Source organism: Lissotriton vulgaris, chromosome 3_1 (assembly GCF_964263255.1).
Source record: "Lissotriton vulgaris chromosome 3_1, aLisVul1.2, whole genome shotgun sequence".
NCBI classification, from domain to species: Eukaryota; Metazoa; Chordata; class Amphibia; order Caudata; family Salamandridae; genus Lissotriton; species Lissotriton vulgaris.
In genome coordinates, this window is record NC_141689.1 from 113,693,687 (window position 1) to 113,765,775 (window position 72,089).

Sequence of the window (72,089 nt, forward strand, 5' to 3'; positions counted from 1 at the left end):
AACACTTTTATCCGGTATTAGACATTCCCAGCAATGCCCCCAGACCCGTCAACCGAGGCGGAAACAAGTAGAAGACCCCCAAACAGCCAAAAAGCAAAAATACAAAAATGGGGATTTAGTAATTTTTAGGTACATTTCCAAAATAACTCCACCCGCGCTCTGCAGCTAGGCTCTAACTCCCCTTTTCCACCATAGATTTGCTTCAAACCTCTTGCAATCAAAAGTATCCATACCCAGCATTGTTCCCAGACCCCAAAACCCACCCCCAAACACCAGGAAACCCCCTAAACAGCATCCCAAAGACAAGCAAGTGAGGAAAAACGCAAACACTTTTTCATCTCCAATTTTCTCCAAAACACTTTTATCCGGTATTAGACATTCCCAGCAATGCCCCCAGACCTGTCAACCCAGGCGGAAACAAGTTGAAGACCCCAAACAGCCAAAAAGCAAAAATCCAAAAATGGGAACTTAGAAATTTTTAGGCAAATTTCCAAAATCACTCCACGTGCGCTCTGCAGCTAGGCCCTAACTCCCCTTTGCCACCATGGATTTGCTTCAAACCTCTTGCAATCAAAAGTATCCATACCCAGCGTTGCTCCCAGACCCCAAAACCCACCACTAAACACCAGGAACTCCCCCAAACAGCACCCCAAAGACAAGCAAGTGAGCAAAAACGCAAAAACTTTTTCACCTCCGATTTTCTCCAAAACACTTTTATCCGGTATTAGATATTCCCAGCAATACCCCCAGACCTGTCAACCCAGGCGGAAACAAGTAGAAGACCCCCAAACAGCCAAAAAGCAAAAATGCAAAAATGAGGACCTTAGAAATTTTATAGGCAAATTTCCAAAATCACTCCACGCGCGCTCTGCAGCTAGGCCCTAACTCCCCTTTGCCACTATGGGTTTGCTTCAAACCTCTTGCAATCAAACGTATCCATACCCAGTGTTGCTCCCAGACCCCAAAACCCACCCGCAAACACCAGTAACCCCTCCAAACCGCACCCCAAAGACAAACAAGTGAGCAAAAACGCAAAAACTATTTCACCTCCGTTTTTTTCCAAAACACTTTTATCCGGTATTAGACATTCCCAGCAATGCCCCCAGACCCGTCAACCGAGGCGGAAACAAGTAGAAGACCCCCAAACAGCCAAAAAGCAAAAATGCAAAAATGGGGATTTAGTAATTTTTAGGTACATTTCCAAAATAACTCCACCCGCGCTCTGCAGCTAGGCTCTAACTCCCCTTTTCCACCATAGATTTGCTTCAAACCTCTTGCAATCAAAAGTATCCAAACCCAGCATTGTTCCCAGACCCCAAAACCCACCCCCAAACACCAGGAACCCCCCTAAACAGCATCCCAAAGACAAGCAAGTGAGCAAAAACGCAAACACTTTTTCATCTCCGATTTTCTCCAAAACACTTTTATCCGGTATTAGACATACCCAGCAATGCCCCCAGACCCGTCAACCCAGGCGGAAACAAGTAGAAGACCCCAAACAGCCAAAAAGCAAAAATCCAAAAATGGGGACTTAAAAATTTTTAGGCAAATTTCCAAAATCACTCCACGTGCGCTCTGCAGCTAGGCCCTAACTCCCCTTTGCCACTATGGATTTGCTTCAAACCTCTTGCAATCAAAAGTATCCATACCCAGCGTTGCTCCCAGACCCCAAAACCCACCACTAAACACCAGGAATACCCCCAAACAGCACCCCAAAGTCAAGCAAGTGAGCAAAAACGCAAAACCTTTTTCACCTCCGATTTTCTCCAAAACACTTTTATCCGGTATTAGACATTTCCAGCAATGTCCCCAGACCCGTCAACCCAGGCGGACACAAGTAGAAGACCCCCAAACAGCCAAAAAGCAAAAATACAAAAATGGGGACCTTAGAAATTTTTAGGCAAATTTCCAAAACCACTCCACGCGCGCTCTGCAGCTAGGCCCTAACTCCCCTTTGCCACTATGGATTTGCTTCAAACCTCTTGCAATCAAAAGTATCCATACCCAGCGTTGCTCCCAGACCCCAAAACCCACCCCAAACACCAGGAACCCCCCCAAACAGCACCCCAAAGACAAGCAAGTGAGCAAAAACGCAAAAACTTTTTCACCTCCGATTGTCTCCGAATTACTTTTATCTGGTATTAGACATACCTAGCAATGCCCCCAGACCCGTCAACCCAGGCGGAAACAAGTAGAAGACCCCCAAACAGCCAAAAAGCAAAAATCCAAAAATGGGGACTTGGAAATTTTTAGGCAAATTTCAAAAAATCACTCCCCGCGCGCTCTGCAGCTATGCCCTAACTCCCCTTTGCCACCGTTTATTTGCTTCAAACCTCTTGCAATCAAAAGTATCCATACCCAGCGTTGCTCCCAGATCCCAAAACCCACCCCCAAACACCAGGAACCCCCCGAAACAGCACCCCAAAGACAAGCAAGTGAGCAAAAACGCAAAAACCTTTTCACCTCCGATTTTCTCCAAAACACTTTTATCCTGTATTAGACATTCCCAGCAATGCCCCCAAACCCGTCAACCCAGGCGGAAACAAGTAGAAGACCCCCAAACAGCCAAAAAGCAAAATTGCAAAAATGAGGACCTTAGAAATTTTAAGGCAAATTTCCAAAATCACTCCACGCGCGCTCTGCAGGTAGGCCCTAACTCCCCTTTGCCACTATGGGTTTGCTTCAAACCTCTTGCAATCAAACGTATCCATACCCAGTGTTGCTCCCAGACCCCAAAACCCACCCGCAAACACCAGTAACCCCTCCAAACCGCACCCCAAAGACAAACAAGTGAGCAAAAACGCAAAAACTATTTCACCTCCGTTTTTTTCCAAAACACTTTTATCCGGTATTAGACATTCCCAGCAATGCCCCCAGACCCGTCAACCGAGGCGGAAACAAGTAGAAGACCCCCAAACAGCCAAAAAGCAAAAATACAAAAATGGGGATTTAGTAATTTTTAGGTACATTTCCAAAATAACTCCACCCGCGCTCTGCAGCTAGGCTCTAACTCCCCTTTTCCACCATAGATTTGCTTCAAACCTCTTGCAATCAAAAGTATCCATACCCAGCATTGTTCCCAGACCCCAAAACCCACCCCCAAACACCAGGAACCCCCCTAAACAGCATCCCAAAGACAAGCAAGTGAGCAAAAATGCAAAACCTTTTTCATCTCCGATTTTCTCCAAAACACTTTTATCCGGTATTAGACATACCCAGCAATGCCCCCAGACCCATCAACCCAGGCGGAAACAAGTAGAAGACCCCAAACAGCCAAAAAGCAAAAATCCAATAATGGGGACTTAAAAATTTTTAGGAAAATTTCCAAAATCACTCCACGTGCGCTCTGCAGCTAGGCCCTAACTCCCCTTTGCCACTATGGATTTGCTTCAAACCTCTTGCAATCAAAAGTATCCATACCCAGCGTTGCTCCCAGACCCCAAAACCCACCCCCAAACACCAAGAACCCCCCGAAACAACACCCCAAAGACAAGCAAGTGAGCAAAAACGCAAAAACCTTTTCACCTCCGATTTTCTCCAAAAAACTTTTATCCTGTATTAGACATTCCCAGCAATGCCCCCAGACCCGTCAACCGAGGCGGAAACAAGTAGAAGACCCCCAAACAGCCAAAAAGCAAAAATACAAAAATGGGGATTTAGTAATTTTTAGGTACATTTCCAAAATAACTCCACCCGCGCTCTGCAGCTAGGCTCTAACTCCCCTTTTCCACCATAGATTTGCTTCAAACCTCTTGCAATCAAAAGTATCCATACCCAGCATTGTTCCCAGACCCCAAAACCCACCCCCAAACACCAGGAACCCCCCTAAACAGCATCCCAAAGAGAAGCAAGTGAGGAAAAACGCAAACACTTTTTCATCTCCGATTTTCTCCAAAACACTTTTATCCGGTATTAGACATTCCCAGCAATGCCCCCAGACCTGTCAACCCAGGCGGAAACAAGTTGAAGACCCCAAACAGCCAAAAAGCAAAAATCCAAAAATGGGAACTTAGAAATTTTTAGGCAAATTTCCAAAATCACTCCACGTGCGCTCTGCAGCTAGGCCCTAACTCCCCTTTGCCACCATGGATTTGCTTCAAACCTCTTGCAATCAAAAGTATCCATACCCAGCGTTGCTCCCAGACCCCAAAACCCACCACTAAACACCAGGAACTCCCCCAAACAGCACCCCAAAGACAAGCAAGTGAGCAAAAACGCAAAAACTTTTTCACCTCCGATTTTCTCCAAAACACTTTTATCCGGTATTAGATATTCCCAGCAATACCCCCAGACCTGTCAACCCAGGCGGAAACAAGTAGAAGACCCCCAAACAGCCAAAAAGCAAAAATGCAAAAATGAGGACCTTAGAAATTTTATAGGCAAATTTCCAAAATCACTCCACGCGCGCTCTGCAGCTAGGCCCTAACTCCCCTTTGCCACTATGGGTTTGCTTCAAACCTCTTGCAATCAAACGTATCCATACCCAGTGTTGCTCCCAGACCCCAAAACCCACCCGCAAACACCAGTAACCCCTCCAAACCGCACCCCAAAGACAAACAAGTGAGCAAAAACGCAAAAACTATTTCACCTCCGTTTTTTTCCAAAACACTTTTATCCGGTATTAGACATTCCCAGCAATGCCCCCAGACCCGTCAACCGAGGCGGAAACAAGTAGAAGACCCCCAAACAGCCAAAAAGCAAAAATGCAAAAATGGGGATTTAGTAATTTTTAGGTACATTTCCAAAATAACTCCACCCGCGCTCTGCAGCTAGGCTCTAACTCCCCTTTTCCACCATAGATTTGCTTCAAACCTCTTGCAATCAAAAGTATCCAAACCCAGCATTGTTCCCAGACCCCAAAACCCACCCCCAAACACCAGGAACCCCCCTAAACAGCATCCCAAAGACAAGCAAGTGAGCAAAAACGCAAACACTTTTTCATCTCCGATTTTCTCCAAAACACTTTTATCCGGTATTAGACATACCCAGCAATGCCCCCAGACCCGTCAACCCAGGCGGAAACAAGTAGAAGACCCCAAACAGCCAAAAAGCAAAAATCCAAAAATGGGGACTTAAAAATTTTTAGGCAAATTTCCAAAATCACTCCACGTGCGCTCTGCAGCTAGGCCCTAACTCCCCTTTGCCACTATGGATTTGCTTCAAACCTCTTGCAATCAAAAGTATCCATACCCAGCGTTGCTCCCAGACCCCAAAACCCACCACTAAACACCAGGAATACCCCCAAACAGCACCCCAAAGTCAAGCAAGTGAGCAAAAACGCAAAACCTTTTTCACCTCCGATTTTCTCCAAAACACTTTTATCCGGTATTAGACATTTCCAGCAATGTCCCCAGACCCGTCAACCCAGGCGGACACAAGTAGAAGACCCCCAAACAGCCAAAAAGCAAAAATACAAAAATGGGGACCTTAGAAATTTTTAGGCAAATTTCCAAAACCACTCCACGCGCGCTCTGCAGCTAGGCCCTAACTCCCCTTTGCCACTATGGATTTGCTTCAAACCTCTTGCAATCAAAAGTATCCATACCCAGCGTTGCTCCCAGACCCCAAAACCCACCCCAAACACCAGGAACCCCCCCAAACAGCACCCCAAAGACAAGCAAGTGAGCAAAAACGCAAAAACTTTTTCACCTCCGATTGTCTCCGAATTACTTTTATCTGGTATTAGACATACCTAGCAATGCCCCCAGACCCGTCAACCCAGGCGGAAACAAGTAGAAGACCCCCAAACAGCCAAAAAGCAAAAATCCAAAAATGGGGACTTGGAAATTTTTAGGCAAATTTCAAAAAATCACTCCCCGCGCGCTCTGCAGCTATGCCCTAACTCCCCTTTGCCACCGTTTATTTGCTTCAAACCTCTTGCAATCAAAAGTATCCATACCCAGCGTTGCTCCCAGATCCCAAAACCCACCCCCAAACACCAGGAACCCCCCGAAACAGCACCCCAAAGACAAGCAAGTGAGCAAAAACGCAAAAACCTTTTCACCTCCGATTTTCTCCAAAACACTTTTATCCTGTATTAGACATTCCCAGCAATGCCCCCAAACCCGTCAACCCAGGCGGAAACAAGTAGAAGACCCCCAAACAGCCAAAAAGCAAAATTGCAAAAATGAGGACCTTAGAAATTTTAAGGCAAATTTCCAAAATCACTCCACGCGCGCTCTGCAGGTAGGCCCTAACTCCCCTTTGCCACTATGGGTTTGCTTCAAACCTCTTGCAATCAAACGTATCCATACCCAGTGTTGCTCCCAGACCCCAAAACCCACCCGCAAACACCAGTAACCCCTCCAAACCGCACCCCAAAGACAAACAAGTGAGCAAAAACGCAAAAACTATTTCACCTCCGTTTTTTTCCAAAACACTTTTATCCGGTATTAGACATTCCCAGCAATGCCCCCAGACCCGTCAACCGAGGCGGAAACAAGTAGAAGACCCCCAAACAGCCAAAAAGCAAAAATACAAAAATGGGGATTTAGTAATTTTTAGGTACATTTCCAAAATAACTCCACCCGCGCTCTGCAGCTAGGCTCTAACTCCCCTTTTCCACCATAGATTTGCTTCAAACCTCTTGCAATCAAAAGTATCCATACCCAGCATTGTTCCCAGACCCCAAAACCCACCCCCAAACACCAGGAACCCCCCTAAACAGCATCCCAAAGACAAGCAAGTGAGCAAAAATGCAAAACCTTTTTCATCTCCGATTTTCTCCAAAACACTTTTATCCGGTATTAGACATACCCAGCAATGCCCCCAGACCCATCAACCCAGGCGGAAACAAGTAGAAGACCCCAAACAGCCAAAAAGCAAAAATCCAATAATGGGGACTTAAAAATTTTTAGGAAAATTTCCAAAATCACTCCACGTGCGCTCTGCAGCTAGGCCCTAACTCCCCTTTGCCACTATGGATTTGCTTCAAACCTCTTGCAATCAAAAGTATCCATACCCAGCGTTGCTCCCAGACCCCAAAACCCACCACTAAACACCAGGAATACCCCCAAACAGCACCCCAAAGTCAAGCAAGTGAGCAAAAACGCAAAACCTTTTTCACCTCCGATTTTCTCCAAAACACTTTTATCCGGTATTAGACATTTCCAGCAATGCCCCCAGACCCGTCAACCCAGGCGGACACTAGTAGAAGACCCCCAAACAGCCAAAAAGCAAAAATACAAAAATGGGGACCTTAGAAATTTTTAGGCAAATTTCCAAAACCACTCCACGCGCGCTCTGCAGCTAGGCCCTAACTCCCCTTTGCCACTATGGATTTGCTTCAAACCTCTTGCAATCAAAAGTATCCATACCCAGCGTTGCTCCCAGACCCCAAAACCCACCCCAAACACCAGGAACCCCCCCAAACAGCACCCCAAAGACAAGCAAGTGAGCAAAAACGCAAAAACTTTTTCACCTCCGATTGTCTCCGAATTACTTTTATCTGGTATTAGACATACCCAGCAATGCCCCCAGACCCGTCAACCCAGGCGGAAACAAGTAGAAGACCCCCAAACAGCCAAAAAGCAAAAATCCAAAAATGGGGACTTGGAAATTTTTAGGCAAATTTCAAAAAATCACTCCACGCGCGCTCTGCAGCTAGGCCCTAACTCCCCTTTGCCACCGTTGATTTGCTTCAAACCTCTTGCAATCAAAAGTATCCATACCCAGTGTTGCTCCCAGATCCCAAAACCCACCCCCAAACACCAGGAACCCCCCGAAACAGCACCCCAAAGACAAGCAAGTGAGCAAAAACGCAAAAACCTTTTCACCTCCGATTTTCTCCAAAACACTTTTATCTTGTATTAGACATTCCCAGCAATGCCCCCAGACCTGTCAACCCAGGCGGAAACAAGTAGAAGACCCCCAAACAGCCAAAAAGCAAAAATGCAAAAATGAGGACCTTAGAAATTTTATAGGCAAATTTCCAAAATCACTCCACGCGCGCTCTGCAGCTAGGCCCTAACTCCCCTTTGCCACTATGGGTTTGCTTCAAACCTCTTGCAATCAAACGTATCCATACCCAGTGTTGCTCCCAGACCCCAAAACCCACCCACAAACACCAGTAACCCCTCCAAACCGCACCCCAAAGACAAACAAGTGAGCAAAAACGCAAAAACTATTTCACCTCCGTTTTTTTCCAAAACACTTTTATCCGGTATTAGACATTCCCAGCAATGCCCCCAGACCCGTCAACCGAGGCGGAAACAAGTAGAAGACCCCCAAACAGCCAAAAAGCAAAAATACAAAAATGGGGATTTAGTAATTTTTAGGTACATTTCCAAAATAACTCCACCCGCGCTCTGCAGCTAGGCTCTAACTCCCCTTTTCCACCATAGATTTGCTTCAAACCTCTTGCAATCAAAAGTTTCCATACCCAGCATTGTTCCCAGACCCCAAAACCCACTCCCAAACACCAGGAACCCCCCCAAACAGCACCCCAAAGACAAGCAAGTGAGCAAAAACGCAAAACCCTTTTCACCTCCGATTTTCTCCAAAACACTTTAATCCGGTATTAGACATTTCCAGCAATGCTTACAGACCCATCAACCAGGCGGAAACAAGTAGAAGACCCCTAAACAGCCCAAAAATAAAAATCCAAAAATGGGGACTTAGAAATTTTTAGGCAAATTTCCAAAATCACTCCACGCGCGCTCTGCAGCTATGCACTAACTCCCCTTTGCCACCATGGATTTGCTTCAAACCTCTAGCAATCAAAAGTATCCATACCCAGCGTTGCTCCCAGACCCCAAAACCCACCCCCAAACACCAGGAACTCCCCCAAACAGCACCCCAAAGACAAGCAAGTGAGCAAAAACGCAAAACCTTTTTCACCTCCGATTTTCTCCAAAACACTTTAATCCGGTATTAGACATTCCCAGCAATGCCCCCAGACCCGTCAACCGAGGCGGAAACAAGTAGAAGACCCCCAAACAGCCAAAAAGCAAAAATACAAAATGGGGATTTAGTAAATTTTAGGTACATTTCCAAAATAACTCCACCCGCGCTCTGCAGCTAGGCTCTAACTCCCCTTTTCCACCATAGATTTGCTTCAAACCTCTTGCAATCAAAAGTATCCATACCCAGCATTGTTCCCAGACCCCAAAACCCACCCCCAAACACCAGGAACCCCCCTAAACAGCATCCCAAAGACAAGCAAGTGAGCAAAAACGCAAAACCTTTTTCACCTCCGATTTTCTCCAAAACACTTTTATCCGGTATTAGACATTCCCAGCAATGCCCCCAGACCTGTCAACCCAGGCGGAAACAAGTTGAAGACCCCAAACAGCCAAAAAGCAAAAATCCAAAAATGGGAACTTAGAAATTTTTAGGCAAATTTCCAAAATCACTCCACGTGCGCTCTGCAGCTAGGCCCTAACTCCCCTTTGCCACCATGGATTTGCTTCAAACCTCTTGCAATCAAAAGTATCCATAACCCGCGTTGCTCCCAGGCCCCCAAACCGACCTCCAAACACCAGAAACCCCCCCAAACAGTACCCCAAAGACAAGCAAGTGAGCAAAAACGCAAATACTTTTTCACCTCCGATTTTCTCCAAAACACTCTTATCCGGTATTAGACATTCCCAGCAATGCCCCCTGGCCCGTCAACCCAGACGGAAACAAGTAGAAGACCCTCAAATAGCCAAAAAGCACAAATACAAAAATGGGGACTTAGAAATGTTTAGGCAAATTTCCAAAATCACTCCACGCGCGCTCTGCAGCTAGGCCCTAACTCCCCTTTGCCACTATGGATTTGCTTCAAACCTCTTGCAATCAAAAGTATCCATACCCAGCATTGCTCCCAGACCCGAAAACCCACTCCCAAACACCAGGAACCCCCCCAAACAGCACCCCAAAGACAAGCAAGTGAGCAAAAACGCAAAACCTTTTTCACCTCTGATTTTCTCCAAAACACTTTTATCCGGTATTAGACATTTCCAGCAATGCTTTCAGACCGGTCAACCCAGGCGGAAACAAGTAGAAGACCCCCAAACAGCCAAAAAGCAAAAATACAAAAATGGTGACCTAGAAATTTTTAGGCAAATTTCCAAAATCACTCCACGCGCTCTCTGCAGCTAGGCCCTAACTCCCCTTTGCCACTATGGATTTGCTTCAAACTTATTGCAATCAAAAGTATCCATACCCAGCATTGCTCCCAGACCCCAAAACCCACCCCCAAACCCCAGGAACCCCCCAAACGGCACAAACAGCACCCCAAAAACAAGCAAGTGAGCAAAAACGCAAAAACCTTTTCACCTCCGATTTTCTCCAAAACACTTTTATCCGGTATTAGACATTCCCAGCAATGCCCCCAGACCCGTCAACCCAGGCGGAAACAAGTAGAAGACACCCAAACAGCCAAAAAGCACAAAAACAAAAATGGGGACTTAGAAATTTTTAGGCAAATTTCCAAAATCACTCCACGCACAGTCTGCAGCTAGGCCCTAACTCCCCTTTGCCACCATGGATCTGCTTCAAACCTCTTGCAATCAAAAGTATTTATACCCAACGTTGCTACCAGACCCCAAAACCCACTCCCAAACACCAGGAACCCCCCCAAACAGCACCCCAAAGACAAGCAAGTGAGCAAAAACGCAAAACCTTTTTCACCTCCGATTTTCTCCAAAACACTTTTATCCGGTATTAGACATTTCCAGCAATGCTTACAGACCCATCAACCCAGGCGGAAACAAGTAGAAGACCCCCAAACAGCCCAAAAATAAAAATCCAAAAATGGGGACTTAGAAACGTTTAGGCAAATTTCCAAAATCACTCCACGCGCGCTCTGCAGCTAGGCACTAACTCCCCTTTGCCACCATGGATTTGCTTCAAACCTCTAGCAATCAAAAGTATCCATACCCAGCGTTGCTCCCAGACCCCAAAACCCACCCCCAAACACCAGGAACTCCCCCAAACAGCACCCCAAAGACAAGCAAGTGTGCAAAAACGCAAAAACTTTTTCACCTCCGATTTTCTCCAAAACACTTTTATCCGGTATTCGACATTCCCAGCAATACCCCCAGACCCGTCAACCCAGGCAGAAACAAGTAGAAGACCCCCAAACAGCCAAAAAGCAAAAATACAAAAATGGGAACCTTAGAAATTTTTAGGCAAATTTCCAAAACCACTCCACGCGCGCTCTGCAGCTAGGCCCTAACTCCCCTTTGCCACTATGGATTTGCTTCAAACCTCTTGCAATCAAAAGTATCCATACCCAGCGTTGCTCCCAGACCCCAAAACCCACCCCAAACACCAGGAACCCCCCCAAACAGCACCCCAAAGACAAGCAAGTGAGCAAAAACGCAAAAACTTTTTCAACTCCGATTGTCTCTGAAATACTTTTATCTGGTATTAGACATACCCAGCAATGCCCCCAGACCCGTCAACCCAGGCGGAAACAAGTAGATGACCCCCAAACAGCCAAAAAGCAAAAATCCAAAAATGGGGACTTGGAAATTTTTAGGCAAATTTCAAAAAATCACTCCACCGCGCTCTGCAGCTATGCCCTAACTCCCCTTTGCCACCGTTGATTTGCTTCAAACCTCTTGCAATCAAAAGTATCCATACCCAGCGTTGCTCCCAGATCCCAAAACCCACTCCCAAACACCAGGAACCCCCCGAAACAGCACCCCAAAGACAAGCAAGTGAGCAAAAACGCAAAAACCTTTTCACCTCCGATTTTCTCCAAAACACTTTTATCCTGTATTAGACATTCCCAGCAATGCCCCCAGACCCGTCAACCCAGGCGGAAACAAGTAGAAGACCCCCAAACAGCCAAAAAGCAAAAATACAAAAATGGGGATTTAGTAATTTTTAGGTACATTTCCAAAATAACTCCACCCGCGCTCTGCAGCTAGGCTCTAACTCCCCTTTTCCACCATAGATTTGCTTCAAACCTCTTGCAATCAAAAGTATCCATACCCAGCATTGTTCCCAGACCCCAAAACCCACCCCCAAACACCAGGAACCCCCCTAAACAGCATCCCAAAGACAAGCAAGTGAGCAAAAACGCAAACACTTTTTCATCTCCGATTTTCTCCAAAACACTTTTATCCGGTATTAGACATACCCAGCAATGCCCCCAGAACCGTCAACCCAGGCGGAAACAAGTAGAAGACCCCCAAACAGCCAAAAAGCAAAAATACAAAAATGGGGACCTTAGACATTTTTAGGCAAATTTCCAAAACCACTCCACGCGCGCTCTGCAGCTAGGCCCTAACTCCCCTTTGCCACTATGGATTTGCTTCAAACCTCTTGCAATCAAAAGTATCCATACCCAGCGTTGCTCCCAGACCCCAAAACCCACCCCAAACACCAGGAACCCCCCCAAACAGCACCCCAAAGACAAGCAAGTGAGCAAAAACGCAAAACCTTTTTCACCTCCGATTTTCTCCAAAACACTTTTATCCGGTATTAGACATTTCCAGCAATGCCCCCAGACCCGTCAACCCAGGCGGACACAAGTAGAAGACCCCCAAACAGCCAAAAAGCAAAAATACAAAAATGGGGACCTTAGAAATTTTTAGGCAAATTTCCAAAACCACTCCACGCGCGCTCTGCAGCTAGGCCCTAACTCCCCTTTGCCACTATGGATTTGCTTCAAACCTCTTGCAATCAAAAGTATCCATACCCAGCGTTGCTCCCAGACCCCAAAACCCACCCCAAACACCAGGAACCCCCCCAAACAGCACCCCAAAGACAAGCAAGTGAGCAAAAACGCAAAAACTTTTTCACCTCCGATTGTCTACAAATTACTTTTATCTGGTATTAGACATACCCAGCAATGCCCCCAGACCCGTCAACCCAGGCGGAAACAAGTAGAAGACCCCCAAACAGCCAAAAAGCAAAAATCCAAAAATGGGGACTTGGAAATTTTTAGGCAAATTTCAAAAAATCACTCCACGCGCGCTCTGCAGCTATGCCCTAACTCCCCTTTGCCACCGTTGATTTGCTTCAAACCTCTTGCAATCAAAAGTATCCATACCCAGCGTTGCTCCCAGATCCCAAAACCCACCCCCAAACACCAGGAACCCCCAGAAACAGCACCCCAAAGACAAGCAAGTGAGCAAAAACGCAAAAACCTTTTCACCTCCGATTTTCTCCAAAAAACTTTTATCCTGTATTAGACATTCCCAGCAATGCCCCCAGACCTGTCAACCCAGGCGGAAACAAGTAGAAGACCCCCAAACAGCCAAAATGCAAAAATGCAAAAATGAGGACCGTAGAAATTTTATAGGCAAATTTCCAAAATCACTCCACGCGCGCTCTGCAGCTAGGCCCTAACTCCCCTTTGCCACTATGGGTTTGCTTCAAACCTCTTGCAATCAAACGTATCCATACCCAGTGTTGCTCCCAGACCCCAAAACCCACCCGCAAACACCAGTAACCCCTCCAAACCGCACCCCAAAGACAAACAAGTGAGCAAAAACGCAAAAACTATTTCACCTCCGTTTTTTTCCAAAACACTTTTATCCGGTATTAGACATTCCCAGCAATGCCCCCAGACCCGTCAACCGAGGCGGAAACAAGTAGAAGACCCCCAAACAGCCAAAAAGCAAAAATACAAAAATGGGGATTTAGTAATTTTTAGGTACATTTCCAAAATAACTCCACCCGCGCTCTGCAGCTAGGCTCTAACTCCCCTTTTCCACCATAGATTTGCTTCAAACCTCTTGCAATCAAAAGTTTCCATACCCAGCATTGTTCCCAGACCCCAAAACCCACCCCCAACCACCAGGAACCCCCCTAAACAGCATCCCAAAGACAAGCAAGTGAGCAAAAACGCAAATACTTTTTCACCTCCGATTTTCTCCAAAACACTCTTATCCGGTATTAGACATTCCCAGCAATGCCCCCTGGCCCGTCAACCCAGACGGAAACAAGTAGAAGACCCTCAAACAGCCAAAAAGCACAAATACAAAAATGGGGACTTAGAAATGTTTAGGCAAATTTCCAAAATCACTCCACGCGCGCTCTGCAGCTAGGCCCTAACTCCCCTTTGCCACTATGGATTTGCTTCAAACCTCTTGCAATCAAAAGTATCCATACCCAGCATTGCTCCCAGACCCCAAAACCCACTCCCAAACACCAGGAACCCCCCCAAACAGCACCCCAAAGACAAGCAAGTGAGCAAAAACGCAAAACCTTTTTCACCTCCGATTTTCTCCAAAACACTTTTATCCGGTATTAGACATTTCCAGCAATGCTTCCAGACCCGTCAACCCAGGCGGAAACAAGTAGAAGACCCCCAAACAGCCAAAAAGCAAAAATACAAAAATGGGGACCTAGAAATTTTTAGGCAAATTTCCAAAATCACTCCACGCGCTCTCTGCAGCTAGGCCCTAACTCCCCTTTGCCACTATGGATTTGCTTCAAACTTATTGCAATCAAAAGTATCCATACCCAGCATTGCTCCCAGACCCCAAAACCCACCCCAAACCCCAGGAACCCCCCAAACGGCACAAACAGCACCCCAATAACAAGCAAGTGAGCAAAAACGCAAAAACCTTTTCACCTCCGATTTTCTCCAAAACACTTTTATCCGGTATTAGACATTCCCAGCAATGCCCCCAGACCCGTCAACCCAGGCAGAAACAAGTAGAAGACACCCAAACAGCCAAAAAGCACAAATACCAAAATCACTCCACGCACAGTCTGCAGCTAGGCCCTAACTCCCCTTTGCCACCATGGATTTGCTTCAAACCTCTTGCAATCAAAAGTATTTATACCCAGCTTTGCTACCAGACCCGAAAACCCACTCCCAAACACCAGGAACCCCCCCAAACAGCACCCCAAAGACAAGCAAGTGAGCAAAAACGCAAAACCTTTTTCACCTCCGATTTTCTCCAAAACACTTTTATCCGGTATTAGACATTTCCAGCAATGCTTACAGACCCATCAACCCAGGCGGAAATAAGTAGAAGACCCCCAAACAGCCCAAAAATAAAAATCCAAAAATGGGGACTTAGAAACGTTTAGGCAAATTTCCAAAATCACTCCACGCGCGCTCTGCAGCTAGGCACTAACTCCCCTTTGCCACCATGGATTTGCTTCAAACCTCTAGCAATCAAACGTATCCATACCCAGCGTTGCTCCCAGACCCCAAAACCCACCCCCAAACACCAGGAACTCCCCCAAACAGTACCCCAAAGACAAGCAAGTGAGCAAAAACGCAAAAACTTTTTCACCTCAGATTTTCTCCAAAACACTTTTATCCGGTATTAGACATTCCCAGCAATGCCCCCAGACCCGTCAACCCAGGCAGAAACAAGTAGAAGACCCCCAAACAGCCAAAAAGGAAAAATCCAAAAATGGGGACTTAAAAATTTTTGGGCAAATTTCCAAAATCACTCCATGTGCGCTCTGCAGCTAGGCCCTAACTCCCCTTTGCCACTATGGATTTGCTTCAAACCTCTTGCAATCAAAAGTATCCATACCCAGCGTTGCTCCCAGACCCCAAAACCCAATACTAAACACCAGGAATACCCCCAAACATCACCCCAAAGTCAAGCAAGTGAGCAAAAACGCAAAACCTTTTTCACCTCCGATTTTCTCCAAAACACTTTTATCCGGTATTAGACATTTCCAGCAATGCCCCCAGACCCATCAACCCAGGCGGAAACAAGTAGAAGACCCCCAAACAGCCAAAAAGCAAAAATACAAAAATAGGGACCGTATAAATTTTTAGGCAAATTTCCAAAACCACTCCACGCGCGCTCTGCAGCTAGGCCCTAACTCCCCTTTGCCACTATGGATTTGCTTCAAACCTCTTGCAATCAAAAGTATCCATACCCAGCGTTGCTCCCAGACCCCAAAACCCACCCCAAACACCAGGAACCCCCCCAAACAGCACCCCAAAGACAAGCAAGTGAGCAAAAACGCAAAAACTTTTTCACCTCCGATTGTCTCCGAATTACTTTTATCTGGTATTAGACATACCCAGCAATGCCCCCAGACCCGTCAACCCAGGCGGAAACAAGTAGAAGACCCCCAAACAGCCAAAAAGCAAAAATCCAAAAATGGGGACTTGGAAATTTTTAGGCAAATTTCAAAAAATCACTCCACGCGCGCTCTGCAGCTATGCCCTAACTCCCCTTTGCCACCGTTGATTTGCTTCAAACCTCTTGCAATCAAAAGTATCCATACCCAGCGTTGCTCCCAGATCCCAAAACCCACCCCCAAACACCAGGAACCCCCCGAAACAGCACCCCAAAGACAAGCAAGTGAGCAAAAACGCAAAAACCTTTTCACCTCCGATTTTCTCCAAAACACTTTTATCCTGTATTAGACATTCCCAGCAATGCCCCCAGACCTGTCAACCCAGGCGGAAACAAGTAGAAGACCCCCAAACAGCCAAAAAGCAAGAATGCAAAAATGAGGACCTTAGAAATTTTATAGGCAAATTTCCAAAATCACTCCACGCGCGCTCTCCAGCTAGGCCCTAACTCCCCTTTGCCACTATGGGTTTGCTTCAAACCTCTTGCAATCAAACGTATCCATACCCAGTGTTGCTCCCAGACCCCAAAACCCACCCGCAAACACCAGTAACCCCTCCAAACCGCACCCCAAAAACAAGCAAGTGAGCAAAAATGCAAAATCTTTTTCACCTCCGATTTTCTCCAAAACACTTTAATCCGGTATTAGACATTCCCAGCAATGCCCCCAGACCCGTCAACCGAGGCGGAAACAAGTAGAAGACCCCCAAACAGCCAAAAAGCAAAAATACAAAATGGGGATTTAGTAAATTTTAGGTACATTTCCAAAATAACTCCACCCGCGCTCTGCAGCTAGGCTCTAACTCCCCTTTTCCACCATAGATTTGCTTCAAACCTCTTGCAATCAAAAGTATCCATACCCAGCATTGTTCCCAGACCCCAAAACCCACCCCCAAACACCAGGAACCCCCCTAAACAGCATCCCAAAGACAAGCAAGTGAGCAAAAACGCAAACACTTTTTCATCTCCGATTTTCTCCAAAACACTTTTATCCGGTATTAGACATTCCCAGCAATGCCCCCAGACCTGTCAACCCAGGCGGAAACAAGTAGAAGACCCCAAACAGCCAAAAAGCAAAAATCTAAAATGGGAACTTAGAAATTTTTAGGCAAATTTCCAAAATCACTCCACGTGCGCTCTGCAGCTAGGCCCTAACTCCCCTTTGCCACCATGGATTTGCTTCAAACCTCTTGCAATCAAAAGTATCCATAACCCGCGTTGCTCCCAGGCCCCCAAACCGACCTCCAAACACCAGGAACCCCCCCAAACAGTACCCCAAAGACAAGCAAGTGAGCAAAAACGCAAATACTTTTTCACCTCCGATTTTCTCCAAAACACTCTTATCCGGTATTAGACATTCCCAGCAATGCCCCCTGGCCCGTCAACCCAGACGGAAACAAGTAGAAGACCCTCAAACAGCCAAAAAGCACAAATACAAAAATGGGGACTTAGAAATTTTTAGGCAAATTTCCAAAATCACTCCACGCGCGCTCTGCAGCTAGGCCCTAACTCCCCTTTGCCACTATGGATTTGCTTCAAACCTCTTGCAATCAAAAGTATCCATACCCAGCATTGCTCCCAGACCCGAAAACCCACTCCCAAACACCAGGAACCCCCCCAAAAAGCACCCCAAAGACAAGCAAGTGAGCAAAAACGCAAAACCTTTTTCACCTCCGATTTTCTCCAAAACACTTTTATCCGGTATTAGACATTTCCAGCAATGCTTTCAGACCGGTCAACCCAGGCGGAAACAAGTAGAAGACCCCCAAACAGCCAAAAAGCAAAAATACAAAAATGGTGACCTAGAAATTTTTAGGCAAATTTCCAAAATCACTCCACGCGCTCTCTGCAGCTAGGCCCTAACTCCCCTTTGCCACTATGGATTTGCTTCAAACTTATTGCAATCAAAAGTATCCATACCCAGCATTGCTCCCAGACCCCAAAACCCACCCCCAAACCCCAGGAACCCCCCAAACGGCACAAACAGCACCCCAAAAACAAGCAAGTGAGCAAAAACGCAAAAACCTTTTCACCTCCGATTTTCTCCAAAACACTTTTATCCGGTATTAGACATTCCCAGCAATGCCCCCAGACCCGTCAACTCAGGCGGAAACAAGTAGAAGACACCCAAACAGCCAAAAAGCACAAATACAAAAATGGGGACTTAGAAATTTTTAGGCAAATTTCCAAAATCACTCCACGCACAGTCTGCAGCTAGGCCCTAACTCCCCTTTGCCACCATGGATCTGCTTCAAACCTCTTGCAATCAAAAGTATTTATACCCAACGTTGCTACCAGACCCCAAAACCCACTCCCAAACACCAGGAACCCCCCCAAACAGCACCCCAAAGACAAGCAAGTGAGCAAAAACGCAAAACCTTTTTCACCTCCGATTTTCTCCAAAACACTTTTATCCGGTATTAGACATTTCCAGCAATGCTTACAGACCCATCAACCCAGGCGGAAACAAGTAGAAGACCCCCAAACAGCCCAAAAATAAAAATCCAAAAATGGGGACTTAGAAACGTTTAGGCAAATTTCCAAAATCACTCCACGCGCGCTCTGCAGCTAGGCACTAACTCCCCTTTGCCACCATGGATTTGCTTCAAACCTCTAGCAATCAAAAGTATCCATACCCAGCGTTGCTCCCAGACCCCAAAACCCACCCCAAACACCAGGAACCCCCCCAAACAGCACCCCAAAGACAAGCAAGTGAGCAAAAACGCAAAACCTTTTTCACCTCCGATTTTCTCCAAAACACTTTTATCCGGTATTAGACATTTCCAGCAATGCCCCCAGACCCGTCAACCCAGGCGGACACAAGTAGAAGACCCCCAAACAGCCAAAAAGCAAAAATACAAAAATGGGGACCTTAGAAATTTTTAGGCAAATTTCCAAAACCACTCCACGCGCGCTCTGCAGCTAGGCCCTAACTCCCCTTTGCCACTATGGATTTGCTTCAAACCTCTTGCAATCAAAAGTATCCATACCCAGCGTTGCTCCCAGACCCCAAAACCCACCCCAAACACCAGGAACCCCCCCAAACAGCACCCCAAAGACAAGCAAGTGAGCAAAAACGCAAAAACTTTTTCACCTCCGATTGTCTCCAAATTACTTTTATCTGGTATTAGACATACCCAGCAATGCCCCCAGACCCGTCAACCCAGGCGGAAACAAGTAGAAGACCCCCAAACAGCCAAAAAGCAAAAATCCAAAAATGGGGACTTGGAAATTTTTAGGCAAATTTCAAAAAATCACTCCACGCGCGCTCTGCAGCTATGCCCTAACTCCCCTTTGCCACCGTTGATTTGCTTCAAACCTCTTGCAATCAAAAGTATCCATACCCAGCGTTGCTCCCAGATCCCAAAACCCACCCCCAAACACCAGGAACCCCCCGAAACAGCACCCCAAAGACAAGCAAGTGAGCAAAAACGCAAAAACCTTTTCACCTCCGATTTTCTCCAAAAAACTTTTATCCTGTATTAGACATTCCCAGCAATGCCCCCAGACCTGTCAACCCAGGCGGAAACAAGTAGAAGACCCCCAAACAGCCAAAAAGCAAAAATGCAAAAATGAGGACCTTAGAAATTTTATAGGCAAATTTCCAAAATCACTCCACGCGCGCTCTGCAGCTAGGCCCTAACTCCCCTTTGCCACTATGGGTTTGCTTCAAACCTCTTGCAATCAAACGTATCCATACCCAGTTATGCTCCCAGACCCCAAAACCCACCCGCAAACACCAGTAACCCCTCCAAACCGCACCCCAAAGACAAACAAGTGAGCAAAAACGCAAAAACTATTTCACCTCCGTTTTTTTCCAAAACACTTTTATCCGGTATTAGACATTCCCAGCAATGCCCCCAGACCCGTCAACCGAGGCGGAATCAAGTAGAAGACCCCCAAACAGCCAAAAAGCAAAAATACAAAAATGGGGATTTAGTAATTTTTAGGTACATTTCCAAAATAACTCCACCCGCGCTCTGCAGCTAGGCTCTAACTCCCCTTTTCCACCATAGATTTGCTTCAAACCTCTTGCAATCAAAAGTTTCCATACCCAGCATTGTTCCCAGACCCCAAAACCCACCCCCAAACACCAGGAACCCCCCTAAACAGCATCCCAAAGACAAGCAAGTGAGGAAAAACGCAAACACTTTTTCATCTCCGATTTTCTCCAAAACAATTTTATCCGGTATTAGACATTCCCAGCAATGCCCCCAGACCTGTCAACCCAGGCGGAAACAAGTTGAAGACCCCAAACAGCCAAAAAGCAAAAATCCAAAAATGGGAACTTAGAAATTTTTAGGCAAATTTCCAAAATCACTCCACGTGCGCTCTGCAGCTAGGCCCTAACTCCCCTTTGCCACCATGGATTTGCTTCAAACCTCTTGCAATCAAAAGTATCCATAACCCGCGTTGCTCCCAGGCCCCCAAACCGACCTCCAAACACCAGAAACCCCCCCAAACAGTACCCCAAAGACAAGCAAGTGAGCAAAAACGCAAATACTTTTTCACCTCCGATTTTCTCCAAAACACTCTTATCCGGTATTAGACATTCCCAGCAATGCCCCCTGGCCCGTCAACCCAGACGGAAACAAGTAGAAGACCCTCAAATAGCCAAAAAGCACAAATACAAAAATGGGGACTTAGAAATGTTTAGGCAAATTTCCAAAATCACTCCACGCGCGCTCTGCAGCTAGGCCCTAACTCCCCTTTGCCACTATGGATTTGCTTCAAACCTCTTGCAATCAAAAGTATCCATACCCAGCATTGCTCCCAGACCCCAAAACCCACTCCCAAACACCAGGAACCCCCCCAAACAGCACCCCAAAGACAAGCAAGTGAGCAAAAACGCAAAACCTTTTTCACCTCCGATTTTCTCCAAAACACTTTTATCCGGTATTAGACATTTCCAGCAATGCTTCCAGACCCGTCAACCCAGGCGGAAACAAGTAGAAGACCCCCAAACAGCCAAAAAGCAAAAATACAAAAATGGGGACCTAGAAATTTTTAGGCAAATTTCCAAAATCACTCCACGCGCTCTCTGCAGCTAGGCCCTAACTCCCCTTTGCCACTATGGATTTGCTTCAAACTTATTGCAATCAAAAGTATCCATACCCAGCATTGCTCCCAGACCCCAAAACCCACCCCCAAACCCCAGGAACCCCCCAAACGGCACAAACAGCACCCCAAAAACAAGCAAGTGAGCAAAAACGCAAAAACCTTTTCACCTCCGATTTTCTCCAAAACACTTTTATCCGGTATTAGACATTCCCAGCAATGCCCCCAGACCCGTCAACCCAGGCGGAAACAAGTAGAAGACACCCAAACAGCCAAAAAGCACAAATACCAAAATCACTCCACGCACAGTCTGCAGCTAGGCCCTAACTCCCCTTTGCCACCATGGATTTGCTTCAAACCTCTTGCAATCAAAAGTATTTATACCCAGCTTTGCTACCAGACCCCAAAACCCACTCCCAAACACCAGGAACCCCCCCAAACAGCACCCCAAAGACAAGCAAGTGAGCAAAAACGCAAAACCTTTTTCACCTCCGATTTTCTCCAAAACACTTTTATCCGGTATTAGACATTTCCAGCAATGCTTACAGACCCATCAACCCAGGCGGAAATAAGTAGAAGACCCCCAAACAGCCCAAAAATAAAAATCCAAAAATGGGGACTTAGAAACGTTTAGGCAAATTTCCAAAATCACTCCACGCGCGCTCTGCAGCTAGGCACTAACTCCCCTTTGCCACCATGGATTTGCTTCAAACCTCTAGCAATCAAACGTATCCATACCCAGCGTTGCTCCCAGACCCCAAAACCCACCCCCAAACACCAGGAACTCCCCCAAACAGTACCCCAAAGACAAGCAAGTGAGCAAAAACGCAAAAACTTTTTCACCTCCGATTTTCTCCAAAACACTTTTATCCTGTATTAGACATTCCCAGCAATGCCCCCAGACCTGTCAACCCAGGCGGAAACAAGTAGAAGACCCCCAAACAGCCAAAAAGCAAGAATGCAAAAATGAGGACCTTAGAAATTTTATAGGCAAATTTCCAAAATCACTCCACGCGCGCTCTCCAGCTAGGCCCTAACTCCCCTTTGCCACTATGGGTTTGCTTCAAACCTCTTGCAATCAAACGTATCCATACCCAGTGTTGCTCCCAGACCCCAAAACCCACCTGCAAACACCAGTAACCCCTCCAAACCGCACCCCAAAAACAAGCAAGTGAGCAAAAATGCAAAATCTTTTTCACCTCCGATTTTCTCCAAAACACTTTAATCCGGTATTAGACATTCCCAGCAATGCCCCCAGACCCGTCAACCGAGGCGGAAACAAGTAGAAGACCCCCAAACAGCCAAAAAGCAAAAATACAAAATGGGGATTTAGTAAATTTTAGGTACATTTCCAAAATAACTCCACCCGCGCTCTGCAGCTAGGCTCTAACTCCCCTTTTCCACCATAGATTTGCTTCAAACCTCTTGCAATCAAAAGTATCCATACCCAGCATTGTTCCCAGACCCCAAAACCCACCCCCAAACACCAGGAACCCCCCTAAACAGCATCCCAAAGACAAGCAAGTGAGCAAAAACGCAAACACTTTTTCATCTCCGATTTTCTCCAAAACACTTTTATCCGGTATTAGACATTCCCAGCAATGCCCCCAGACCTGTCAACCCAGGCGGAAACAAGTAGAAGACCCCAAACAGCCAAAAAGCAAAAATCTAAAATGGGAACTTAGAAATTTTTAGGCAAATTTCCAAAATCACTCCACGTGCGCTCTGCAGCTAGGCCCTAACTCCCCTTTGCCACCATGGATTTGCTTCAATTCTCTTGCAATCAAAAGTATCCATAACCCGCGTTGCTCCCAGGCCCCCAAACCGACCTCCAAACACCAGGAACCCCCCCAAACAGTACCCCAAAGACAAGCAAGTGAGCAAAAACGCAAATACTTTTTCACCTCCGATTTTCTCCAAAACACTCTTATCCGGTATTAGACATTCCCAGCAATGCCCCCTGGCCCGTCAACCCAGACGGAAACAAGTAGAAGACCCTCAAACAGCCAAAAAGCACAAATACAAAAATGGGGACTTAGAAATTTTTAGGCAAATTTCCAAAATCACTCCACGCGCGCTCTGCAGCTAGGCCCTAACTCCCCTTTGCCACTATGGATTTGCTTCAAACCTCTTGCAATCAAAAGTATCCATACCCAGCATTGCTCCCAGACCCGAAAACCCACTCCCAAACACCAGGAACCCCCCCAAACAGCACCCCAAAGACAAGCAAGTGAGCAAAAACGCAAAACCTTTTTCACCTCCGATTTTCTCCAAAACACTTTTATCCAGTATTAGACATTTCCAGCAATGCTTTCAGACCGGTCAACCCAGGCGGAAACAAGTAGAAGACCCCCAAACAGCCAAAAAGCAAAAATACAAAAATGGTGACCTAGAAATTTTTAGGCAAATTTCCAAAATCACTCCACGCGCTCTCTGCAGCTAGGCCCTAACTCCCCTTTGCCACTATGGATTTGCTTCAAACTTATTGCAATCAAAAGTATCCATACCCAGCATTGCTCCCAGACCCCAAAACCCACCCCCAAACCCCAGGAACCCCCCAAACGGCACAAACAGCACCCCAAAAACAAGCAAGTGAGCAAAAACGCAAAAACCTTTTCACCTCCGATTTTCTCCAAAACACTTTTATCCGGTATTAGACATTCCCAGCAATGCCCCCAGACCCGTCAACTCAGGCGGAAACAAGTAGAAGACACCCAAACAGCCAAAAAGCACAAATACAAAAATGGGGACTTAGAAATTTTTAGGCAAATTTCCAAAATCACTCCACGCACAGTCTGCAGCTAGGCCCTAACTCCCCTTTGCCACCATGGATCTGCTTCAAACCTCTTGCAATCAAAAGTATTTATACCCAACGTTGCTACCAGACCCCAAAACCCACTCCCAAACACCAGGAACCCCCCCAAACAGCACCCCAAAGACAAGCAAGTGAGCAAAAACGCAAAACCTTTTTCACCTCCGATTTTCTCCAAAACACTTTTATCCGGTATTAGACATTTCCAGCAATGCTTACAGACCCATCAACCCAGGCGGAAACAAGTAGAAGACCCCCAAACAGCCCAAAAATAAAAATCCAAAAATGGGGACTTAGAAACGTTTAGGCAAATTTCCAAAATCACTCCACGCGCGCTCTGCAGCTAGGCACTAACTCCCCTTTGCCACCATGGATTTGCTTCAAACCTCTAGCAATCAAAAGTATCCATACCCAGCGTTGCTCCCAGACCCCAAAACCCACCCCAAACACCAGGAACCCCCCCAAACAGCACCCCAAAGACAAGCAAGTGAGCAAAAACGCAAAACCTTTTTCACCTCCGATTTTCTCCAAAACACTTTTATCCGGTATTAGACATTTCCAGCAATGCCCCCAGACCCGTCAACCCAGGCGGACACAAGTAGAAGACCCCCAAACAGCCAAAAAGCAAAAATACAAAAATGGGGACCTTAGAAATTTTTAGGCAAATTTCCAAAACCACTCCACGCGCGCTCTGCAGCTAGGCCCTAACTCCCCTTTGCCACTATGGATTTGCTTCAAACCTCTTGCAATCAAAAGTATCCATACCCAGCGTTGCTCCCAGACCCCAAAACCCACCCCAAACACCAGGAACCCCCCCAAACAGCACCCCAAAGACAAGCAAGTGAGCAAAAACGCAAAAACTTTTTCACCTCCGATTGTCTCCAAATTACTTTTATCTGGTATTAGACATACCCAGCAATGCCCCCAGACCCGTCAACCCAGGCGGAAACAAGTAGAAGACCCCCAAACAGCCAAAAAGCAAAAATCCAAAAATGGGGACTTGGAAATTTTTAGGCAAATTTCAAAAAATCACTCCACGCGCGCTCTGCAGCTATGCCCTAACTCCCCTTTGCCACCGTTGATTTGCTTCAAACCTCTTGCAATCAAAAGTATCCATACCCAGCGTTGCTCCCAGATCCCAAAACCCACCCCCAAACACCAGGAACCCCCCGAAACAGCACCCCAAAGACAAGCAAGTGAGCAAAAACGCAAAAACCTTTTCACCTCCGATTTTCTCCAAAAAACTTTTATCCTGTATTAGACATTCCCAGCAATGCCCCCAGACCTGTCAACCCAGGCGGAAACAAGTAGAAGACCCCCAAACAGCCAAAAAGCAAAAATACAAAAATGGGGATTTAGTAATTTTTAGGTACATTTCCAAAATAACTCCACCCGCGCTCTGCAGCTAGGCTCTAACTCCCCTTTTCCACCATAGATTTGCTTCAAACCTCTTGCAATCAAAAGTTTCCATACCCAGCATTGTTCCCAGACCCCAAAACCCACCCCCAAACACCAGGAACCCCCCTAAACAGCATCCCAAAGACAAGCAAGTGAGGAAAAACGCAAACACTTTTTCATCTCCGATTTTCTCCAAAACACTTTTATCCGGTATTAGACATTCCCAGCAATGCCCCCAGACCTGTCAACCCAGGCGGAAACAAGTTGAAGACCCCAAACAGCCAAAAAGCAAAAATCCAAAAATGGGAACTTAGAAATTTTTAGGCACATTTCCAAAATCACTCCACGTGCGCTCTGCAGCTAGGCCCTAACTCCCCTTTGCCACCATGGATTTGCTTCAAACCTCTTGCAATCAAAAGTATCCATAACCCGCGTTGCTCCCAGGCCCCCAAACCGACCTCCAAACACCAGAAACCCCCCCAAACAGTACCCCAAAGACAAGCAAGTGAGCAAAAACGCAAATACTTTTTCACCTCCGATTTTCTCCAAAACACTCTTATCCGGTATTAGACATTCCCAGCAATGCCCCCTGGCCCGTCAACCCAGACGGAAACAAGTAGAAGACCCTCAAATAGCCAAAAAGCACAAATACAAAAATGGGGACTTAGAAATGTTTAGGCAAATTTCCAAAATCACTCCACGCGCGCTCTGCAGCTAGGCCCTAACTCCCCTTTGCCACTATGGATTTGCTTCAAACCTCTTGCAATCAAAAGTATCCATACCCAGCATTGCTCCCAGACCCCAAAACCCACTCCCAAACACCAGGAACCCCCCCAAACAGCACCCCAAAGACAAGCAAGTGAGCAAAAACGCAAAACCTTTTTCACCTCCGATTTTCTCCAAAACACTTTTATCCGGTATTAGACATTTCCAGCAATGCTTCCAGACCCGTCAACCCAGGCGGAAACAAGTAGAAGACCCCCAAACAGCCAAAAAGCAAAAATACAAAAATGGGGACCTAGAAATTTTTAGGCAAATTTCCAAAATCACTCCACGCGCTCTCTGCAGCTAGGCCCTAACTCCCCTTTGCCACTATGGATTTGCTTCAAACTTATTGCAATCAAAAGTATCCATACCCAGCATTGCTCCCAGACCCCAAAACCCACCCCCAAACCCCAGGAACCCCCCAAACGGCACAAACAGCACCCCAAAAACAAGCAAGTGAGCAAAAACGCAAAAACCTTTTCACCTCCGATTTTCTCCAAAACACTTTTATCCGGTATTAGACATTCCCAGCAATGCCCCCAGACCCGTCAACCCAGGCGGAAACAAGTAGAAGACACCCAAACAGCCAAAAAGCACAAATACCAAAATCACTCCACGCACAGTCTGCAGCTAGGCCCTAACTCCCCTTTGCCACCATGGATTTGCTTCAAACCTCTTGCAATCAAAAGTATTTATACCCAGCTTTGCTACCAGACCCCAAAACCCACTCCCAAACACCAGGAACCCCCCCAAACATCACCCCAAAGACAAGCAAGTGAGCAAAAACGCAAAACCTTTTTCACCTCCGATTTTCTCCAAAACACTTTTATCCGGTATTAGACATTTCCAGCAATGCTTACAGACCCATCAACCCAGGCGGAAATAAGTAGAAGACCCCCAAACAGCCCAAAAATAAAAATCCAAAAATGGGGACTTAGAAACGTTTAGGCAAATTTCCAAAATCACTCCACGCGCGCTCTGCAGCTAGGCACTAACTCCCCTTTGCCACCATGGATTTGCTTCAAACCTCTAGCAATCAAACGTATCCATACCCAGCGTTGCTCCCAGACCCCAAAACCCACCCCCAAACACCAGGAACTCCCCCAAACAGTACCCCAAAGACAAGCAAGTGAGCAAAAACGCAAAAACTTTTTCACCTCCGATTTTCTCCAAAACACTTTTATCCGGTATTAGACATTCCCAGCAATGCCCCCAGACCCGTCAACCCAGGCAGAAACAAGTAGAAGACCCCCAAACAGCCAAAAAGGAAAAATCCAAAAATGGGGACTTAAAAATTTTTGGGCAAATTTCCAAAATCACTCCATGTGCGCTCTGCAGCTAGGCCCTAACTCCCCTTTGCCACTATGGATTTGCTTCAAACCTCTTGCAATCAAAAGTATCCATACCCAGCGTTGCTCCCAGACCCCAAAACCCAATACTAAACACCAGGAATACCCCCAAACATCACCCCAAAGTCAAGCAAGTGAGCAAAAACGCAAAACCTTTTTCACCTCCGATTTTCTCCAAAACACTTTTATCCGGTATTAGACATTTCCAGCAATGCCCCCAGACCCATCAACCCAGGCGGAAACAAGTAGAAGACCCCCAAACAGCCAAAAAGCAAAAATACAAAAATAGGGACCGTAGAAATTTTTAGGCAAATTTCCAAAACCACTCCACGCGCGCTCTGCAGCTAGGCCCTAACTCCCCTTTGCCACTATGGGTTTGCTTCAAACCTCTTGCAATCAAACGTATCCATACCTAGTGTTGCTCCCAGACCCCAAAACCCACCCGCAAACACCAGTAACCCCTCCAAACCGCACCCCAAAGACAAACAAGTGAGCAAAAACGCAAAAACTATTTCACCTCCGTTTTTTTCCAAAACACTTTTATCCGGTATTAGACATTCCCAGCAATGCCCCCAGACCCGTCAACCGAGGCGGAAACAAGTAGAAGACCCCCAAACAGCCAAAAAGCAAAAATACAAAAATGGGGATTTAGTAATTTTTAGGTACATTTCCAAAATAACTCCACCCGCGCTCTGCAGCTAGGCTCTAACTCCCCTTTTCCACCATAGATTTGCTTCAAACCTCTTGCAATCAAAAGTTTCCATACCCAGCAATGTTCCCAGACCCCAAAACCCACCCCCAAACACCAGGAACCCCCCTAAACAGCATCCCAAAGACAAGCAAGTGAGGAAAAACGCAAACACTTTTTCATCTCCGATTTTCTCCAAAACACTTTTATCCGGTATTAGACATTCCCAGCAATGCCCCCAGACCTGTCAACCCAGGCGGAAACAAGTTGAAGACCCCAAACAGCCAAAAAGCAAAAATCCAAAAATGGGGACTTAGAAATGTTTAGGCAAATTTCCAAAATCACTCCACGCGCTCTCTGCAGCTAGGCCCTAACTCCCCTTTGCCACCATGGATTTGCTTCAAACCTCTTGCAATCAAAAGTATCCATAACCCGCGTTGCTCCCAGGCCCCCAAACCGACCTCCAAACACCAGAAACCCCCCCAAACAGTACCCCAAAGACAAGCAAGTGAGCAAAAACGCAAATACTTTTTCACCTCCGATTTTCTCCAAAACACTCTTATCCGGTATTAGACATTCCCAGCAATGCCCCCTGGCCCGTCAACCCAGACGGAAACAAGTAGAAGACCCTCAAATAGCCAAAAAGCACAAATACAAAAATGGGGACTTAGAAATGTTTAGGCAAATTTCCAAAATCACTCCACGCGCTCTCTGCAGCTAGGCCCTAACTCCCCTTTGCCACTATGGATTTGCTTCAAACCTCTTGCAATCAAAAGTATCCATACCCAGCATTGCTCCCAGACCCCAAAACCCACTCCCAAACACCAGGAACCCCCCCAAACAGCACCCCAAAGACAAGCAAGTGAGCAAAAACGCAAAACCTTTTTCACCTCCGATTTTCTCCAAAACACTTTTATCCGGTATTAGACATTTCCAGCAATGCTTCCAGACCCGTCAACCCAGGCGGAAACAAGTAGAAGACCCCCAAACAGCCAAAAAGCAAAAATACAAAAATGGGGACCTAGAAATTTTTAGGCAAATTTCCAAAATCACTCCACGCGCTCTCTGCAGCTAGGCCCTAACTCCCCTTTGCCACTATGGATTTGCTTCAAACTTATTGCAATCAAAAGTATCCATACCCAGCATTGCTCCCAGACCCCAAAACCCACCCCCAAACCCCAGGAACCCCCCAAACGGCACAAACAGCACCCCAAAAACAAGCAAGTGAGCAAAAACGCAAAAACCTTTTCACCTCCGATTTTCTCCAAAACACTTTTATCCGGTATTAGACATTCCCAGCAATGCCCCCAGACCCGTCAACCCAGGCGGAAACAAGTAGAAGACACCCAAACAGCCAAAAAGCACAAATACCAAAATCACTCCACGCACAGTCTGCAGCTAGGCCCTAACTCCCCTTTGCCACCATGGATTTGCTTCAAACCTCTTGCAATCAAAAGTATTTATACCCAGCTTTGCTACCAGACCCCAAAACCCACTCCCAAACACCAGGAACCCCCCCAAACAGCACCCCAAAGACAAGCAAGTGAGCAAAAACGCAAAACCTTTTTCACCTCCGATTTTCTCCAAAACACTTTTATCCGGTATTAGACATTTCCAGCAATGCTTACAGACCCATCAACCCAGGCGGAAATAAGTAGAAGACCCCCAAACAGCCCAAAAATAAAAATCCAAAAATGGGGACTTAGAAACGTTTAGGCAAATTTCCAAAATCACTCCACGCGCGCTCTGCAGCTAGGCACTAACTCCCCTTTGCCACCATGGATTTGCTTCAAACCTCTAGCAATCAAACGTATCCATACCCAGCGTTGCTCCCAGACCCCAAAACCCACCCCCAAACACCAGGAACTCCCCCAAACAGTACCCCAAAGACAAGCAAGTGAGCAAAAACGCAAAAACTTTTTCACCTCCGATTTTCTCCAAAACACTTTTATCCGGTATTAGACATTCCCAGCAATGCCCCCAGACCCGTCAACCCAGGCAGAAACAAGTAGAAGACCCCCAAACAGCCAAAAAGGAAAAATCCAAAAATGGGGACTTAAAAATTTTTGGGCAAATTTCCAAAATCACTCCATGTGCGCTCTGCAGCTAGGCCCTAACTCCCCTTTGCCACTATGGATTTGCTTCAAACCTCTTGCAATCAAAAGTATCCATACCCAGCGTTGCTCCCAGACCCCAAAACCCAATACTAAACACCAGGAATACCCCCAAACATCACCCCAAAGTCAAGCAAGTGAGCAAAAACGCAAAACCTTTTTCACCTCCGATTTTCTCCAAAACACTTTTATCCGGTATTAGACATTTCCAGCAATGCCCCCAGACCCATCAACCCAGGCGGAAACAAGTAGAAGACCCCCAAACAGCCAAAAAGCAAAAATACAAAAATAGGGACCGTAGAAATTTTTAGGCAAATTTCCAAAACCACTCCACGCGCGCTCTGCAGCTAGGCCCTAACTCCCCTTTGCCACTATGGGTTTGCTTCAAACCTCTTGCAATCAAACGTATCCATACCCAGTGTTGCTCCCAGACCCCAAAACCCACCCGCAAACACCAGTAACCCCTCCAAACCGCACCCCAAAGACAAACAAGTGAGCAAAAACGCAAAAACTATTTCACCTCCGTTTTTTTCCAAAACACTTTTATCCGGTATTAGACATTCCCAGCAATGCCCCCAGACCCGTCAACCGAGGCGGAAACAAGTAGAAGACCCCCAAACAGCCAAAAAGCAAAAATACAAAAATGGGGATTTAGTAATTTTTAGGTACATTTCCAAAATAACTCCACCCGCGCTCTGCAGCTAGGCTCTAACTCCCCTTTTCCACCATAGATTTGCTTCAAACCTCTTGCAATCAAAAGTTTCCATACCCAGCATTGTTCCCAGACCCCAAAACCCACCCCCAAACACCAGGAACCCCCCTAAACAGCATCCCAAAGACAAGCAAGTGAGGAAAAACGCAAACACTTTTTCATCTCCGATTTTCTCCAAAACACTTTTATCCGGTATTAGACATTCCCAGCAATGCCCCCAGACCTGTCAACCCAGGCGGAAACAAGTTGAAGACCCCAAACAGCCAAAAAGCAAAAATCCAAAAATGGGAACTTAGAAATTTTTAGGCAAATTTCCAAAATCACTCCACGTGCGCTCTGCAGCTAGGCCCTAACTCCCCTTTGCCACCATGGATTTGCTTCAAACCTCTTGCAATCAAAAGTATCCATAACCCGCGTTGCTCCCAGGCCCCCAAACCGACCTCCAAACACCAGAAACCCCCCCAAACAGTACCCCAAAGACAAGCAAGTGAGCAAAAACGCAAATACTTTTTCACCTCCGATTTTCTCCAAAACACTCTTATCCGGTATTAGACATTCCCAGCAATGCCCCCTGGCCCGTCAACCCAGACGGAAACAAGTAGAAGACCCTCAAATAGCCAAAAAGCACAAATACAAAAATGGGGACTTAGAAATGTTTAGGCAAATTTCCAAAATCACTCCACGCGCGCTCTGCAGCTAGGCCCTAACTCCCCTTTGCCACTATGGATTTGCTTCAAACCTCTTGCAATCAAAAGTATCCATACCCAGCATTGCTCCCAGACCCCAAAACCCACTCCCAAACACCAGGAACCCCCCCAAACAGCACCCCAAAGACAAGCAAGTGAGCAAAAACGCAAAACCTTTTTCACCTCCGATTTTCTCCAAAACACTTTTATCCGGTATTAGACATTTCCAGCAATGCTTCCAGACCCGTCAACCCAGGCGGAAACAAGTAGAAGACCCCCAAACAGCCAAAAAGCAAAAATACAAAAATGGGGACCTAGAAATTTTTAGGCAAATTTCCAAAATCACTCCACGCGCTCTCTGCAGCTAGGCCCTAACTCCCCTTTGCCACTATGGATTTGCTTCAAACTTATTGCAATCAAAAGTATCCATACCCAGCATTGCTCCCAGACCCCAAAACCCACCCCCAAACCCCAGGAACCCCCCAAACGGCACAAACAGCACCCCAAAAACAAGCAAGTGAGCAAAAACGCAAAAACCTTTTCACCTCCGATTTTCTCCAAAACACTTTTATCCGGTATTAGACATTCCCAGCAATGCCCCCAGACCCGTCAACCCAGGCGGAAACAAGTAGAAGACACCCAAACAGCCAAAAAGCACAAATACCAAAATCACTCCACGCACAGTCTGCAGCTAGGCCCTAACTCCCCTTTGCCACCATGGATTTGCTTCAAACCTCTTGCAATCAAAAGTATTTATACCCAGCTTTGCTACCAGACCCCAAAACCCACTCCCAAACACCAGGAACCCCCCCAAACAGCACCCCAAAGACAAGCAAGTGAGCAAAAACGCAAAACCTTTTTCACCTCCGATTTTCTCCAAAACACTTTTATCCGGTATTAGACATTTCCAGCAATGCTTACAGACCCATCAACCCAGGCGGAAATAAGTAGAAGACCCCCAAACAGCCCAAAAATAAAAATCCAAAAATGGGGACTTAGAAACATTTAGGCAAATTTCCAAAATCACTCCACGCGCGCTCTGCAGCTAGGCACTAACTCCCCTTTGCCACCATGGATTTGCTTCAAACCTCTAGCAATCAAACGTATCCATACCCAGCGTTGCTCCCAGACCCCAAAACCCACCCCCAAACACCAGGAACTCCCCCAAACAGTACCCCAAAGACAAGCAAGTGAGCAAAAACGCAAAAACTTTTTCACCTCCGATTTTCTCCAAAACACTTTTATCCGGTATTAGACATTCCCAGCAATGCCCCCAGACCTGTCAACCCAGGCAGAAACAAGTAGAAGACCCCCAAACAGCCAAAAAGGAAAAATCCAAAAATGGGGACTTAAAAATTTTTGGGCAAATTTCCAAAATCACTCCATGTGCGCTCTGCAGCTAGGCACTAACTCCCCTTTGCCACTATGGATTTGCTTCAAACCTCTTGCAATCAAAAGTATCCATACCCAGCGTTGCTCCCAGACCCCAAAACCCAATACTAAACACCAGGAATACCCCCAAACATCACCCCAAAGTCAAGCAAGTGAGCAAAAACGCAAAACCTTTTTCACCTCCGATTTTCTCCAAAACACTTTTATCCGGTATTAGACATTTCCAGCAATGCCCCCAGACCCATCAACCCAGGCGGAAACAAGTAGAAGACCCCCAAACAGCCAAAAAGCAAAAATACAAAAATAGGGACCGTAGAAATTTTTAGGCAAATTTCCAAAACCACTCCACGCGCGCTCTGCAGCTAGGCCCTAACTCCCCTTTGCCACTATGGATTTGCTTCAAACCTCTTGCAATCAAAAGTATCCATACGCAGCGTTGCTCCCAGACCCCAAATCCCACCCCAAACACCAGGAACCCCCCCAAACAGCACCCCAAAGACAAGCAAGTGAGCAAAAACGCAAAAACTTTTTCACCTCCGATTGTCTCCGAATTACTTTTATCTGGTATTAGACATACCCAGCAATGCCCCCAGACCCGTCAACCCAGGCGGAAACAAGTAGAAGACCCCCAAACAGCCAAAAAGCAAAAATCCAAAAATGGGGACTTGGAAATTTTTAGGCAAATTTCAAAAAATCACTCCACGCGCGCTCTGCAGCTATGCCCTAACTCCCCTTTGCCACCGTTGATTTGCTTCAAACCTCTTGCAATCAAAAGTATCCATACCCAGCGTTGCTCCCAGATCCCAAAACCCACCCCCAAACACCAGGAACCCCCCGAAACAGCACCCCAAAGACAAGCAAGTGAGCAAAAACGCAAAAACCTTTTCACCTCCGATTTTCTCCAAAACACTTTTATCCTGTATTAGACATTCCCAGCAATGCCCCCAGACCTGTCAACCCAGGCGGAAACAAGTAGAAGACCCCCAAACAGCCAAAAAGCAAGAATGCAAAAATGAGGACCTTAGAAATTTTATAGGCAAATTTCCAAAATCACTCCACGCGCGCTCTCCAGCTAGGCCCTAACTCCCCTTTGCCACTATGGGTTTGCTTCAAACCTCTTGCAATCAAACGTATCCATACCCAGTGTTGCTCCCAGACCCCAAAACCCACCCGCAAACACCAGTAACCCCTCCAAACCGCACCCCAAAAACAAGCAAGTGAGCAAAAACGCAAAATCTTTTTCACCTCCGATTTTCTCCAAAACACTTTAATCCGGTATTAGACATTCCCAGCAATGCCCCCAGACCCGTCAACCGAGGCGGAAACAAGTAGAAGACCCCCAAACAGCCAAAAAGCAAAAATACAAAATGGGGATTTAGTAAATTTTAGGTACATTTCCAAAATAACTCCACCCGCGCTCTGCAGCTAGGCTCTAACTCCCCTTTTCCACCATAGATTTGCTTCAAACCTCTTGCAATCAAAAGTATCCATACCCAGCATTGTTCCCAGACCCCAAAACCCACCCCCAAACACCAGGAACCCCCCTAAACAGCATCCCAAAGACAAGCAAGTGAGCAAAAACGCAAACACTTTTTCATCTCCGATTTTCTCCAAAACACTTTTATCCGGTATTAGACATTCCCAGCAATGCCCCCAGACCTGTCAACCCAGGCGGAAACAAGTAGAAGACCCCAAACAGCCAAAAAGCAAAAATCTAAAATGGGAACTTAGAAATTTTTAGGCAAATTTCCAAAATAACTCCACGTGCGCTCTGCAGCTAGGCCCTAACTCCCCTTTACCACCATGGATTTGCTTCAAACCTCTTGCAATCAAAGGTATCCATAACCCGCGTTGCTCCCAGGCCCCCAAACCGACCTCCAAACACCAGGAACCCCCCCAAACAGTACCCCAAAGACAAGCAAGTGAGCAAAAACGCAAATACTTTTTCACCTCCGATTTTCTCCAAAACACTCTTATCCGGTATTAGACATTCCCAGCAATGCCCCCTGGCCCGTCAACCCAGACGGAAACAAGTAGAAGACCCTCAAACAGCCAAAAAGCACAAATACAAAAATGGGGACTTAGAAATTTTTAGGCAAATTTCCAAAATCACTCCACGCGCGCTCTGCAGCTAGGCCCTAACTCCCCTTTGCCACTATGGATTTGCTTCAAACCTCTTGCAATCAAAAGTATCCATACCCAGCATTGCTCCCAGACCCGAAAACCCACTCCCAAACACCAGGAACCCCCCCAAACAGCACCCCAAAGACAAGCAAGTGAGCAAAAACGCAAAACCTTTTTCACCTCCGATTTTCTCCAAAACACTTTTATCCGGTATTAGACATTTCCAGCAATGCTTCCAGACCCGTCAACCCAGGCGGAAACAAGTAGAAGACCCCCAAACAGCCAAAAAGCAAAAATACAAAAATGGTGACCTAGAAATTTTTAGGCATATTTCCAAAATCACTCCACGCACTCTCTGCAGCTAGGCCCTAACTCCCCTTTGCCACTATGGATTTGCTTCAAACTTATTGCAATCAAAAGTATCCATACCCAGCATTGCTCCCAGACCCCAAAACCCACCCCAAACCCCAGGAACCCCCCAAATGGCACAAACAGCACCCCAAAAACAAGCAAGTGAGCAAAAACGCAAAAACCTTTTCACCTCCGATTTTCTCCAAAACACTTTTATCCGGTATTAGACATTCCCAGCAATGCCCCCAGACCCGTCAACCCAGGCGGAAACGAGTAGAAGACACCCAAACAGCCAAAAAGCACAAATACAAAAATGGGGACTTAGAAATTTTTAGGCAAATTTCCAAAATCACTCCACGCACAGTCTGCAGCTAGGCCCTAACTCCCCTTTGCCACCATGGATTTGCTTCAAACCTCTTGCAATCAAAAGTATTTATACCCAGCGTTGCTACCAGACCCCAAAACCCACTCCCAAACACCAGGAACCCCCCCAAACAGCACCCCAAAGACAAGCAAGTGAGCAAAAACGCAAAACCTTTTTCACCTCCGATTTTCTCCAAAACACTTTTATCCGGTATTAGACATTTCCAGCAATGCTTACAGACCCATCAACCCAGGCGGAAACAAGTAGAAGACCCCCAAACAGCCCAAAAATAAAAATCCAAAAATGGGGACTTAGAAACATTTAGGCAAATTTCCAAAATCACTCCACGCGCGCTCTGCAGCTAGGCACTAACTCCCCTTTGCCACCATGGATTTGCTTCAAACCTCTAGCAATCAAAAGTATCCATACCCAGCGTTGCTCCCAGACCCCAAAACCCACCCCCAAACACCAGGAACTCCCCCAAACAGCACCCCAAAGACAAGCAAGTGAGCAAAAACGCAAAAACTTTTTCACCTCCGATTTTCTCCAAAACACTTTTATCCGGTATTAGACATTCCCAGCAATACCCCCAGACCCGTCAACCCAGGCAGAAACAAGTAGAAGACCCCCAAATAGCCAAAAAGGAAAAATCCAAAAATGGGGACTTAAAAATTTTTAGGCAAATTTCCAAAATCACTCCATGTGCGCTCTGCAGCTAGGCCCTAACTCCCCTTTGCCACTATGGATTTGCTTCAAACCTCTTGCAATCAAAAGTATCCATACCCAGCGTTGCTCCCAGACCCCAAAACCCACCACTAAACACCAGGAACTCCCCCAAACAGCACCCCAAAGACAAGCAAGTGAGCAAAAACGCAAAAACTTTTTCACCTCCGATTTTCTCCAAAACACTTTTATCCGGTATTAGACATTCCCAGCAATACCCCCAGACCCGTCAACCCAGGCAGAAACAAGTAGAAGACCCCCAAATAGCCAAAAAGGAAAAATCCAAAAATGGGGACTTAAACATTTTTAGGCAAATTTCCAAAATCACTCCATGTGCGCTCTGCAGCTAGGCCCTAACTCCCCTTTGCCACTATGGATTTGCTTCAAACCTCTTGCAATCAAAAGTATCCATACCCAGCGTTGCTCCCAGACCCCAAAACCCACCACTAAACACCAGGAACTCCCCCAAACAGCACCCCAAAGACAAGCAAGTGAGCAAAAACGCAAAAACTTTTTCACCTCCGATTTTCTCCAAAACACTTTTATCCGGTATTAGATATTCCCAGCAATACCCCCAGACATGTCAACCCAGGCGGAAACAAGTAGAAGACCCCCAAACAGCCAAAAAGCAAAAATGCAAAAATGAGGACCTTAGAAATTTTATAGGCAAATTTCCAAAATCACTCCACGCGCGCTCTGCAGCTAGGCCCTAACTCCCCTTTGCCACTATGGGTTTGCTTCAAACCTCTTGCAATCAAACGTATCCATACCCAGTGTTGCTCCCAGACCCCAAAACCCACCCGCAAACACCAGTAACCCCTCCAAACCGCACCCCAAAGACAAACAAGTGAGCAAAAACGCAAAAACTATTTCACCTCCGTTTTTTTCCAAAACACTTTTATCCGGTATTAGACATTCCCAGCAATGCCCCCAGACCCGTCAACCGAGGCGGAAACAAGTAGAAGACCCCCAAACAGCCAAAAAGCAAAAATGCAAAAATGGGGATTTAGTAATTTTTAGGTACATTTCCAAAATAACTCCACCCGCGCTCTGCAGCTAGGCTCTAACTCCCCTTTTCCACCATAGATTTGCTTCAAACCTCTTGCAATCAAAAGTATCCAAACCCAGCATTGTTCCCAGACCCCAAAACCCACCCCCAAACACCAGGAACCCCCCTAAACAGCATCCCAAAGACAAGCAAGTGAGCAAAAACGCAAACACTTTTTCATCTCCGATTTTCTCCAAAACACTTTTATCCGGTATTAGACATACCCAGCAATGCCCCCAGACCCGTCAACCCAGGCGGAAACAAGTAGAAGACCCCAAACAGCCAAAAAGCAAAAATCCAAAAATGGGGACTTAAAAATTTTTAGGCAAATTTCCAAAATCACTCCACGTGCGCTCTGCAGCTAGGCCCTAACTCCCCTTTGCCACTATGGATTTGCTTCAAACCTCTTGCAATCAAAAGTATCCATACCCAGCGTTGCTCCCAGACCCCAAAACCCACCACTAAACACCAGGAATACCCCCAAACAGCACCCCAAAGTCAAGCAAGTGAGCAAAAACGCAAAACCTTTTTCACCTCCGATTTTCTCCAAAACACTTTTATCCGGTATTAGACATTTCCAGCAATGCCCCCAGACCCGTCAACCCAGGCGGACACAAGTAGAAGACCCCCAAACAGCCAAAAAGCAAAAATACAAAAATGGGGACCTTAGAAATTTTTAGGCAAATTTCCAAAACCACTCCACGCGCGCTCTGCAGCTAGGCCCTAACTCCCCTTTGCCACTATGGATTTGCTTCAAACCTCTTGCAATCAAAAGTATCCATACCCAGCGTTGCTCCCAGACCCCAAAACCCACCCCAAACACCAGGAACCCCCCCAAACAGCACCCCAAAAACAAGCAAGTGAGCAAAAACGCAAAAACTTTTTCACCTCCAATTGTCTCCGAATTACTTTTATCTGGTATTAGACATACCTAGCAATGCCCCCAGACCCGTCAACCCAGGCGGAAACAAGTAGAAGACCCCCAAACAGCCAAAAAGCAAAAATCCAAAAATGGGGACTTGGAAATTTTTAGGCAAATTTCAAAAAATCACTCCCCGCGCGCTCTGCAGCTATGCCCTAACTCCCCTTTGCCACCGTTGATTTGCTTCAAACCTCTTGCAATCAAAAGTATCCATACCCAGCGTTGCTCCCAGATCCCAAAACCCACCCCCAAACACCAGGAACCCCCCGAAACAGCACCCCAAAGACAAGCAAGTGAGCAAAAACGCAAAAACCTTTTCACCTCCGATTTTCTCCAAAACACTTTTATCCTGTATTAGACATTCCCAGCAATGCCCCCAAACCCGTCAACCCAGGCGGAAACAAGTAGAAGACCCCCAAACAGCCAAAAAGCAAAATTGCAAAAATGAGGACCTTAGAAATTTTAAGGCAAATTTCCAAAATCACTCCACGCGCGCTCTGCAGCTAGGCCCTAACTCCCCTTTGCCACTATGGGTTTGCTTCAAACCTCTTGCAATCAAACGTATCCATACCCAGTGTTGCTCCCAGACCCCAAAACCCACCCGCAAACACCAGTAACCCCTCCAAACCGCACCCCAAAGACAAACAAGTGAGCAAAAACGCAAAAACTATTTCACCTCCGTTTTTTTCCAAAACACTTTTATCCGGTATTAGACATTCCCAGCAATGCCCCCAGACCCGTCAACCGAGGCGGAAACAAGTAGAAGACCCCCAAACAGCCAAAAAGCAAAAATACAAAAATGGGGATTTAGTAATTTTTAGGTACATTTCCAAAATAACTCCACCCGCGCTCTGCAGCTAGGCTCTAACTCCCCTTTTCCACCATAGATTTGCTTCAAACCTCTTGCAATCAAAAGTATCCATACCCAGCATTGTTCCCAGACCCCAAAACCCACCCCCAAACACCAGGAACCCCCCTAAACAGCATCCCAAAGACAAGCAAGTGAGCAAAAACGCAAAACCTTTTTCATCTCCGATTTTCTCCAAAACACTTTTATCCGGTATTAGACATACCCAGCAATGCCCCCAGACCCATCAACCCAGGCGGAAACAAGTAGAAGACCCCAAACAGCCAAAAAGCAAAAATCCAATAATGGGGACTTAAAAATTTTTAGGAAAATTTCCAAAATCACTCCACGTGCGCTCTGCAGCTAGGCCCTAACTCCCCTTTGCCACTATGGATTTGCTTCAAACCTCTTGCAATCAAAAGTATCCATACCCAGCGTTGCTCCCAGACCCCAAAACCCACCACTAAACACCAGGAATACCTCCAAACAGCACCCCAAAGTCAAGCAAGTGAGCAAAAACGCAAAACCTTTTTCACCTCCGATTTTCTCCAAAACACTTTTATCCGGTATTAGACATTTCCAGCAATGCCCCCAGACCCGTCAACCCAGGCGGACACAAGTAGAAGACCCCCAAACAGGCAAAAAGCAAAAATACAAAAATGGGGACCTTAGAAATTTTTAGGCAAATTTCCAAAACCACTCCACGCGTGCTCTGCAGCTAGGCCCTAACTCCCCTTTGCCACTATGGATTTGCTTCAAACCTCTTGCAATCAAAAGTATCCATACCCAGCGTTGCTCCCAGACCCCAAAACCCACCCCAAACACCAGGAACCCCCCCAAACAGCACCCCAAAGACAAGCAAGTGAGCAAAAACGCAAAAACTTTTTCACCTCCGATTGTCTCCGAATTACTTTTATCTGGTATTAGACATACCCAGCAATGCCCCCAGACCCGTCAACCCAGGCGGAAACAAGTAGAAGACCCCCAAACAGCCAAAAAGCAAAAATCCAAAAATGGGGACTTGGAAATTTTTAGGCAAATTTCAAAAAATCACTCCACGCGCGCTCTGCAGCTATGCCCTAACTCCCCTTTGCCACCGTTGATTTGCTTCAAATCTCTTGCAATCAAAAGTATCCATACCCAGCGTTGCTCCCAGATCCCAAAACCCACCCCCAAACACCAGGAACCCCCCGAAACAGCACCCCAAAGACAAGCAAGTGAGCAAAAACGCAAAAACCTTTTCACCTCCGATTTTCTCCAAAACACTTTTATCCTGTATTAGACATTCCCAGCAATGCCCCCAGACCTGTCAACCCAGGCGGAAACAAGTAGAAGACCCCCAAACAGCCAAAAAGCAAAAATGCAAAAATGAGGACCTTAGAAATTTTATAGGCAAATTTCCAAAATCACTCCACGCGCGCTCTGCAGCTAGGCCCTAACTCCCCTTTGCCACTATGGGTTTGCTTCAAACCTCTTGCAATCAAACGTATCCATACCCAGTGTTGCTCCCAGACCCCAAAACCCACCCACAAACACCAGTAACCCCTCCAAACCGCACCCCAAAGACAAACAAGTGAGCAAAAACGCAAAAACTATTTCACCTCCGTTTTTTTCCAAAACACTTTTATCCGGTATTAGACATTCCCAGCAATGCCCCCAGACCCGTCAACCGAGGCGGAAACAAGTAGAAGACCCCCAAACAGCCAAAAAGCAAAAATACAAAAATGGGGATTTAGTAATTTTTAGGTACATTTCCAAAATAACTCCACCCGCGCTCTGCAGCTAGGCTCTAACTCCCCTTTTCCACCATAGATTTGCTTCAAACCTCTTGCAATCAAAGGTTTCCATACCCAGCATTGTTCCCAGACCCCAAAACCCACTCCCAAACACCAGGAACCCCCCCAAACAGCACCCCAAAGACAAGCAAGTGAGCAAAAACGCAAAACCTTTTTCACCTCCGATTTTCTCCAAAACACTTTAATCCGGTATTAGACATTCCCAGCAATGCCCCCAGACCCGTCAACCGAGGCGGAAACAAGTAGAAGACCCCCAAACAGCCAAAAAGCAAAAATACAAAATGGGGATTTAGTAAATTTTAGGTACATTTCCAAAATAACTCCACCCGCGCTCTGCAGCTAGGCTCTAACTCCCCTTTTCCACCATAGATGTGCTTCAAACCTCTTGCAATCAAAAGTATCCATACCCAGCATTGTTCCCAGACCCCAAAACCCACCCCCAAACACCAGGAACCCCCCTAAACAGCATCCCAAAGACAAGCAAGTGAGCAAAAACGCAAACACTTTTTCATCTCCGATTTTCTCCAAAACACTTTTATCCGGTATTAGACATTCCCAGCAATGCACCCAGACCTGTCAACCCAGGCGGAAACAAGTAGAAGACCCCAAACAGCCAAAAAGCAAAAATCCAAAAATGGGAACTTAGAAATTTTTAGGCAAATTTCCAAAATCACTCCACGTGCGCTCTGCAGCTAGGCCCTAACTCCCCTTTGCCACCATGGATTTGCTTCAAACCTCTTGCAATCAAAAGTATCCATAACCCGCGTTGCTCCCAGGCCCCCAAACCGACCTCCAAACACCAGGAACCCCCCCAAACAGTACCCCAAAGACAAGCAAGTGAGCAAAAACGCAAATACTTTTTCACCTCCGATTTTCTCCAAAACACTCTTATCCGGTATTAGACATTCCCAGCAATGCCCCCTGGCCCGTCAACCCAGACGGAAACAAGTAGAAGACCCTCAAACAGCCAAAAAGCACAAATACAAAAATGGGGACTTAGAAATTTTTAGGCAAATTTCCAAAATCACTCCACGCGCGCTCTGCAGCTAGGCCCTAACTCCCCTTTGCCACTATGGATTTGCTTCAAACCTCTTGCAATCAAAAGTATCCATACCCAGCATTGCTCCCAGACCCGAAAACCCACTCCCAAACACCAGGAACCCCCCCAAACAGCACCCCAAAGACAAGCAAGTGAGCAAAAACGCAAAACCTTTTTCACCTCCGATTTTCTCCAAAACACTTTTATCCGGTATTAGACATTTCCAGCAATGCTTTCAGACCGGTCAACCCAGGCGGAAACAAGTAGAAGACCCCCAAACAGCCAAAAAGCAAAAATACAAAAATGGTGACCTAGAAATTTTTAGGTACATTTCCAAAATAACTCCACCCGCGCTCTGCAGCTAGGCTCTAACTCCCCTTTTCCACCATAGATTTGCTTCAAACCTCTTGCAATCAAAAGTATCCATACCCAGCATTGTTCCCAGACCCCAAAACCCACCCCCAAACACCAGGAACCCCCCTAAACAGCATCCCAAAGACAAGCAAGTGAGCAAAAACGCAAAACCTTTTTCATCTCCGATTTTCTCCAAAACACTTTTATCCGGTATTAGACATTCCCAGCAATGCCCCCAGACCCGTCAACCGAGGCGGAAACAAGTAGAAGACCCCCAAACAGCCAAAAAGCAAAAATACAAAAATGGGGATTTAGTAATTTTTAGGTACATTTCCAAAATAACTCCACCCGCGCTCTGCAGCTAGGCTCTAACTCCCCTTTTCCACCATAGATTTGCTTCAAACCTCTTGCAATCAAAAGTATCCATACCCAGCATTGTTCCCAGACCCCAAAACCCACCCCCAAACACCAGGAACCCCCCTAAACAGCATCCCAAAGACAAGCAAGTGAGCAAAAACGCAAAACCTTTTTCATCTCCGATTTTCTCCAAAACACTTTTATCCGGTATTAGACATACCCAGCAATGCCCCCAGACCCATCAACCCAGGCGGAAACAAGTAGAAGACCCCAAACAGCCAAAAAGCAAAAATCCAATAATGGGGACTTAAAAATTTTTAGGAAAATTTCCAAAATCACTCCACGTGCGCTCTGCAGCTAGGCCCTAACTCCCCTTTGCCACTATGGATTTGCTTCAAACCTCTTGCAATCAAAAGTATCCATACCCAGCGTTGCTCCCAGACCCCAAAACCCACCACTAAACACCAGGAATACCCCCAAACAGCACCCCAAAGTCAAGCAAGTGAGCAAAAACGCAAAACCTTTTTCACCTCCGATTTTCTCCAAAACACTTTTATCCGGTATTAGACATTTCCAGCAATGCCCCCAGACCCGTCAACCCAGGCGGACACAAGTAGAAGACCCCCAAACAGCCAAAAAGCAAAAATACAAAAATGGGGACCTTAGAAATTTTTAGGCAAATTTCCAAAACCACTCCACGCGCGCTCTGCAGCTAGGCCCTAACTCCCCTTTGCCACTATGGATTTGCTTCAAACCTCTTGCAATCAAAAGTATCCATACCCAGCGTTGCTCCCAGACCCCAAAACCCACCCCAAACACCAGGAACCCCCCCAAACAGCACCCCAAAGACAAGCAAGTGAGCAAAAACGCAAAAACTTTTTCACCTCCGATTGTCTCCGAATTACTTTTATCTGGTATTAGACATACCCAGCAATGCCCCCAGACCCGTCAACCCAGGCGGAAACAAGTAGAAGACCCCCAAACAGCCAAAAAGCAAAAATCCAAAAATGGGGACTTGGAAATTTTTAGGCAAATTTCAAAAAATCACTCCACGCGCGCTCTCCAGCTATGCCCTAACTCCCCGTTGCCACCGTTGATTTGCTTCAAACCTCTTGCAATCAAAAGTATCCATACCCAGCGTTGCTCCCAGATCCCAAAACCCACCCCCAAACACCAGGAACCCCCCGAAACAGCACCCCAAAGACAAGCAAGTGAGCAAAAACGCAAAAACCTTTTCACCTCCGATTTTCTCCAAAACACTTTTATCCTGTATTAGACATTCCCAGCAATGCCCCCAGACCTGTCAACCCAGGCGGAAACAAGTAGAAGACCCCCAAACAGCCAAAAAGCAAAAATGCAAAAATGAGGACCTTAGAAATTTTATAGGCAAATTTCCAAAATCACTCCACGCGCGCTCTGCAGACAGGCCCTAACTCCCCTTTGCCACTATGGGTTTGCTTCAAACCTCTTGCAATCAAACGTATCCATACCCAGTGTTGCTCCCAGACCCCAAAACCCACCCACAAACACCAGTAACCCCTCCAAACCGCACCCCAAAGACAAACAAGTGAGCAAAAACGCAAAAACTATTTCACCTCCGTTTTTTTCCAAAACACTTTTATCCGGTATTAGACATTCCCAGCAATGCCCCCAGACCCGTCAACCGAGGCGGAAACAAGTAGAAGACCCCCAAACAGCCAAAAAGCAAAAATACAAAAATGGGGATTTAGTAATTTTTAGGTACATTTCCAAAATAACTCCACCCGCGCTCTGCAGCTAGGCTCTAACTCCCCTTTTCCACCATAGATTTGCTTCAAACCTCTTGCAATCAAAAGTTTCCATACCCAGCATTGTTCCCAGACCCCAAAACCCACTCCCAAACACCAGGAACCCCCCCAAACAGCACCCCAAAGACAAGCAAGTGAGCAAAAACGCAAAACCTTTTTCACCTCCGATTTTCTCCAAAACACTTTAATCCGGTATTAGACATTTCCAGCAATGCTTACAGACCCATCAACCAGGCGGAAACAAGTAGAAGACCCCTAAACAGCCCAAAAATAAAAATCCAAAAATGGGGACTTAGAAATTTTTAGGCAAATTTCCAAAATCACTCCACGCGCGCTCTGCAGCTATGCACTAACTCCCCTTTGCCACCATGGATTTGCTTCAAACCTCTAGCAATCAAAAGTATCCATACCCAGCGTTGCTCCCAGACCCCAAAACCCACCCCCAAACACCAGGAACTCCCCCAAACAGCACCCCAAAGACAAGCAAGTGAGCAAAAACGCAAAACCTTTTTCACCTCCGATTTTCTCCAAAACACTTTAATCCGGTATTAGACATTCCCAGCAATGCCCCCAGACCCGTCAACCGAGGCGGAAACAAGTAGAAGACCCCCAAACAGCCAAAAAGCAAAAATACAAAATGGGGATTTAGTAAATTTTAGGTACATTTCCAAAATAACTCCACCCGCGCTCTGCAGCTAGGCTCTAACTCCCCTTTTCCACCATAGATTTGCTTCAAACCTCTTGCAATCAAAAGTATCCATACCCAGCATTGTTCCCAGACCCCAAAACCCACCCCCAAACACCAGGAACCCCCCTAAACAGCATCCCAAAGACAAGCAAGTGAGCAAAAACGCAAACACTTTTTCATCTCCGATTTTCTCCAAAACACTTTTATCCGGTATTAGACATTCCCAGCAATGCCCCCAGACCTGTCAACCCAGGCGGAAACAAGTAGAAGACCCCAAACAGCCAAAAAGCAAAAATCCAAAAATGGGAACTTAGAAATTTTTAGGCAAATTTCCAAAATCACTCCACGTGCGCTCTGCAGCTAGGCCCTAACTCCCCTTTGCCACCATGGATTTGCTTCAAACCTCTTGCAATCAAAAGTATCCATAACCCGCGTTGCTCCCAGGCCCCCAAACCGACCTCCAAACACCAGGAACCCCCCCAAACAGTACCCCAAAGACAAGCAAGTGAGCAAAAACGCAAATACTTTTTCACCTCCGATTTTCTCCAAAACACTCTTATCCGGTATTAGACATTCCCAGCAATGCCCCCTGGCCCGTCAACCCAGACGGAAACAAGTAGAAGACCCTCAAACAGCCAAAAAGCACAAATACAAAAATGGGGACTTAGAAATTTTTAGGCAAATTTCCAAAATCACTCCACGCGCGCTCTGCAGCTAGGCCCTAACTCCCCTTTGCCACTATGGATTTGCTTCAAACCTCTTGCAATCAAAAGTATCCATACCCAGCATTGCTCCCAGACCCGAAAACCCACTCCCAAACACCAGGAACCCCCCCAAACAGCACCCCAAAGACAAGCAAGTGAGCAAAATCGCAAAACCTTTTTCACCTCCGATTTTCTCCAAAACACTTTTATCCGGTATTAGACATTTCCAGCAATGCTTTCAGACCGGTCAACCCAGGCGGAAACAAGTAGAAGACCCCCAAACAGCCAAAAAGCAAAAATACAAAAATGGTGACCTAGAAATTTTTAGGCAAATTTCCAAAATCACTCCACGCGCTCTCTGCAGCTAGGCCCTAACTCCCCTTTGCCACTATGGATTTGCTTCAAACTTATTGCAATCAAAAGTATCCATACCCAGCATTGCTCCCAGACCCCAAAACCCACCCCCAAACCCCAGGAACCCCCCAAACGGCACAAACAGCACCCCAAAAACAAGCAAGTGAGCAAAAACGCAAAAACCTTTTCACCTCCGATTTTCTCCAAAACACTTTTATCCGGTATTAGACATTCCCAGCAATGCCCCCAGACCCGTCAACCCAGGCGGAAACAAGTAGAAGACACCCAAACAGCCAAAAAGCACAAATACAAAAATGGGGACTTAGAAATTTTTAGGCAAATTTCCAAAATCACTCCACGCACAGTCTGCAGCTAGGCCCTAACTCCCCTTTGCCACCATGGATCTGCTTCAAACCTCTTGCAATCAAAAGTATTTATACCCAACGTTGCTACCAGACCCCAAAACCCACTCCCAAACACCAGGAACCCCCCCAAACAGCACCCCAAAGACAAGCAAGTGAGCAAAAACGCAAAACCTTTTTCACCTCCGATTTTCTCCAAAACACTTTTATCCGGTATTAGACATTTCCAGCAATGCTTACAGACCCATCAACCCAGGCGGAAACAAGTAGAAGACCCCCAAACAGCCCAAAAATAAAAATCCAAAAATGGGGACTTAGAAACGTTTAGGCAAATTTCCAAAATCACTCCACGCGCGCTCTGCAGCTAGGCACTAACTCCCCTTTGCCACCATGGATTTGCTTCAAACCTCTAGCAATCAAAAGTATCCATACCCAGCGTTGCTCCCAGACCCCAAAACCCACCCCCAAACACCAGGAACTCCCCCAAACAGCACCCCAAAGACAAGCAAGTGAGCAAAAACGCAAAAACTTTTTCACCTCCGATTTTCTCCAAAACACTTTTATCCGGTATTAGACATTCCCAGCAATACCCCCAGACCCGTCAACCCAGGCAGAAACAAGTAGAAGACCCCCAAACAGCCAAAAAGCAAAAATACAAAAATGGGAACCTTAGAAATTTTTAGGCAAATTTCCAAAACCACTCCACGCGCGCTCTGCAGCTAGGCCCTAACTCCCCTTTGCCACTATGGATTTGCTTCAAACCTCTTGCAATCAAAAGTATCCATACCCAGCGTTGCTCCCAGACCCCAAAACCCACCCCAAACACCAGGAACCCCCCCAAACAGCACCCCAAAGACAAGCAAGTGAGCAAAAACGCAAAAACTTTTTCAACTCCGATTGTCTCAGAAATACTTTTATCTGGAATTAGACATACCCAGCAATGCCCCCAGACCCGTCAACCCAGGCGGAAACAAGTAGATGACCCCCAAACAGCCAAAAAGCAAAAATCCAAAAATGGGGACTTGGAAATTTTTAGGCAAATTTCAAAAAATCACTCCACGCGCGCTCTGCAGCTATGCCCTAACTACCCTTTGCCACCGTTGATTTGCTTCAAACCTCTTGCAATCAAAAGTATCCATACCCAGCGTTGCTCCCAGATCCCAAAACCCACCCCCAAACACCAGGAACCCCCCGAAACAGCACCCCAAAGACAAGCAAGTGAGCAAAAACGCAAAAACCTTTTCACCTCCGATTTTCTCCAAAACACTTTTATCCTGTATTAGACATTCCCAGCAATGCCCCCAGACCCGTCAACCCAGGCGGAAACAAGTAGAAGACCCCCAAACAGCCAAAAAGCAAAAATACAAAAATGGGGATTTAGTAATTTTTAGGTACATTTCCAAAATAACTCCACCCGCGCTCTGCAGCTAGGCTCTAACTCCCCTTTTCCACCATAGATTTGCTTCAAACCTCTTGCAATCAAAAGTATCCATACCCAGCATTGTTCCCAGACCCCAAAACCCACCCCCAAACACCAGGAACCCCCCTAAACAGCATCCCAAAGACAAGCAAGTGAGCAAAAACGCAAACACTTTTTCATCTCCGATTTTCTCCAAAACACTTTTATCCGGTATTAGACATACCCAGCAATGCCCCCAGACCCGTCAACCCAGGCGGAAACAAGTAGAAGACCCCCAAACAGCCAAAAAGCAAAAATACAAAAATGGGGACCTTAGAAATTTTTAGGCAAATTTCCAAAACCACTCCACGCGCGCTCTGCAGCTAGGCCCTAACTCCCCTTTGCCACTATGGATTTGCTTCAAACCTCTTGCAATCAAAAGTATCCATACCCAGCGTTGCTCCCAGACCCCAAAACCCACCCCAAACACCAGGAACCCCCCCAAACAGCACCCCAAAGACAAGCAAGTGAGCAAAAACGCAAAACCTTTTTCACCTCCGATTTTCTCCAAAACACTTTTATCCGGTATTAGACATTTCCAGCAATGCCCCCAGACCCGTCAACCCAGGCGGACACAAGTAGAAGACCCCCAAACAGCCAAAAAGCAAAAATACAAAAATGGGGACTTGGAAATTTTTAGGCAAATTTCAAAAAATCACTCCACGCGCGCTCTGCAGCTATGCCCTAACTCCCCTTTGCCACCGTTGATTTGCTTCAAACCTCTTGCAATCAAAAGTATCCATACCCAGCGTTGCTCCCAGATCCCAAAACCCACCCCCAAACACCAGGAACCCCCCGAAACAGCACCCCAAAGACAAGCAAGTGAGCAAAAACGCAAAAACCTTTTCACCTCCGATTTTCTCCAAAAAACTTTTATCCTGTATTAGACATTCCCAGCAATGCCCCCAGACCTGTCAACCCAGGCGGAAACAAGTAGAAGACCCCCAAACAGCCAAAAAGCAAAAATGAGGACCTTAGAAATTTTATAGGCAAATTTCCAAAATCACTCCACGCGCGCTCTGCAGCTAGGCCCTAACTCCCCTTTGCCACTATGGGTTTGCTTCAAACCTCTTGCAATCAAACGTATCCATACCCAGTGTTGCTCCCAGACCCCAAAACCCACCCGCAAACATCAGTAACCCCTCCAAACCGCACCCCAAAGACAAACAAGTGAGCAAAAATGCAAAAACTATTTCACCTCCGTTTTTTTCCAAAACACTTTTATCCGGTATTAGACATTCCCAGCAATGCCCCCAGACCCGTCAACCGAGGCGGAAACAAGTAGAAGACCCCCAAACAGCCAAAAAGCAAAAATACAAAAATGGGGATTTAGTAATTTTTAGGTACATTTCCAAAATAACTCCACCCGCGCTCTGCAGCTAGGCTCTAACTCCCCTTTTCCACCATAGATTTGCTTCAAACCTCTTGCAATCAAAAGTTTCCATACCCAGCATTGTTCCCAGACCCCAAAACCCACCCCCAAACACCAGGAACCCCCCTAAACAGCATCCCAAAGACAAGCAAGTGAGGAAAAACGCAAACACTTTTTCATCTCCGATTTTCTCCAAAACACTTTTATCCGGTATTAGACATTCCCAGCAATGCCCCCAGACCTGTCAACCCAGGCGGAAACAAGTTGAAGACCCCAAACAGCCAAAAAGCAAAAATCCAAAAATGGGAACTTAGAAATTTTTAGGCAAATTTCCAAAATCACTCCACGTGCGCTCTGCAGCTAGGCCCTAACTCCCCTTTGCCACCATGGATTTGCTTCAAACCTCTTGCAATCAAAAGTATCCATAACCCGCGTTGCTCCCAGGCCCCCAAACCGACCTCCAAACACCAGAAACCCCCCCAAACAGTACCCCAAAGACAAGCAAGTGAGCAAAAACGCAAATACTTTTTCACCTCCGATTTTCTCCAAAACACTCTTATCCGGTATTAGACATTCCCAGCGATGCCCCCTGGCCCGTCAACCCAGACGGAAACAAGTAGAAGACCCTCAAACAGCCAAAAAGCACAAATACAAAAATGGGGACTTAGAAATGTTTAGGCAAATTTCCAAAATCACTCCACGCGCGCTCTGCAGCTAGGCCCTAACTCCCCTTTGCCACTATGGATTTGCTTCAAACCTCTTGCAATCAAAAGTATCCATACCCAGCATTGCTCCCAGACCCCAAAACCCACTCCCAAACACCAGGAACCCCCCCAAACAGCACCCCAAAGACAAGCAAGTGAGCAAAAACGCAAAACCTTTTTCACCTCCGATTTTCTCCAAAACACTTTTATCCGGTATTAGACATTTCCAGCAATGCTTCCAGACCCGTCAACCCAGGCGGAAACAAGTAGAAGACCCCCAAACAGCCAAAAAGCAAAAATACAAAAATGAAGACCTAGAAATTTTTAGGCAAATTTCCAAAATCACTCCACGCGCTCTCTGCAGCTAGGCCCTAACTCCCCTTTGCCACTATGGATTTGCTTCAAACTTATTGCAATCAAAAGTATCCATACCCAGCATTGCTCCCAGACCCCAAAACCCACCCCCAAACCCCAGGAACCCCCCAAACGGCACAAACAGCACCCCAAAAACAAGCAAGTGAGCAAAAACGCAAAAACCTTTTCACCTCCGATTTTCTCCAAAACACTTTTATCCGGTATTAGACATTCCCAGCAATGCCCCCAGACCCGTCAACCCAGGCGGAAACAAGTAGAAGACACCCAAACAGCCAAAAAGCACAAATACCAAAATCACTCCACGCACAGTCTGCAGCTAGGCCCTAACTCCCCTTTGCCACCATGGATTTGCTTCAAACCTCTTGCAATCAAAAGTATTTATACCCAGCTTTGCTACCAGACCCCAAAACCCACTCCCAAACACCAGGAACCCCCCCAAACAGCACCCCAAAGACAAGCAAGTGAGCAAAAACGCAAAACCTTTTTCACCTCCGATTTTCTCCAAAACACTTTTATCCGGTATTAGACATTTCCAGCAATGCTTACAGACCCATCAACCCAGGCGGAAATAAGTAGAAGACCCCCAAACAGCCCAAAAATAAAAATCCAAAAATGGGGACTTAGAAACGTTTAGGCAAATTTCCAAAATCACTCCACGCGCGCTCTGCAGCTAGGCACTAACTCCCCTTTGCCACCATGGATTTGCTTCAAACCTCTAGCAATCAAACGTATCCATACCCAGCGTTGCTCCCAGACCCCAAAACCCACCCCCAAACACCAGGAACTCCCCCAAACAGTACCCCAAAGACAAGCAAGTGAGCAAAAACGCAAAAACTTTTTCACCTCCGATTTTCTCCAAAACACTTTTATCCGGTATTAGACATTCCCAGCAATGCCCCCAGACCCGTCAACCCAGGCAGAAACAAGTAGAAGACCCCCAAACAGCCAAAAAGGAAAAATCCAAAAATGGGGACTTAAAAATTTTTGGGCAAATTTCCAAAATCACTCCATGTGCGCTCTGCAGCTAGGCCCTAACTCCCCTTTGCCACTATGGATTTGCTTCAAACCTCTTGCAAGCAAAAGTATCCATACCCAGCGTTGCTCCCAGACCCCAAAACCCAATACTAAACACCAGGAATACCCCCAAACATCACCCCAAAGTCAAGCAAGTGAGCAAAAACGCAAAACCTTTTTCACCTCCGATTTTCTCCAAAACACTTTTATCCGGTATTAGACATTTCCAGCAATGCCCCCAGACCCATCAACCCAGGCGGAAACAAGTAGAAGACCCCCAAACAGCCAAAAAGCAAAAATACAAAAATAGGGACCGTAGAAATTTTTAGGCAAATTTCCAAAACCACTCCACGCGCGCTCTGCAGCTGGGCCCTAACTCCCCTTTGCCACTATGGATTTGCTTCAAACCTCTTGCAATCAAAAGTATCCATACCCAGCGTTGCTCCCAGACCCCAAAACCCACCCCAAACACCAGGAACCCCCCCATACAGCACCCCAAAGACAAGCAAGTGAGCAAAAACGCAAAAACTTTTTCACCTCCGATTGTCTCCGAAATACTTTTATCTGGTATTAGACATACCCAGCAATGCCCCCAGACCCGTCAACCCAGGCGGAAACAAGTAGAAGACCCCCAAACAGCCAAAAAGCAAAAATCCAAAAATGGGGACTTGGAAATTTTTAGGCAAATTTCAAAAAATCACTCCACGCGCGCTCTGCAGCTATGCCCTAACTCCCCTTTGCCACCGTTGATTTGCTTCAAACCTCTTGCAATCAAAAGTATCCATACCCAGCGTTGCTCCCAAATCCCAAAACCCACCCCCAAACACCAGGAACCCCCTGAAACAGCACCCCAAAGACAAGCAAGTGAGCAAAAACGCAAAAACCTTTTCACCTCCGATTTTCTCCAAAACACTTTTATCCTGTATTAGACATTCCCAGCCATGCCCCCAAACCCGTCAACCCAGGCGGAAACAAGTAGAAGACCCCCAAACAGCCAAAAAGCAAAAATGCAAAAATGAGGACCTTAGAAATTTTTAGGCAAATTTCCAAAATCACTCCACGCGCGCTCTGCAGCTAGGCCCTAACTCCCCTTTGCCACTATGGGTTTGCTTCAAACCTCTTGCAATCAAAAGTATCCATACCCAGCGTTGCTCCCAGACCCCAAAACCCACCCCAAACACTAGTAACCCCCCCAAACAGCACCCCAAAGACAAGCAAGTGAGCAAAAACGCAAAAGCTTTTTCACCTCTGATTTTCTCCAAAACACTTTTATCCGGTATTAGACATTCCCAGCAAGGCCCCCAGACCCGTCAACCCAGGCGGAAACAAGTAAAAGACCCCCAAACAGCCAAAACACAAAAATACAAAAATGGGGACCCCCAAACACTAGGAACCCCCCCAAACAGGCCCCCAAAAACACAAAAGTGAGCGAAAACTCTAAAAAGTGAAAAACTTTTTCACCATGTATTTTATCCAAAACACTTTTATCCGGTATTAGACCTTCCTAGCAATGCCCCCAGACCCGTCAACCCAGGCGAAAAAAAGCAGAACGCCCCCAAACAGGCAAAAAGCAAAAATGGGCCTACTACCTTCAATTCAGTCCAAATATGCTGTGCACCTAGGCCCTAACTCCCCTTTTCCACCATGGATTTCCTGAAAAACAAATGCAATCAACATTAGACTGTGCCAGCAGTGCTCCCAGACCCCAATACCCACCCACAAAAACCTGGAAGTACCCCAAACAGCACCCCAAACACAGGCAAATGAGCAAAAACGCAAAAAAAATGTCACCATGGATTTGGTCCAAAAAACTTGATTCCGGTATTAGACCTTCCGAGCTATGCCCCCAGACCCCTGCAGCCACCCGCAAAAAAGCAGAACACCCCTAAACAGGCAAAAAGCAAAAATGCAATAACTCATACTTAGAACGTTTTCAGCCAACCAGTCAACATCGGTCCAAAGGCGCTCTGCAGCTAGGCCCTAACTCCTCTTTCCCACCATGGATTTGCTTCAAACCTCTTGCAATCAAAAGTATCCATACCCAGCGTTGCTCCAAGACTCCAACACCCACCCACAAACACCAGGACTCCCCCCAACAGGCCCCCGAAAACGCTAAAGTGAGTAAAATGCCTGAAAATGGGAAAACCTTTTCACCACGTATTTTATCCAAAACACTTTTAGCCGGTATTAGACCTTCCTAGCAATGCCCCCAGACCCGTCAACCCAGGCGGAAACAAGTAGAAGACCCACAAATAGCCAAAAAGCAAAACCTTAAAAAGTGAGACTTAGCAAATTTCGGGCCAACCTGGAATTCAGTCAAAATGCGCTGTGCAGCTAGGCCCTAACTCCCCTTTTCCACCATGGATTTCCTGAAAAACAAATGCAATCAACGTTAGACTGTGCCAGCAGTGCTCCCAGACCCCCTGACCCAGCACCGCAAATCTAGAACACCCCTAAAGAAACCCTCAAAAACCTGCAATACTGGTATATTCCAAACATGGCAAATTGCGCTGTTCACAAAAAACAGCAATTGGTTTCAACAGAGACAAACAGCCATTGCTGTCCACTGCATGCCATCTTCTCATTATTCATTACCTGTTCTACTTTTTGTCCGCATCTTCTTCGGAAAGTGAGGGCCCACAGGGCAGCCGCTCCTTTACATTTCAGAAGTAGGTCTGTCAACAATCAGCAAGCATGTAGTCAGTCAGTTATTTCAGCCCCACTTGAGGGGACTCGTCTACGAAGACAAAGTTTGTTTTTTCTCCATAATCCATCCATCTGCCTTGAGGGAAATGGATAGGGGGAGTCTGGAGGAGGAGGATAGAGGAGCATGATTGAGTTGTCAACTTGTGAACATCTGAATGCAGACTGCGGCACCTTCAAATCAATAAGGAAAATAAGATGAAGACAGGGCTGATGATGGACTTATTGTGATTAGGTGATTAGAGTTTTGTTGTGGTAAAAGTAGCAAAACAAAGAATGACACACAGGAATAAAAGTGAATAAGTACGGAAAAAAAGAAAGTAATTTTCAGGCCTCGGTGTCAGGGAAGCAGAGCTCGTCCTCCAAGTCTACGAATTGAGACGGGAGTAGGTTTGGTGACCGAGAAGAACTTCCGTCGGCGTCACCTAAGTCGGTGTCCTCTTCTTCCTGCGTTCAGTCACGTATTTTGTAATCGGGTGGTATGAAGTGCTGATTCATCTTGATTATTGTTAACCTCTCCACATTTTTGGGCAAAAGGCGGGTCCTTTTTGAAGTAACAATGGCACCAGCAGCACTGAAAACACATTCAGAAGACACGCTTGCGAGTGGGCAAGACAAATAATTTAGAGCCAGGTTGGTGATCAGTCGCCATACAGAGCTTTTCGTATACCAATATCCCAATGGGTTCTCATTATGACAGACCTCTGTTGGGTCATCCAGATAGGCCTGCACCACCGACTCAAGGTTCTCCAGGGTTGATCCACTTTGCGTACCATCTGCGACCTTTTCATCAGTGGACCGAGCTAACCCTTGCTGAGTTAGCCAATCCCCTTCCGACAATATTTGTTTGCAGCCTGGTGCAGGTGAGGATGATGATATGGTTACTGGTGTCGTTAACGGCTGTGAGGGAAAGTGACTCCCTTCGGCCACGGATTGAGAAGTGAAACTTGATGCCGGCTAGCCTACTGATGCAGTTGTACTTGTGCTGCCTCCTTCGAGGCTCTGCCGCTCTCTTTCGAACCGAGTGGCTGACACAGCTAGCCAATGTTTGTACTTTGGAACATCTGCTTCATCAAAAGGAATGAATGGTTTGCTAGCCACTGCCTTTTTGTACCGTGGATCAAGAATAGTGGCACAAATGTAATGTTGTTCTGTATGTATCTTTTTAAGCCTTTCATTGTCAAGTAGGCGCCTTAATAACTTCTCCGCCAAATCATATGCTTCTCGCTTTTCACCATCATCTCAGAACGTTGAACACACCTTCTTCAGTTGGTGCTCTAGCATGCGCAACAATGGGATAGCTTTGCTCAAAGAACAGTCCTCTGTGCTGACTTCACGCGTAAAGAGCTCAAAAGGACGAAGCATGTCTGTCAGGCTTGCAATTAGCTTCCATTCTTCCAACTCTAGCCTCATGTCTTTATGAGTGGAGGAACCCAGTTTAAAGACATACTCATGTATTACCTCCCACTGCTCAGACAGACGCTCAAGCATGTAAAAGGTTGAGTTCCAACGTGTTGCCACCTCCTGGATTAATCCTTTGACTGGCAGTTTACGTTCATATTGAAGGCTCCTCAGCTGCTTCCGGGCCTTAAAAGAATGGCTGAAATGTGTGCAGATTCTTCGGCAGATGGTCAGTAATTTGACGACTGGCGCTTCTGTTTTCAAGAAGGCTTGCACCACGATGTTAATACTGTGCGCCAAACACGGCACTCTGAAATAGCCACCGTGCTCCATGGCCTTAACTATATTACTGCCATTATCCGTGGAAACATAACCAACTGTGCGATTTCTTGGATGCAGTCATTCATTGACCTTCCTGTTAAACTCCTCCAAAAGGTTAGGTGCAGTGTGAGATTTGTCCATGGCAAACATGCCTACTGTTGCATGTTTGTGAGTAGCTTGAAAAACTTCCTCCGTGTCAACATCTTTGTGTTTTAACTGTTTTTCGACCCCTGCAAAAGAGACCCAGTGTGCAGTGATGCACATGTAATCAAGGGCTTGGCAACTGGTCCACATGTCTGTTGTCATGTGGATAGTGTGAACAGCACTCTTCAGAATAGCTGCGCCAATCACCTCCAGCACATCTTGATGTAGTGCTGGAACAGCAACCCTTGCAAAATAGGACCGGCTAGGAACCTTCCATTTAGGGCAGACTGTTGCCACCAATTCACGAAAACCCACCCCTTCCACGAAAGAGAAAGGGAGAAGGTCCAGCGCTAGCATTTTAGCCAGCTTGGTGTTATACAGACGCACCGTTGGGGGGTTGCGTTCAAATGGCGGTTCCGACCAAAACATGCTGGTAATGGTGGGCTGGACCATTTTACGTGATGATGATGATGATGATGATGATGATGCAGACTTCAAACCGGTTAGGCTCAGTGATTTAGTTTTTGGCATTGGTGTCTGTCCCAGACTCTTAGTGTGCCTCATACATGTTGCAGGGGTAGAGGGTGTGGGCGCTACCACTGCAGTGCTGCTGCAGGGTACTGGGTTTACCAGAAAAAATGGCTGTCGCTTCTTCACTTCCCCCCTGCACGATCAGCCTCTCATCATCATCAGATGCAATATTAAGGGATACATTTGGATTTGTTTTGGCTTCCTCGATGTCACTTATACCACTGGATAGGGTGGTGTTGTTTGAGATGACCTCTCTGGCCTCCGGTACCATAGTTGGTACCAAGCTTACCCCGACTAACTGATACCTTACAAATCGAACAAACGACCATGTTTTCCGCCTTTTTGCTAACAGTAAAGAAGTCCCAAACTAGGGACTGGAGATATGTGCTGGTGGTGGAGGAGCTACTTTGACTTTCAATGGCAGATGAAGTGGAGGATGGGCATGGCTGAATTTGTTTCTGTAGTTGACTTACAGCACCACTACTTGAGGTAATGGAGGTCCCTGACGGCCCTTCTGACGAGAAAATATGGAAGCTGCAGGTCGTTTTGGTGTTGTAGTTAACTGCGTTGGTGGTGGTACCAGTGTAGCCTTCCGGGCGGGAAGTATATGTTTGTTGTGGTAGACGATTTCTCAAGATACCCCGAAATTGAAATCCTGCCCTCCACCGCAGCCTCTGAAGTGATCCTTAAACTAGAGAAAATCATTGCGACCTATGGCTTCATAGGGGAACTACGCACTGACAATGGACCCCCCTTCAACGGCTGTGAACTAGCGGAATATCTACAATCACACCGCGTCAAACACCGGAAGATAACCCCAAGATGGCCTCAAGCCAATGGCGAAGTTGAGAGACTGATGAGAACTCTAAAAAAGACTATCCAAATTGCCATGACAAATGGCCAGAACCTAGATCTAGCCCTCTTCCAGTTTTTAAGAGAGTACAGACTGACACCCCACTGCACCACCGGGATTCCTCCAAGCCGCCTATGTTTCAATAGAGCAGTTGTGGACACTCTCCCGCACCATCCCATGTGGGCCTCAGCTCCAACTCCGTGCAACCGGTCCATGGAACAGCGAACAAAGTCTAACAGAGCAGCATTGAGGCGAAGAAGAGCCGCAGACAGTCCCATTCAAGTTGGCGACCGGGTGTTGGTGAGAGATCGCCATCCTGGTGGAAAGTTCCGCCTCCCTTTCGAATTACACCCATGGACTGTCACCAATGTCAATGGCATCATGATCACTGCAGTGAAAGGGAGAGAGAAAGTCACCAGAAATGTGTCATTCTTTAAAAGGATCTCGAATGGAGGAGACGACGGGTTCCATGACTCGGCAGAGCAATACCCAAGACCGACCCAAAGCCCACGAGAAACAGAGGAGGAGGACGCTCCCAGCGAGGAGGAAACCCCGCAGGCAGACTCAACTACACCAGTCAGGAACGAACAAGAATCGCAAGCGAACCAAAGCCACCCAGAAACTGCTGTGGCCAAAGACTCTGAAGAACTAACTCCCACCCTGTCAGGCGAGCGCAGCCAGAGGAGATATAATCTGCGCCCCTGCCCAAAGCCATCCCAGAAGTTCCATGACTTCGTGGCCTGTTGCGGACGTTGAAAGAGTCCAAGCTGCATCCCAGCCGTCGCAAAAGTAAGACTGTTCGTTTTTGCATTTTGAAACTCTCAGAGACTGTCAGCGGAAAAGTTGATATGTGATGTTATGTTTGTTTTGGTTTTTACTTTAAGGTAAAGGAGGAATGTAGTGTTGTACTAAGTGGGCACAACCACCTTGGCCCACCGTCAGTATTGCTGTAATGCTCCCCCCCCCCCTCAGGCGCAAGTTCAATGGTTCCGCCCGACGTGGATACGGAGGGCACGTTGTAGAGACAATAAAAAGCCCAGGGCCCTGGGCATGGCAGGCATTGTACTGACCACTATTGCAATACCGTGTGGTCTCCAATCTGTGTGTCCGGTAGGCCTAACCAGCACATTACACACCTCAGGCGCGGTCCACTCCCGCCATTCCCCGCCGCTGCTGCCAAGATGGCGGTCACTGTCCACAGCGTCAACAGAAATCGCCCTCCAATGCAGCCACCACTGCTCCACACGCCCCTCACCTCGAGCCAGGCATGCTCCGGGGTGTCGGACAGCAGGTCCGCCGCCCCAGGCGCAGTCCGCAGATTGAACGACGGCGGCATCCCCCGAGTAGGAGACACAGGTACATGTACCCTGCACCGCCCCTTTGACTCTGCTCTGCTGACACCTCCTAAATCACAAACACGCCCCTGCTAGAGAGCAGGAGGGTGAAATGAGGAGACGGGTTCATTTCTTCACGAGAGGGGGTCGGGGGCTTTGCTCTCTGTAAAGCAGAGGGGACAAGTGGATGCTGCTTCCTTCTAGAGTCCTCCGCCCCTCTCGTGAAGAAAGTAATCCGTCTCCTCATTTCATCCTTGTTGTAATCATTCTCCTCATTTCATCCTTTTGCGCTACAAAGCCCAGCGCACCTTCTCCTCATTTCACCCTTCTTCTCTTGGGATCATCAAAGGCTTCTCATTTCTTCAATCACCTTCATTCTCCCCAAAGCAGGAGTGTGTTTGTGAATTAACAACGGGTGTGCAGAAACACAGACGATAAATACGTATCCTACTCTAACCTGACTTTCAGAGTTTGCAAACATTAATCTAAGAGGTACTCCGAACAATACTATTCGTTCTTTTTCAATTACGACATCTATATATAACTTACTATTTTTAGACGTCTCCTCCTGGAAAAGTCTTTCAAAAATTCAGAATTGAGCTTCACTGCCACACGAAGTGCTAGTGAATCACCGTCATTCTGGATAGATTTTTTTTTTTTTTTTTTGTCAGGGCGTCATTTCCGGTTCAGATACATCAATCGTCACCTTCCACAACACCCTATTTATTCGTAAGTCGTTGGTAACAAACTTGGCAACAAGTGCGCAAGCTATCCCATTGACCTTTTACCTGTGAAGGAAAAAGGTCACGTTAATAAAATACATACAGTAAATTATTAGTACATTTACTCCACCTGTCTTCATCCGTTTTCTCCTCTCTCCGGTCGCCCAAGCAGGTTCCTGGATTGAAGGAAAAAAATAAGAAGAAGTAGGTTAGTGTTCCCTCCGGGGCCCCTTGCGCTTACAAGCTGGCCTCCGTTGGGGTTGCTTTCGTTCCCTGAGTCTTTCTGGGGCCACCGCGTGAACGGGCCACCCCTTGGGTACTCAGGTTTCGTCTTCACTGTCCTCATCTGATCCGTCCAGTGCTGCGTAGTCACGCTGGAGGCTGTGGATCATCTTACGGCATCCCAGGGTTGATGTCTCCTTTTTCCCTACTACCAGGCGGTTTCTGGAGAACAGAAGAACATCTTTGAAGCAGCACAGGAGCCTCCAGCATCCCTGGCGGTTTTCCAGTGTGTGTGTCCCTGGGAATAGTCCATACATCACCGAGGCATCCGTGATGCAGGTCGTAGGTATCCAGGTCTTAAGCTCTGTGGCTATGGCTTTCAGCAGGTCCTGTGCGTACGAGCACTCCCAGAAGAGATGGTATGTTGTCTCGTCCGCGGTGCACCCTCTTGGGCAGGACTTGTATCGGTTGAGTCTTCTTGCGTGCATGAAGACTCTCACAGGGATTCCTCCTTGGATGGCCATCCAGGCGGTGTGCTTGTGCTGGTTTGTCAGGCGTTTCGAAGCGACGTTTCCCCACACGTGGTCTGCTGTGGCTGAGGGGAGAGCGCCGATCGGCTCGCTGATGTCTCTGGCACGTATCTGTCGCTGGACAAGTCGGGGGGTCCATCCGGCGGGGCTACATGCCTCCAGTCCGAACTCCTTTACGAACTTCTCCACTTCTTTGTAGTACCATGGGGTCTCCCAGTTGTACGGGACGGTCATCAGCCACTCTGCCCATCCCAGGCGTCTCCACGTTGGCAGCAGGAAGAAGCGTGCCATCAGAAAGCCGGCATGGCTCTCGTCTTCGGCCCTCAGGGTGGTCCTCACGCAGTTGCACACGAAGGTTCCCCTCAGGATGGTGGTGATGTCCGGCACTCCCTTGCCTCCCTTGTCGTGTGTTTTGAACATCACTGCCCTCTTCACTCTGTCCATCTTCGAGCTCCAGATGAAGTAGAAGATCATTCTCGTGATGGCCTTGGCCGTACTGGTCTGCACCGGCCATACTTGAGCGACGTACTGGAGCACTGGCAGGGTCTCGTTCCGCAGGACCAAAGACTTCCCTTCGATCGTCAGCTTCCGGAGGCTCCAGAGTCCCAGCTTCTGTCGAGTCTTCGCCAGTCTTTCCTCCCAGGTCTTCTCCGCTGCGCCCTCTCCGCCGAACCAGACTCCAAGGATCTTGAGGGAGTCCTGTTTGATGGGGAATGGCAGTGGGTCCCGGGGGAGGGCCCAGTGTCCGAAGAGTAGGGTTTCTGACTTGGCGCTGTTGATCTTCGCTCCGGTTGCCTTTCCAAACTCGATACAAGTCCTTTCCAGTTCCCTTATGGACGGTCCGCCCGCGCAGAATACTGAGACGTCGTCCATGTAGAGAGAGCATTTCACTTCTCCGTTTCTTCCGCTTCCCAGTGCCTTCACTCCTCTGATGTTCCTGTTCTGCCGGATGCGTTCTGCGAGGAGTTCAATGACGCATATGAACAGGAGGGGGGAGAGCGGGCATCCCTGCCTCACTCCTGATAGGACCGGGAAAGGGTCGGTACTCCAGCCATTCACTGTTGCCGTGCTGGAGATGTCGGTGTACATTGTTTTCACCACGTCGCAGAAGAAGTCCCCCAGGCCCAGTGCCCTGAGTGCCCGGTCCATGAACTCATGGGAAACGCGGTCGAACGCCTTCTCCTGGTCCAGGCTGACCAAGGCCGTCGGGACCTTGCGGCCCTTGACGTACTCGATCGTGTCCCGGACCAGGGCCAGGCTGTCCGCGATTTGCCGTCCCGGTATACCACAGGTCTGGTCTGTGTGGACTATCTTCGCTACCACTTTCTTTAGGCGGTTGGCCATTACCTTCGCGAGAATCTTGTAGTCCACATTGAGGAGAGAGATGGGCCTCCAGTTCTTGAGGTCTTCTCTCTCTCCCTTCTGTTTGTACAAGAGTGTTATCATACCCTCTCGCAGGGATTGCGGCATACTGCCCTTGCCCACCATCTCCTCGTAGAGGTCCAGCAAGTCAGGCCCGATCAGATCCCACAGTTTGACATATAGTTCCACTGGGAGACCGTCGTTCCCGGGTGTCTTGCCTCTCTTGGAGGTCGTGGCGGCCAAGTGCAGCTCTTCCAGGGTGAAAGGCGCGTCCAGGCCTTCTCTCTCTTCCGGACCCAGTGTCTTTGAGATGCCCTCCAGGAAACTGTCCGCCTGGGCCCTCTCCGACGCCTTCGGTGAGTAGAGTTCGCCGTAAAAGTCGGTTACGACTTTCATGACTTCCTCTTTCTCACTTTGGAGGTTGCCCTCCGAGTCCCGAAGTTCCACCAGCGGTGTGTGGGCTGAGTGAATTTTCTTAAAGAAGAACGAGTTGCATTTCTCGCCCTTCTCGAGGTTCTCGGTTCTGGTCCTGAAGATGATTTTCTTGGATTCTTCCCTAAAGTGCTCCGTGAGCCCTTTTCGGGTGTCTTCCAGGTCGTCATCCACGTCCCATCCCCTGAGCTCGAGTTCGTACAGTTGCTGCAGTTTGCTCTGCAGCTCCCTGAACGTCCTCTTCTTTTCCCGTGCAGCAGCTCTGCTTGCATCCTGGAAGAAGCTCCGGAACCTGACCTTCACCCATTCCCACCACTCGCTGGCGGATTGAAAGAGGCCCTTCATGTCCTTCCACTCTATGTACACGTCTCTGAGGTTCGCCACTAACTCCTCGTTGTCCAGCAAAGAGCAGTTCAGTTTCCACGAACCTGGGCCAGCGGGGAACTTCCCTGTAATTTCCCCCTCGAAACTGACTGCTCTGTGGTCAGAGAAGTGGACGGCGACCATGGAGCTTCGCCCAGGCTTCACTGTTGGGGAGGTGAGTAGGAGGTCGATCCGTGAACGCACGGATCCGTCCGGCTTACTCCAGGAATAATTCCTGGCGTTCGGCCCTATGCTCCCGATGACGTCCTGGAGGGACGCCTCCTTTATCATCTCCACCAACAGCCTGGACGTCACATCCATTCCTGCAGAGCCTGACCCACTGCGTCCATCCAGCTCTACTATGCAGTTGAAATCACCACCCATCAGAATGGTTCTGGAGGTCACGAGTTGCATCCTGAGCACCCTGAACATCTCGAGTCGCTCATTCTTCTCCGGGGGGGCATAGACGTTGATGAGCCGAACGGGCTCACCGGCCCACGAGCCGTCCACGACCAGCACTCTGCCGTTGACCTGCTCGTTGACCTTGTCCACGGTGAAATGCCTTCCCCTGATCAGAATGGCCACTCCAGATGATTTGCAATCGTTCCCTTCAGACCAGAAAGATGGCCCGTGCGTCCACTGCCGTTCAAGCTGGCTGTACGACTGGGCGTACGGAATCCCGCATTCCTGCAGAAAGCAGATATCTCGGTTCTGGGTGGCCAGGAAGCGCAACGTGCCAACCCGCCTGACCTGATCCTTCATGCTTCTGACGTTTAGGGTGAGCAATGATACAGCCATTGTCTCTGTGCTAACGGTCAGTGTCCGGTGTCGGTACCTACTGGGGTTGAAGGCCCTGGGTGTCCCTACTGTGGTGGTAGGTTCTCCTGGTCGTCAGTTGGTCCCCACTCTTCTGCGGCATCTCCTGTGCCGAGGATGCCTTCCTCAGTTTCTACTACCAGGTCCCAGTGGTCTGGTACCGGCATGGCCTCTAGGCTGGCGAGTTGGCGGTGAAGGTCCTGGAGGGTTGACTCCTCTTCCTCTTGCTCGCCTCTCTTTCCCTTTTCCATCTCCTCCTCCTCGTCGCTCACTATGAGGATGGGGGGTTCGTTTTCTGTTTCGTCATCGGTGCCCGCGTTGTTCACCTTTTTGCTCTTCAGGAAGTCCTCCTTCCCTTGTAGCTTCCTTTTCTGGGGGCGTGTCCGTTGGGTGGCTTCTTCTGGCCCCTCCTCGTCCTCCAGCGTCTCCGGCTTGGATGCCGTTGGTGGTGGTTTTTGTGCTGCCGCCATCTGGATCCTTGCGCTGGAGCGTTTTTGCTCGAGTTTTAACGCTTTCTGTCGCACCGACTGGGATTGTACTTGCGCCCATGACTCCTCTATGGGCACCCAGTCGTCCTTGCCGTCTTTCTTCTTTCCTGTTTTCTTGGTCACCTTTGCCTTGGTAGAGTCCTTTTTCTCCTCCTTTCTCTCCTCCTTGGTCTCTGTTTCTGGCGCTGGTACCGTCTCTCCGGTGGCCTCCGTTGTCGGTGCTGTTTGTGGAGCTCCTTCATTGGGGGGTTCCGGGTGTTCCTTGGCTGTTTGTTCCGCAGCCTGTGTGGGTTCCCTCGGGGTTTCCGTTTGTGGGGCCTTCACTGCCTTCCCGCCCTCGGGTTCTCCTTTGGGGATCTGGGGTTCCTTGGCTGGTGCCGTTACAGTAGGTGGTGGTCCTGTGTTCGGTCCTGCTTTGGGGCCCTCTGCGTTGCTCTGGCCTGGTCCTGTGGGGGTTGGTGCTTTGGGGTCCTGGCCTTTCTGGTCCACCTTCCTGGGTGTCGCTGTTGTTGTCCCCGTTTGGTTTCTGGCGTCCTTCAGAAGGGTGTTCAGGTCGGCGTTGGCTTTTGCTGAGAGCGTCGGCCTGGTCTCTCTCCATGCTGAGTTCCAGGCTGGGCTCGCTGCAGCGGCCGCTGCGTACGTCTTCGGCAAGTCAGACTTGGGGCATCGGTAGTATGTGTGACCCGTCTCTCCACAGAGGTTGCACTTCTTGATCCCTTTGCATGATTTTGCGTCGTGGCCGGACTGCTTGCATATCCAGCAGAATTTCACAGGGCAATCCTTGCCGGCATGGCCCGTGCCTTCGCACTTCCTGCAGGTGAAGGGTTGTCCTGGGTACTTGATCCTCCCCATGTCTGATCCTAGGTAGAAGCTGGCCGGTGGGTGTTTCAAGCCATCTCTCCCTGATGGGTCTTTGTGGAGGTTGATCTGTGCCTGCCAGGTCGTGTTCCAGATTCCGTTGACGTCCCTGACTTTGGTAGGTCCTGTCAGGATGGTGCCGTAACTTTGGAGGAGTGACGCGATGTCCGTGTCTGGGATGTGGGGGTTGGTCATCTCAACCGTTATCCTCTTCTCCGTGGATGCTGGCTCCATTCCTGTCGTCACACTGAAGTTGCTGTAGGGTGTCTCCTCCTTTTTCCCTTGAAAGAAGTCCCAGTACTTTTTGAAGAGCACTTGGGTGAAGAAGCTGAGGAGGAAGATCATGCCCGACGCGGATGCCTTGCAACTCAGTATCTCGTCCCCTTGGACCCCTGCTGGCTTGAGGATTTTATTCACGAATGAGGCTCGCTCCATTCGGGGTCCAGTTTTGTCTTTTATCTCCCACCGCATGAGCTGGGTGTGCCGGTGGGTGATGCTGTACCCATTGAAGGGTTCGGGGGCTGTCTCCTGCCTGGTCCCTGCCTGACCCTTCCCTCCACTCCCTGGTTTGGCTGCCTTGGGGTTTCCAGGGGCTCCTGTTTGCCCTCCTGGTGCCTTGGGCCCTTGGGCCTGGGGTACCAGGGGTTTGGGGGGACCAGCCTTCCCTGCGCTGGTGCCCGCCTCAACAGGGGCCTCCTTACTCGCCGCCTTGCCGCTGTCCCCAGGGGGTAGGGGGTTAGGTGTCTGGGCGTCCGGCTGGGGGATGCCTTCTGGGGTGGTCACTGAGGGTTCAGTGTCCATGTCCTCCATTTGGTTGGCTGGGGGGGGGTGTGCCTGGTAATTACTGGGGTACCACTGGTTTACCAAGTTCGCCCTTAGACCGTCCCCCTGGGTTCCTGGGGTGTCTCCCAACAGACCTTGGAGGTCTGTAGTGCAAGAAACACTGATCAGTCACTCCCAAGACCTAGGGCAGGGTTATAGGTGTTTCCACCTAAGCATAAATCCCCTTACCAGAGGACTTTATTTAATGCGATTTTCTATAGCGCAAACATTACCCGAAGGTGTCAGAGCGCTTTACAAAAGAACCAGCTGCGATACATAAGGATTTAGGATTACACGAGTTACATAAAAGATAAAAACAGGAAAAAAAATGAAGGAAGAGATACAAATGGATAACCTCTACTAAATATACCAGTGGCTAGAGTTATCTCACAGCTGCCAAGGTTTCAGATTGCTTATGTGTGACATTTTCATAACTTCAGTGTAATTATGAGTGACATTCAACAACTATGAGTGACATTTTCTGGTGAGCAAAATCAAGCAATTAAGACAAGGAAAACATATAAATATCGGAAATTACACCCACTTGTGCAAGAAGAAAGTCTGAGGAGATCTTAAAACGTATGCAAAGCACCAGAAATGAAAGGGCACTCCTAGCTGCCAAAGTTTAAGATTGCTTCTTTGTGACATTTCCATAATTTTAGGGCACTTATGAGTGGCATTAAGTGACCACATGTGTGACACTTAAGAGTGATATTTTTCCAAACATTAAAGATTAACTCGAAGGTAGGAGTAGGACGTTAATTCAAGGGGGAGAGAAGTGGTCCATTGATTAACTTTCTGTTTTCATAAAGCATTTCAAACATTATTTGTTGTACATGTAAGAAAACAGAAGCTTTTTATTGCAAGCCTGGTAACTTCGCTGTGTGTATCACACATTTATTCTCTGTGTATAATTGTGCATCTGAAATTTAAAGAAAAAAAACATTCCTCTTGGTTATCAGTGCAACTAATTGGAAGGGCGGCCTAGTAGGTTAATGCACATGCTTCAGAGATCAGACACGCAAACTTCAGTGCAGAGAGAGAGAGAAAGAGAGAGTGAGAGAGAGTGAGAGAGAGAGTGTATGCACGGCTTTAAGTGGGATAAAAAAACAAACTAGGGGGTCTCTCAAAGGGGCGTGGCCATTGTAATTAAGGGCATGGCTTAAAAACATGGGGGAAGATCTGCAAGGAAGTTCCACAGCGCTTCAAGGCAGGCCCTTTGGCTGCTCCACGCTGCGGCACTTCTGAAGCACACAAATGCGACATATTTACAATAATATGTTGCATTCCTGTGCTCTCCCCTGTGCTGGCGCACAAACAGCAGCCATGCACCGGCTCAGGCACCCTTGCACCCTGGTGCAAGGATGGATGCGTCATGGGGAGATTGTTTTGTGCAGGAAGGGGCACCTTTCTGCAGAAAACAATCACAAAAAGCATTTTCCTCTTTCAATATATGCTGTAGAATGCAGCAAGCGTTGAAAGAGGAAATAACGAGGAGAAATGAAACATTTCTCCTCGTTGTGCCTCGCTGGAGCATCGACACACATTTCCAGATTCACGATTCCTCCTAAATCTGGAAATGTGTCTCGTTCCATGGGTGTTGCGTGGGAACACCCACAGCAACACCTATTGAACTCCCCTTTCATGGAAAGTGCTGCGTGTGAAGGGGCCATATTTACAAGGAAAGGAAAAGTCACGCAGGGTGGCTTTTCCTCTCCTTGTAAATATGGTGAAGTGACATGCGCCTCCAGTACGTCATGTTCATTAGGTGAATCAGCATGAGCCTGGTGCGCTGCTGGCAGCGTACAATGCACAAACTGTGCGCTAACTGACCACAGACTGCTGCACAGTATGGAGAAGCATTCTAAACTAATTTACTATTTGATCGGGATACTAATCCTTGTTGCATACTGCAATTTGCATGCGTTAGCTTTGCAAACAATTTAGCTGTGCAGTGCTGTCATTTTCAAAGCACAGGGATGCATTGAATTAACAATAGGGCTTCCGGTTTTCCTTTTTAATGATTTTTACAGACAGAAAACAATTGGGCATATGTAAAATCCCCTATTGCCACCACAACGTAAATATTCTGATGTTGTGGTGGCGATAGGGGCTTAGCCTTATTTACAAGGCAGATCAACTTGAATACCATGGGGTGATTGAAACATGCACCTCGTCAAGGGAAACATCCTTTACAACGCAACTTTTACCACGCAGTGCTTTTACATCGCAACTTTTACAACGCAAACCATTACAACGCATTGCGCTGGGGGGCGTTCTAGGATAGGGAATAGATTTAATTTACTATCCAACACCTTCCCTACTATCCACAGGGACTGGAGTTGGAATAGTAAATTAAACTATTCACTATCCAGCACCCCTCAACACTATGGGTTGTAAAGGCATGCGTTGTAAAAGTTGTGATGTGAAAGCATGTGATGTAAAAGCTTGCGTTGTGATGTCATACATCCCTTCGTCAATGATCAATCCTTTGTTTCCTGTCTCCAAACCAGACAATACATATATTCTAGTTTTGGATTATAGACATTTAAACTCTTGTTGCAAAACTTTTGCAATACCAAATGCACACAGTGCAGCACTAATGAATAACATTGTGGGTAAAAAATATAAAACCACACTAGATATTTCTAACAGTTTCCACTGTCAAAACATTGCACCAGAAAGCAGGCACTTGACGGCTTTCTCAATTATGGGGACACAGAGTCACTTCTGTCGTCTCCCCCAGGGATTCAAGAATAGTCCAGGGTTATTTTCAGCTAGAGTAACAGAGTTACTACAAATGTATCTTATGTCGATGACATCTATATAACATACGATGACTTGGACAGGCACTTGAACAGAGTGAATACCATAATACTTGGCTTCGCATCTGAAGGGTACAAATTCAATTTTAAGAAATCTCAAATTGCCCACCTCAACTTCCTATTCTTAGGATACGAACTATCAAGTGAAGTATCCTAAGTGAAGTCAAAAGCCTGAAGTGAAGGCAAAAGCCTGGAAGCAAAATTTCTAAGGAAATGTGCGCTGCTCCAACCTCCAAAAACGCTGTAAAACTTACATTCAATTTTAGGTTTCCTGAATTTTGGAAGAACTTACATTCTAAATTACGCAGAAGGGTAAAACCTCTCTACGAATTATTCAAACCTGATTTCAAGTCTACTAATTGTCCAGAGATGGCCAGCACTAATCTGCACCCACCTGGTGAAACACTCAAGACTTTCCAAGTGTACTCGCTTGTCGATCTGAACTGCATCTACCTTGCTGCCCAGGGGCGACTCTGCTGGGAGGTGAAGCAGTGTGCTCCCACACCAGTTTCTTACTTAAAGGCTCCCTCGAGCCGCTTTGAGCTGATGAGCTCGTGGAGAGGCATCTGCGCGCCTGGAGAGATAGCATCATGGTGCAAGGATGGCTGCGTCATGGGGAGATTGTTTTGTGCAGGAAGGTTCCCCTTCCTGCACAAAAACCATCACAAAGAGCATTTTCCTCTTTCAATGTATGCTGTAGAATGCAGCATGCTTTGCAAGAGGAAATAACGAGGAGAAATGATAACATTTCTTCTCGTTGCGCCTCGCTGGAGCATTGACGCACATTTCCAGATTTACGATTCCTCCTAAATCTGGAAATGTGTCTCGTTTCATGGGTGTTGCGTGGGAACACCCACAGCAACACGCATGGAACGCCCCATCCACGGAAAGTGCTTCGTGTGAAGGGGCCTTATTTACAAGGAGAGGAAAAGTCACGCAGGGTGGCTTTTCCTCTCCTTGTAAATATGGAGAAATGAAATGCGCCTCCAGTACGTCATGTTCATTAGGTGAATCAGCATGAGCCTGGTGCGCTGCTGGCAGCGTACAATGCACAAACTATGTGCTAACTGACCACAGACTGCTGCACAGTATGGAGAAGCATTCTAAACTAATTTATTGTTTGATCGGGATACTAATCCTTGTTGCATACTGCAATTTGCATGCGTTAGCTTTGCAAGCCATTTAGCTGTGCCGTGCTGTCATTTTTAAAGCACAGGGATGCATTGTATTAACAATAAGGCTTCCGGTTTTCCGTTTCAATGATTTTTACAGACAAATACAGACAGAAAACAATGGGGCATATGTAAAATCCCCTTTTGCCACCACAACGTAAATGTTCCGATGTTGTGGTGGCAATAGGGGCTTAGCCTTATTTACAAGGCTGCATTAAGCCACTTAATGTGGCTTAACGCTGGCTTGTGAATTAGGCCCCCTTTCACGCTATGGTTAGCGTGAAAGGGGTGGGTAGTGGGTGCTGCAGTGGGCTTTCCACCTCAACACCAATTGTTTTTGATGCTGCCCCCTATGTACTAGGGTGGTGTAAATAGGAGGCAGTGCCAAAATTAAGACCAGGCAAACCTGGTCTAAAACTTGGCGAAACGAGGAGACATGCATTATGTCTCCTCGTTTTTGGCTTTTTCCCATGTGTGCTTCCTTGTGCAGCACACATTAAAAAAAGCAAACTGCCTTGGATTGTTTATGTACAGGAAGGTCCCCCTTCCTGTATATAAACAATCTGTAAAATAAATGCCATTTGGTGACTTTTATGTGTGCTGTATGTAGTACACATAAAAGTGATAAAATAACATTTTAGATGTGTTTATGTGCAGGAAGGGACACCTTCCTACCCATAAACAATACTGCCCTGCACGCAGACACCCTTGTACTATGGAACAAGTGTAACCTGCATTGGCGCTTCACTGGTATGAGTAGCACTGGAGCAGGGGGAAACACAAGGCTGTACCATATCCTTGTAAACATGGTGCAGCCTTGCGTTTCTGAAGTGGCTGAGTGAGGAGTTAATAGGTTCAGGCCAACAAAATTGTCAGTCCAGTCACGCACTGTTCATTTAGTGTTATTCCACACCTTCTAATTTTATACAGCGTAAACAATAGTAAATCATATATTTTTCATTGATTTATTTGTTTCTTCGTTGCTCAATCTGAATCATGTTATGTGTCACATGTTATACAACAATCATTTTGCATTATAATCTTACAATATATTCAATTTAATGATCAAATTTTCTATGAAGTAAATCACAGCCACATTCTTAATTCATAACACATCTTGACCTCATGCCCAATGCATTTCGGCACAGTGAGTGCCTTCCTCAGGGGATTTCACTATAAAAAAGAAATAAAAACTAAAATGTTTATAATGTACGCTCATGGGTGCTCATATTATTGAAATGTTCAATCTGTCTGATCGTACCTTGTAAGTGTACTGTTTCCGCGACTGAGATCTGTAATGAATGTATATCAAAATTAATTTATATGTTCCTACTGCTATGCCAAGAGGTGAATATAACCTGTAATTTGTCTTACCAATACTTTTCTGTGTTCGGTCGGCGTGTGTGCTGTAATGAAAAACACATGTAAATAGTATTGTCTCTTAATACCTATTTTTAAGTTAACTGGATCTCATGTGGGGTAGAAAGTCGTACCTGTGGTTATGAGTCTTTATTTTCGACCTAAATGGCGAGAAAAACATGCAGGATCACTTACGGGTTCCCACTTGACTCAGTATTTGCAAGCTCGCGGATTACACGATTCGCACGTACCTGTGGTCATAATAGTCCCTTGTATCTGAAAAAGATACCAAGAATGCGTGTTGGGGTCATGAATGCCTCTCTGATAGTGTGACCGCTGTAGTGCGGTGAATACATCAAAATTACGAGAATCAATGTTTGGAACATTCTTATCCCTTTGAAAGGGCCGCCAGTATTACTTCAAAGCTGAACAGGATTTTCCTCGCTTACCTAAAAAACGGCCGTCTCGCGTCTATACTGGGGTTTTCCATACTCGTTTGCTCAAGTGTGATGTTTGTTTCAGATCCTGATATTCGTTCGGCGTCTTCCTATTTGTAAACTGACGACGGACTACTATTTAGCTCTATGCTTACAACGTGTGGATATCGTCGCCATCTTAAGATGGTGTTTATTTGTTAACTCTGTTGTATACTACGTATTTATTGTGGACTGATGTTGATAGCTGAAACAAAAAGGTTCCAGTATATAGAGATGTTGGTCTGTGTACTCCCCTGTTACAGAGATCAGGGTAGGGATAATCTCCTAGAACTATTCACAGAACATTGATGAGTGAATAATAAATATGTCGGGTGAATAATGGATCTTGGTCTTGGTTATACTTTACAAGTCCCGTGTCGGGTTGTTATGTTTATCCCTCAAATTCCTGATGTGATGTATTTACGGTGTGCATCATCTAAATCCCCGCTGTGATATCATGTTAATGTGCAAATGTATAATTGTATAGTTGGAAACCATTTCGCACTTCCTATATTTACTAATTTAGGAAGTGCGAAATGGTTTCCAACTATACAATTATACATTTGTAAAGTATAACCAAAGCTGTCATGTTTATGCAGTTCTCAGAAACCCATCCCTTCAAGTTTATTCGAGAAAGTT